This window comes from Symsagittifera roscoffensis, chromosome 2, assembly GCF_963678635.1.
Source record: "Symsagittifera roscoffensis chromosome 2, txSymRosc1.1, whole genome shotgun sequence".
NCBI classification, from domain to species: domain Eukaryota; kingdom Metazoa; phylum Xenacoelomorpha; order Acoela; family Convolutidae; genus Symsagittifera; species Symsagittifera roscoffensis.
In genome coordinates, this window is record NC_087063.1 from 51,933,522 (window position 1) to 52,005,610 (window position 72,089).

Below are 72,089 nucleotides of genomic sequence, written 5' to 3' on the forward strand. Positions count from 1 at the left end.
AAATTCCCACTTAGAACCAAGTTAACATCCTCCCCCCACAGGGGCGGATTTAGGGGGGAGGGGGGGGGGGGGCGGATGTTCCCTCCTCAGGGATTCGACCCCCTGCCGACCCAAAGGGTCCCCCCTTTGATACTTTTTAAGAAATCCATTTTTGGCCGACCGACCCTAAAATTTTTCTCAAGGCGCCTTGAGGGGGGAGCGAGCGCCGAAAAAAAACGCAATTTTTCGGTCACAATTTTCCAAAAAGTGCCTAAAAACGCCTTTTTTGGCCTGTTTTTTTCAAAATTTTGCCTGCGGCGCAAAAACATTTGCCAAAATAGGGACAAAACCGTGCTTTGGGAGAGCTCGAAAAATCTATTTGGTCGACCTAAAAAAAATGTCGTCAAAATTTTCGAAAATTTTTTGATAATCTGCCCCCCCCCTCGAGAAAATCCTAGATCCGCCCCTGTCCCCCCTAAAGGTGTTTGGGAGGAGGATGTTAACTTGGTCCAATTACTCAAATGATGCTTAAAATATTAGTTTCTTTGGTAATATTGACTTTTATTATACTTGATTTAACGGGCAGCTTATAAACGTTAATAATTTCTGTTTTCTGCTCTTGGACCATTCTGCTTATTGACTGGCCACCGTTAACTTGATCCAGGAACTTGAAGAGAACATCAAAAACATGATTTTTTTTTGCAAAATGCGGTTGGTCTGGTCTGTCAATCTGCTGCAAATTCGTTCTACTAAATGCACCAAATCGAAAATCATGAGACCTATGGATAAAAGTGAACTTAATTTTCCTGCACGTCTGAAGGTTTTGTGCAATTGGCCGATACTTAATACAATTGTCCGACTCTACCAAATGCACCAAATCGAAACAATCATGAGACCTATTGATAAAAGTGAACTTAATTTTCCTGAGTTGTGTCTATCTATAGCCAATCGAAACATTTGCAATTATAAAATTTGTATAATTCCAAATTTTATGATGAGCACATTAGGGCCTGTGACCAATATGCTCTCCTATTTGAACTGATTAGTTTTTTAATAATGTGATTCTTTATTTTTCTCGATCGGTCAAAAGGCAAACGAATACTTTCTATGACATACAGTATTGCATAACATACAGATTACATTACGTAACACACCTGAATGTACCAGTCGTGCTCCAATGAAAGCACTAGTAGTACTTTCGTGTTGAATTGAATAGTCGGTCGAGTAACGCAAAATTTTCATTGGTGTCTGTTGGGACCGATCGTTTAGCAGAAAAGTCTTTTAGCATAAAATGTGAAAAATGAGTCTTTTAGCAGAAAAACGTAATAAAGTGATGGATAATTTATTGACAGACTCAAAAAGACGCCAAGTTTCCCCAATTAAGACAATTATTTCGCGATTTGTCATTAACACTATCAAATTCAAAAACAAGTCTAAATTAGCGGCAAAACAAAGGTCTACGCGCGCAAGAACACTCGGGTTGGAATGAAGCGCAGCGGAACAAGCGGTCACTAATCGCCAATGACGCATTTGAGGTTAGCTATCACACTTTAAAATTGTTCTGTGTCTGCTAAAAAACCGTTCTGCTAAAAAACCGGTCTGCCTAAATCCCTAGCACCGGTTTCTGTATTTGTGCCGTATAATTTATTCCTGTAGAGCAGTATTATACTTTTTGCAAACTGTTATAAATAATTGTGCCACGTTGAACGGCTAAAAGCAATAACGTTACACATTTCACATATAATATAGTCACAAGCTCTCATTTTGTATTTTGTACTGTAGCTTTTCGTTGTTTTGCGTTGAATTATACTGTAGCTTTGCACAAAATAGCCTGTAATCGTTTGCTCTGAAGAAACGCGTTTATTTAGCTGAAAATTCAACCTCGTGATTTGGAAATGTGACTTCATTATTCAGTATTTGATTGAATCTAGTTAATCTGCAGTTTGCTTTTGAGTTATCGAGAAAAACATAAAAGCCGACTAAACCTTCGGAGTTGCCCCAACATCGGCAATCGGGGTTTCAGTTAAGTTCTCTTGAGCAAGGTTGACAAGCTGACGAAAGTTGGGCTTATCAATTTGTGTGTACTAATTGGATGGTTATAATGGGCGTTGTCTGAAGCAAATATTGACGGTTTTTGACTAGCCTTCATTTAACAACGGGCTTCAAACTTCGGGAGCAGGAACAAATCGGTGAGTTGAAAATTCACCATTTTTGGCGCTCCTCTCACCGGATTGAATGATTTGCTTATTGCAAGCTTAGCTTTTGATAACTCTAAAAATATAAAAAATTTTTCATGCATTTGACCTTTCCAAGTTTAGATGTGTTCTAAAAGAAAACGCGAAATCAGCGTGATTAAGTTTCAAATCTCACTTAGTTCACTCAATAATTTACTCTTGAATATGCACAAAATAAAAATTTGACCTTCCGAAAACTGAATTTCTGTTTCAGGACTGGAAAATCGACTGACTTAACTAGCCAAATTGTAACTCTACATTGGGCGAAATTACAGTCAGTAACCAAAGATGGCAAAAATTTGAGGAATAAGCTCATTTTTCCCCAAAACCTTAGAGTCCCCTCTGTCTTGCCTTGTAATTAAATTTCCCATCAATAAGTTACATTATACGTTAGAGGCATTAATTGTTGTTTAATTTGTGGCATCTGAAATAGCGGAAGATAATTTGTTCGAATTTATAGTTTCGATTGCAATTTGAATATCTGACATCTTCTTAGAGCAATATTGATTACCTGCAATAGTTCGCATTGAAATTGAAATCACATTCAACATAACTGATTAAAAATTGAATGAAACAGAATTTTGCGAGTGAGTACTACGAATTCCTAGTTAACAGCGCGACACCGTTCGTTCTTTTGACATTGAGTCATGCTGGAAACCTCGGGACGAGCGGACGGGCGCGATACATCCCCGGGATTGCGATTGCTGGCTGATGCTCGATTAGCAGAAAGTGCAATGGGAACGGGAGCAGCAGCGGGAGTGACGCCTAACAACGAGATCAGTTTGGGTGCGGTTGCTAGAGGATCCGGAGGAAAAGTTGGAAGTCCAGATACTACTTTTCAACTGGATGAAGACGCGGTGCAGACGATGAGGACCGATGACCCGGTGATACTGAGAACTAAAAAGAGAAGGTCGAGACGAAAAAGACTATCAGAGAGTCTCTCTCAGCCCAGATTTTCAGGTTCTTATTCTTGATTCAGTCCTGTTCGTTCTTCAACTTGATAAGCATATATAAGCATTTTCTGCAATTTTTAAAGCTGCGTAACCGACTTAATTGGCTATGAAATATTTTTAATGGAAAGAAGAAATGATATTTTTTGTAGAGCTCTGATGATTTATTTACGACTATTTTAAAGGTTTTATATTGACATGTTTAGATAAACGTTATTGATATGTTTAGACAACTACCGATGCAATGGTGAAAATTTTCTGGGCTGTGGCTCTTACGGAAGTGTGTACACTTGCAGCTCCCTTCGATCCAGCGAACGCTCCAAGAGTAGGACCAACAGTCAATCAGTAAACCTGGATGGAGAGGGAACCCTCGGGGGCGGAGGAAGCAACGGCAGCAGTCGACAGGGAAGGGGTAGTGGTCAAGCATTGGGGGCACAGTTGGAGCAGGAGGAGGGGGAGGAGTTTGCTGTTAAAGTGATTGACAAGAAAGGACACAGTCGCACTCGTCTGTTCAGTGAGATGGAGATTCTGCACCAGTGCAAAGACCAGCCAAACATCGTGCAGATGCTGGACTTCTACGAAGAGGACCAAATGTAAGTCTTGGTTTGGGTACAATTATGAAAATTGGGTCCCTAATCTGGATGGGTGGAACACCCTAGAACGAGTATTTGGTTTCATTCGTAAGTTGAGCTAGAAGGATGAGATGCCTTGTTCTTAATTTATATTTGATCGTTTTAGCTAGTTTTAAACCTCAGCAAATACTGCAGTCTATGTTTTAAAGAAGAGTAATTCAGTAGTCTCAAAGACTTTGCAACGATGATAATGATATATTTTGTTGGTTAATTTTAAAGCAGTGAAGGTAAGTTCTTCTCACGCTCCGTCGTATATTTTAGTGGTTTAATTAAGTGTTCTCTTAGGTTCTTCCTGATCTTCGAGAAGATGAACGGGGGTGCGTTAGTAGACCACTTGAACAATGGACCCATCTCCGAGAGGGACGCCAGTCTGGTCACTCGGGACATCGCCACCGCCCTCGCATTTCTGCACTCTAAAGGTCCGCATACTCTTGAGCCTAGAAATACTTTCCTTCAGGTCATAAAAACTTTTCCGGTATCAAGGCATAAACTTTGTTAAAATTATGTTATGTACTTTTTGGCAGCTCGGCGAATATTAAGGCAAAAAAGTTGGTGATAGTTCAACGAGTCAAAGAATCAACATGCCACAGATAAAATTATCATTCAAACAAGCCCTAAAAGGTGTCCGAAAAAATGAGAAAGGTTGTCTTGCAGCCGACCCAATCCTTATGTAATTTCGGCTTGAAAATACGATGGTTTGTTGAACATCCGCCTTAAAATTTTGCATTCAAATGATGACATAAGTTCCTAAGAGTGAAGTGAGAACCATAGCAAACTGTAACAAAGTCTTCAATATTTCTATCATTTTTTGTGACCATTTGTAATCGTAATCTATGCATAGGTTGATGATTTGGAAGCTAGGATTTTAAAAACTTTTTCCCGCCCTATAGTGCTTAGTAACGAAATGCAATATAAAAGACTAATTCAACGATTTAGCGTGTGCAACTTGAAGATAGTTAACAAGGCTCGGAAGCTATGCTGTGCATAATTGAATTTTTCAACGCTTAATTCGAGGTCGGACAGGAAGGAAATATGGACTAAACGGTATCCCACATAAACACAACATACTCGCGACGTAGGCATACTAAAACTATGGGCCCATGTGAACGACATCCCCCGCACTTACAAGGGGAGGAGAAAAGACCGTTCATATGGTCCTAAAAACTATTGCAATTTTGCGGAGAAAAGATCATGTTTTAGGGAAAGGGCTTAGGGGAAAATGGAAGCAGCTCTTCGCGGGGCAATTTCTCCAGATTCAAATCGGTTGTCTAATATATGAAAGATCGATCTAAAATTTGTTCACAAGATCAATTGTCAGGATTATCTGCAAAATTGTCAAGTGGTGGGTCGCTCTAAGAAGGTTACGTAGCAAAAATAGACTAGTCATAAAGTAAAAGCGTCATTAAGTAGACAACAACTATCTTAACCAATAAAACACCGTGCCATATTTGAAAACCTAGTTTAATATTTGAAACAGTTGTGCATTATCTGAAAAACTAGTGCAAGACTTGAAAGACTGGTGCAATACACTAGTGGACACAAGTAAGCGCAAGTTCAGGATTTAAGTCTCTCTGTTTTCGGTGACCATTTTGAACAATACTTTCTACGAAATTCAGTGAAATTCTTACATAGACTAACTGCAAAGGATCATAGCTACCCTCTATGAAACTATCAATTTTCGGTTTCAATGTTTTACCAATGTAATCCGGGTCTAAAAATGCCAGTTTTCCTCATCTGCACTGAATTGTTTTGCATCGTAGTGAATTCTTGTTTGAATAAGCAGAGTAAAAAGTAATTCATGCGACGTGAAACATTCTCAGCAAGAAAATAGAAAATAATCAGTGTGAAAACTACTAAGCTCGGACGTTTTTCACATTTTCACGCGAAGTGAAAAACTTTGTTTAGTTAAGGAAAACAGGCAGTTTTAGACCCGGATAACATTGGTAAGTCATTGAAACCAATTATTGATAGTGTCATAGAGGGTAGCTCTGATGATTTGCTCTTCGTCTGTGTATAAACTTATCTGAATTTCGTAGGAAATGTCCAAAATAGACATCAAAAAGACGGATTTTAAAGACTAAAATCTAGAATTTTTGCTTAGTTTTGTCCACTAGTGTATTTGAATATTGCACTAGTGTTTCGAACATTTCACTAGTGTTTCAAATACACTAGTGGACAAAATTAAGCGCAAATTCTAGATTTTACTCTGTAAAATGCCTGTTTTTTCAGTGCACATTTTGGACAACATTTCCTTCGAAATTCAGTAAAAATCTTACATGACCGATAGCAAATGATCAGAGCTAACATCGGTGAAAGTATCGATATTTGGTTTCAATGACTTACCAATGTAATCCGTGTGTAAAATGCCAGTTTTTCTCATCTGCACTAAGTATTTTACTTCGCGTGAATAAGTATCAAACATCTGAGGTTACTAAAATTTTCACACTGATTTGTTCCATTTTCCCGCTGAGAATGTTTCAAGTTGCATGAACAATTTTTTTACTCCGCTTATTCAAGAAAGACTTCACCACGATGAACAACTTAGTGCAGATGGGGAAAACTGGCATTTTCAGACCCGGATTACATTAGTAAGTCATTGAAACCAAATATTGACACTTTCTCAGATGGTTGCTCTGATTATTTGCTCTCGGTAAAACCTGAATTTGCGCTTAATTTTGTCCACTAGTGTATGAAATTGAAACACTAGTGCAATATTTCTCTTAAAACAATTAACCCAAACAATTTAGAAAGTAAAAATCACGTGTGAGCATGGAAATTTTTTTCAATTTTGGGTATTTTGTTCAAAATTTTCACATGTGTTTCATACCGGATAAGCAACAGCCCATATTGCATTTCGAGTTTTGTTCATATCGCGGTACGTGTCACGATTTGTTCACAAATATTTGTGATATCACATGTAGCTGTTGCCTATCTAATACAACAGAAAACAGCAAGCAAACTTAGGAAGTAAATGATAATTAATTATTTATTTCCCGAGTGCGCTTGCTTTTCTCGATACTGATTGGTTAATATAGTATTTGTCTAATTTTTGACCGGTATGAAATAAAGGTTGTCTACTTTTTGACTGCACTCCCTCTAAGAAGTAGAACAGCGCCGCGTACATTGGTCGACGTGCTTAACTAAATCTTTTCATTACCTTTCGCAAGTCTTTTTAAAATAAACTGTGACGTGTAAAAAGTGGCCTTAGAAAAGCTTGCAACAGAAAAGTGTATGAACGTGTTCGTTCACATATTTATATTTTGCACCTACGTCATAGAAAGCGTAACATTGAAGACGCTTACAAAAATGTTCATTCATATAAATAGCGCAAAATTGATTAGTTTTGCCATAACTTATCGCAATTTAGCTGAATAAATACCTAATTTTTAACGATGATTATTAAAGCAAATGACGGTGATCTGGTCATGAACCTAAAAGACATTCTCAAAAGGTCGCGACGTTCATTCACATTGTTTACGCATCCAACGTTGAAATGAAATATCACTAAAAACTTTCTTCACCCATCATAGCAAATAGGAATCAGATCGATTTGTTGCAGCAGCGGTTCAGATCATCTGCAAATGCAAAAGTACAAGTTTTGTTTGGCCAACCATCTGCTTGCTATTTAATTCACTTTGAGCAAAGACTGTAAATTAGATATCAATATAGAACACCAAAGATACATATAGAGATTTTTGACAACAGCTGGTCCAAACATCTGCATTAATTTGCAAATTGCATTCAAATTGTCTACAAAATAGTTTCCTGGATCTAACTGTCTAAAAAGTGGTAATGGGGCCAAAATTAATATCCTCCTTCTCAATCCATTTGTAAATGCTTATTAACAATTAGCACTGAAAAATTGGTGTTTTTTTAACCAAAACGTCATTAATTTTTCATTTTAGTTTTAATTTGGTTAAATACCAAAAAATAAATTGCAAATAAAATTTCTGGTCAGTGTTGTGGAGATGAAAGATCGTGAAATCGCTGGCTGTGGAATCCCCATTATCGAAATCTTTCAGAATGCTGTTATATCAAGTGTGGTTTCCCGGGCCGACTTTTGACAGCAATCGTTTTTACTTGGGTTCTGAAATGGAAGGAGGATTTTTCAAACCTGTCCCAGGGGACTATAGGTACATTAAAACCCAGACAGAACAATCACAAATTGGAGAGATTTATGAAAGGTAGAACTTCCCCCGCGGTGCCTAAGGGCTAAGATGTCTTCCTTTTTTAACTGCGGATGCGGAGTGAAAGCAATGAAAAGGCAGCATGGTTCATTCTTTATCTTAGTCTACGGGGAGTTTGTCAGACGAAAAGGAGATAAAACTCGTTTGGTAATTGAATGGAAAAGTGCACCAATGCATCAAAGCTTGAAGCAACTAAAAATAGATATCGGCTAATAAATAAACATAGTTGGCGTAGATTATATAGACGAAAAGCTCAACTATGGGTCAGCAAAGCCTAAACCTAATTCTTTTTTAAAATTAAAATAATTTTTAGGCAAGTTTATCTGAGCAGTGGTAGATAATTGCTTGGTATGACTAAAGTTGTAAGCTCAGGCATGCTCTGCTTGCTTAGTTTCATTAATGTATTTTAAAAATAGAACAAAGATTTTTAACGAATGGACTGAAAGTATAATTATCAAGGCTAGCCGATTGCTGTGTATGTAGCATAGACTTTTCTGACAATGATTATTCGATAATTCAAGAAAATGAATTTAAAAGTGAAGAAAAAGAAAAATTAAGAAATTTCGTTTTTCAATTTTTCATCTTTGTCCTATGTCACTGCCAATTTTTTTAAGTAAGGGGGAGGGGTTCAATAAAGTTTCGACGATTTTGATATTCATATTAGAAAGACCCAGAACCGTATGAAGACCCTTTATTTGCAAAATTTTCTCCGCTGTAAGGAAATTTCAGAAACAAGAGTCAAAAATTGCGTTTTTTTGGCGCGCGCGTTCCTCTAAAAAATTGGTATATATATATATTGGCGACTTTATGAAATCTTTAGTTGGTCGGTGATACATCGATGTCATATAAAAAGATCAAAGGGGAAACTGGGACTTTGGTTGGAGAGCGTACATAATTGCTATCGAATTCCTTAAGTTTCGTGTAAATTAGTGAAAATATTCAGACAGGCGTTTCTCGACACATTTTTTGTTGTTTTTTTTTCAAATCGAAATTACAACCAGAAGGGTTTTGATACTATACTACTGGGTTTTGATACTACTTGCTCTTTATGATTCCATGCTTGACTTAATTATGATACTAATGATACTCTAATTATGAGAGGCTTAATTATGATACCATGCTTGACTTTATGAACTTTTTTAAATACTCAAAATTGCGCGGAAAAAAATTGACTACGCCTGAAGTCTTTTCCACATGAGATTTGTAGGAATAAGTTATTAGTTATAGTTGATCGCAAATGAATGCTCGGAAAGAATGACAGAAAGTTTCCAAAATTTAGTGGTAAGGCTTTGAGAATGTCAGATCGACTGTTTGATCCACTTCCAATGATAGTTTGTGAGGATGAGCTCAAACTTGACATCTTGCTTCGGGTCTACCACTGCCTGAACGATTTCGGTTGCAATAGTGGTGCCGAGTTAAACAAAAACACGTTTTTGAGACGCAAAAAAAGCTTTGATCACCAAAGTGACTGTCTGGAATGTGCGAAAATGAGATGAACGGGCTATGCTTAGAAAGCTGGATCGCTTCTCAGTTCTTCTTCGAATTGCAGAAACTATAGTTAAATGAATAACTTAAAAGACGAAATCTTGACCCGCGAAAATATTTGCCTTGAAAAATTGCGAACTTTTTTTGGTTCGGATGTGATCATTTTCTCTATGCTTATTACTTATTTGAAACATACTGTCCAAATTTCAGTTCCAGGGACTACATTCATTTTTAGGTTAGCGAACTTCAGTGAGCGTTAGTGTTATACTACGTCTATTCTTTTTTTTCCAAGTCGGAAATGTTGGTGCTACTTATGGAGCAACTTAACTGTTTTTGATAGCATGTGCTCCGACATTCGAATACTAACAAGTTAACACAGTTGATACACAAATTATCTGAATAAAGCTATTTATTTCAAAGAACATGACGGAAATTAAAACTCTTTTTCAGAAATTTTCTAATTCAGTTTGTCTCGCAAATTTTTACATGTATACTTAGTGTGGATGCCTTCAGTTTGTTATATTTCAAACTAATACTTTATCGCGTTGGAAATATGTTATCATATGTAACTGCTTTATTTGTGACCAGTGTTTGCCGATTGTTAAGCGTTCGGTGCCGAGAGGGCAGGGCGTGAGACTCCAATTCTCAAGGTCGCAGGTTTGAGGCCTATACTAAGCAAAGTCTTACTAATTCGAGGCTTTTTTTTCTATCTTTTCTTACTTAACTTCATGAAGCTTCTTTTTTTGTCGTGTTCTCGCTAGAGTTTGCGAAGCGCAGCTTCGGCTCTGTGATAAAATTTGCTACAGTAGAAAGAACGAAATTTGGCTGCTATAGTGTTACCACGTGAAAGCTCTAGATACAATAAAACGACCTTGAGTCGCATAATAAGGACTTTGCTCAACAAAATAACTCAGTCTGGAATGTGGGAAATAAAAGAAACTGACTAAGCTTGTACAGGATAGATAGCCTTTCATAGATCCTCTACGAGTCGCAGAAGCCATAGTTTTTTTGGCTGAAAATAAAACCAGCCTGAATCCCTAATTCCTTTCCACTCTTCGAGTGTTTGGAAGGAATAGATATTGCAAAAAGCATAAAGCAAAATCTGTTGCTAAATGAAAATTTATTCTAACGCTTTCATATTGGCTCAATTAGTATCTTGGCTATTCATGACATGAATTGTCTCACATGAATTAAAGAAAAATGCGGTAAAATCTTTTAATAATAGCATGATTTGTTCCAAACAAATGAGTAATAAATTTGACTTCAACAAAGAGATCTTTAAGACATATTATCATCAACTTGTCTTGAATATTGGCTAAGTTTTTGAGAGGAGAGGTAATTGAATTGTTTCATTTTAGGAATTGCCCACCGAGATTTGAAGCCGGCTAATGTCCTCTGCGAGTACGCCCACTCAATCGCGCCTGTCAAGATCTGTGACTTCGATCTGGCCTCGGCACCCTGGATCAGGGAGGCGACATCTCTAACGAACTACAGTCCAGACTCTATCGATCTTGTGTCTCCGGTTGGATCGGCTGAATATATGGCTCCCGAGGTGGTCAGTGTGTTCCTTGGATCCAGTGATGCGACATCCTACGACAAGCGATGTGATTTGTGGAGTCTCGGAGTCATTCTGTAAGTCACTGATTGTTAAAACAAGAGAAAAATATTGAAGAGCAAAAAGCGCGCAGTTTTTTTGGCCACGCTAATAAGAGTCGATAAACATAGTTCATAATCTTATAAAGGTCGTGATGATTTTTTAATGAAAAGTCTAAATTTTGTTCAGGTTCAAAATTGATTTTTCGCGGTTTGAATGAATTTTATGTTGAGTTTTATTCCTTTCAAAAAAAAGGCAAACTCAACTATCGAACACCAAAAATGTAGAAGTCACAAAACGAAAATTGGCTCCTAATTTACTGAGTGGATTTAAATTTAATTTTTTATAAAAGTTTAATTCGTCTTGAAAATCGAAGAGGGCATAGATTTTTTACTTTGAAAGTGGAAACTTCAGGGGATTTTTTCACAATTACATCAATTTCCTTGAGTTTAAATATGAATTTTCGCGGTTTCACTTTTGATTTTTTCGAGCTCAGCTCATGTCATCTGTTAAAAGGAAAACAAATTGCACTGTCGAAGAGCACAAGTGTAACGGTTACGAAATACGTGAGCGACTCTAATTTCGAAATTTTGATTTTCAGATTTATCAGCGAACTAAACTTTTCTTATCAATCCAGTTTTTTTTACAAATTGTAGCAATTTTATCAAAAAAAAAGAATCAATCGTAAATTTTTCATGAACGTAAAAGACCTTAGGGGCCACATATTTTTAAAATTGAAATTCAAAAGTTTCTTTGTCAGTTTTCTTTTAGTTTCATTGCGTTCCTTGTCTCTATTCGAAGTGTCTGTTGGTTATGTTCAAAAAGAGTTCATCATAGAATAAGCGCATTGTTTTTTGCCAAAATATCTGCTCGTCGTTTAGTTTGAGTCTGATTATACAATATTTAGATACGGTTTTCTCGTCAGTTTAAGGAGTAAGGATTCACAATGCTTAATTATGATGCCATGCTTGACTCTATGAGTTTTTTAGGTACTCTGAATTGTGCGGAAACAAATCAACTGCGCCTGAATTCCTTCCCACTACATGAGTTTTGTCGGAACAATAAGAAAGAAAGAATCTATTTCTTACGACATACAAATACATTTACAGAAAAAATCAAACAAATTAAGCTATTAAATTTTGGTAAACGTACGTATTATCTGAGGAGGTTAGGCTAAGGGCAAATTAGACTAAACTAAATGTCTACCCAGTATATACTGACTTAGACATAGATTGTTAATGTGTAAATGTAGATAAATATTTAAGCAGCAAGTATTTTTGTAAGTATTTTGAAAATTTCATGTTTTTACAAAAAATGGCGTTTTCTCGAAAACCAGCGTTTTCTGGAAGGACATACTTTTTGGGTAGAATCAGAGTCTCAGACGGGTCTCTGATAGCACCTAGATTAAGCACCGATTTTAAATTTCAAATTTTTTAAACAAAAATGGCGTTTTCCCGAAAACTAGCAATTTCTGGAAGGTCATATTTTTGGTAGAGTCATAGACTCAGATGGATCTCTGGTAGCATCAAAACCAAGCCCAAATTTTTCAAGGGGAAAACCAGTTCTTTTAAATACGCCATGTACTAACTCATTATTACCTAGGATGTAATTGTCTCTAAATTTGTGGACGAAACGAATTTCAGCATTTTTTGAACAACTTTCCAGTGTTAATAGGTAGAAGATTGTTCCGCTCAAAATATTAAGCAACCTTGAACCTCTAGTTAATGAGTACAACTTAGTTTTTTTTGCAAAAAAGAGGGGAATAGGTTATTTTACAAACGAATGTTTTGAGTGAAAACAAAGAATTTAGATATTCATTCGGTTTTCTACGTTTTATAGATCTCAGACAAAATTTCAGTAGATCATAAACATAAAGCTCTTTAATAGTTAAAATTTTATTATCATAGAAACTTTTTGGTTATAGTGTTGAATATTCTTTTGAAAAATATCATTCGCATTATTTTTCGCTGATACATTGGATATTGATTGAAAATTGAAACAAAAAGTAATTTCTTTTCGTTGATTGGAAAGGAATGCTCTGGAAAAGTGACTGAATGTTTTAGTGGCAAGGCTTTGAAAAAAATAGTGACAAGGTTTTGAGAATGTCAGATCGAGTGTTTGATCCCCTGTCAATTATAGTGAGTGAGGACGAGTTCTCACTTGATTTCTAGCTTTGGGGCTACGGCATGCTGCCGATTTCTGCTGCAATAGGGGTATCAACAGGGAAGATTATAGACTCAAAAACGGCCTTGTCTCAAAAAGGAGCTTGGCACAAAATTGCTGTCTGGAGTGTGAGGTAGTACTCCAGAAATAGAATATTCTTAGATAGACCAGTTAAGGCATACTGATAGCTTCTCTGCAAATATCGAGCAATTCTACTACGTTGGAACATATTAGAGTGTAAAAGGATTGAAGTGAATGTTCACGCTAACATCTGATATTTTGGCGGCTTGAAATTTGATATCTTTAGTTCATTTCCTCTGTTAAAAGGAAGGAAAACTCCGCTATCGAACGTGTTAATGCCACGAAAAACGTGCATACCTTCAGTTTCAAAAATCGGCTTTATTATTCTGAATTCTCAGCAAAATGTAGAATAACCTACCGATCCATTTTTATCAAAATGTTATAACTTTAAGAGGAAGTGCCGATCATACACAAGTCTTGAAATTCAAAGATCTTCAATGTGATATATACTTTTTCGAAAGTTGAAAAAAAAAGGTTCAATTTTTTTTTCGTTTTTCTTGTTCTGTTCGCAAATTTATATTGGAAGTGTCTCCTAGTTTTCTTATTCTTGCTCTACAATTAATAACCTCGCCTGCGTAGATTTTGTCAATTGAATTCTTTAACTAGTTTAATCAAGAAGATGTCGTATATTTTTCAGTCTTATTTGCACAATAGCAAAAAGTACGGTGCTTTGCTTCGCAGAGCTGCTGCTTATTTATCTATAGTTTTATCGGTAGCGTGCGAAGGGGTATTTTCCCCCCTTTGATATAACTTTGAGACATCCATTTTTGGCTGACCAACCTCAAAATTTTTCAAAAGGAATTAAAGACGCTCGCTTCGCCAATATAACTAATTTTGAGGGGGGAAGCGAGCGCCAAAAAAAGGCAATTTTTTGGTCAAAATTTTCCAAAAAGTGCTTGAAAACGCCTTTTTTGGCCGTTTGGTTGAAAAATTTGCTTGCAGCGGTGAAAGTTTTGAGACAAAATAGAGTTCTTATAATATTTTTGGAGAGCTCGAAAAGTCAAATGAAAAAGTTCGACTAAATTTTTAACATTTTTTGAAAAACCGCCCTCCCTCCCTAGAAAAATTTCTGCGCACTCCACTGAGTTTTATCAAAGAAAAACTGCTAAGTACACTTATGCTTGTACGTTGTAAACCTCCTTGTATACAATTCCATTTACCTGATGCTTTTTTGAAATTACTAAAACCAAATAGAAATCGCAAGCCTGTTGAGCTGGTCGTATCGTATAGAGGTCGAAAAACGAAACAGCTGGTTAACTCAGTTCTTATTTGGCTTGTTAGAGCAAATGGTGGTGGTCATATGTTTTTTCTGCAAATCATCAATTAAGAATATTATTTGTCACTCGCCGTTACAGCAAATGACCTCTTTTATTACCAGCTTTATGTGTTATTGTACGATTGATGTAACCTGGATGCTTGACTTAACTTACAAATTTGATTTGTCTTCCATGTTTTAAAGACAAGCGCCAAGGGGCTGAACTGATACACGACTAAGTTTTTTTAAGTTAATTTAAGGAAAGTTAAACTGTCATTTGGAAATCATGTGACTTTCATCTCCTTGTGCTCAACATGGCATATCAAAACATACGTGTCCGAAGTAAGTGAAGGGGTGTGATTTTGAAAGAGATTTTATTGGTTGACTGAATCGAGTCATTATATCAACCACAGTGGTTTAAAAAATCACTGCTTTGCGTGCTATTATGCGGTGGAATTTTTAATAAAAGCATTTTTGTTGGTTCACTCGAGCGAAAAAAGGATATTTGTACTACGCATTTGTAATGCTGTTGTTGCTAGCTTGTCTCGTGACGAGTTTTTTGCTAGTAAAAGCAATTGTTCGGTCGAGAGGTCTATAAGAGGTAGATCTTAGTTGAATCTAATCTGTTTTGCATACTAAACAGCAGGAAAAAAAGATATATTTTTAAGTCTTTTTATGCATTTCATGCACCGCATTCAGTTCTTTTTTCTCAGTTCTTAATGAACATTAAGCATAGCGGCAGTTTTCTTCTAATTTTTTTTTTACAAAGGCTGCAAATACATTTCGCATGGTAATAGTATCAGAAAATGAAAATGAATGGGACTAATGAGAAAGGAACAGTCTTCTGCGGAAATAAATAGGTGAATTGGGTATTTTATGGAACAGAGGCTCAGATAGAACCGTGATATAAGAGGAGTCTATTTTTGATTTAAAATCTGATCCTATGTGTATGTGTCCTACTTTCATAAAATCAATTGCAATCTAACAATTGGAGTCGCGAATTAAGATGCTTTGAATTGAGAACAAGAAGAGGTGTCTAAATAAAGAATGATGATGATGACCTCATTATTGGGCGCAGTACAACAGTGCCGAAGTACAACAGTGCCGAAAATGAAAACTTTGTTCAACAATGCCGAAAATGAAAACTTTGTTCAACAGTGCCGAAAATTTGAATAAGTTTCAACATATTATGTGCGGCAATCAAATATTAAACAGCGATCGTTTACAATCTTAAGTAAAACCTTAAGATTTTGAGCGAGAAAATTTGCAATTTAGACGTTTTGGCGCCAAATTAATTGTTTATTTTGCAGTTGCAGACATATTGGCGCCAAAATTGGAGTGATTTTCTTTGATAATTAGCGTCAGTAATTTCTCGCTCTTTAGAAAATGCGTGTAAATTATTCTGAATTTTTCCCGCTTTTTTCGGCACTGTTGTACTTCGGCACTGTTGAACGCCCCCATAACATCTCTTGCTTGCTTTACTTGCTTTAAATTAGACAAAGCAAAACCCCTATTAGTTGTGATTCGAAATACATTAATGGGAGCGTTCAACAGTGCCGAAGTACAGCAATGCCGAAACTGAAAATGTGTTCAACAGTCTCAAAAAGTTTTTTGTGAATCGTTGGCAGTTTTGCGTGACAACTGTTTTGTTGTGGAGAAAAATCAAGAAGTGAAATTTACAATTTGCTGAGTTAATTGTTTCTTCGTGATACGATGACGCCGCGCTTCCGAACTTTTGTTTGTTTAACAAGCGCATCAATTAAAATGGCCATTTTTGTCTTTTTAACTTCCGTCCATTTGAATATAATTACTTGTCAGTGAGTTAAGATGGGGAGAGTTCTCATTCTTAAAGGACCGAATGGTTGAAAACTTCAACCAATCAAAATCGCTAAGCGTTTTTTTTGGCTAAATGCCTTTCTCACAAAATCGAAGTCAATATTAACAGAAAATGTATTAAATCAGTGGAAAATAATCAAAAAAATTACAAATTGCGGGTTACAACAGCAATACTATTCAGATAATCATCAAGATTAATGAAGTCAAAATCAGAAGAATTTTTCAGTCTTGAAAACTCATCTGCTTATTATCTAATCGGTCAATATTAACACTAATGGCTTGGATTTATTTTCTTACTTTGAAATTTTTGCAAATTACTTTGAGATTTTGAATACTCATTTCTGATTGGCTGAAAGTAAGCTAAAGTTAATTTCAAGCAATCGGTCTTTCAAGCATGAGAGACGCCACCAGTTGCGATGAAGAAAACGTGCGTTTTCATAGGTCCCAAAATTAAAAATCAGTCACATAGGCACCAAAATAAAATAGCAGTCGCATAAGTCTCAAATCTTTTCAATTGGTCAAAAAACTAAATTAGCCGAGTCTCGGTTTAAGGTCGTCGGTCGGCGCGCTACGCGCTCGTCGCCGCGATAACCGGCTCTAAATTTCGTATAGAGTCATACTCTTTGGTGGCAAGCGCGCAACCTGTTGGCGCGGCTGCGGCGGTCACTATTCTGCAGCATGAGTTTATGCGGGGGCGTTCAACAGTACCGAAGTACAACAGTGCCGAAAAAGGCGGCAAAAATTCAGAATAATTTACACGCGTTTTCTAAAGAGCGAGAAATTACTGACGCTAAGTATCAAAGAAAATCACTCTAATTTTGGCGCCAAAATGTCTGCAACTGCAAATTAAACAATTATTTTGGCGCCAAAACGTCTAAATTGCAAATTTTTTCTCCCAAAATCTCTAAGTGCCACTTAAGATTGTGAACGTTTGCCGTTTTTTTTATTTCCGCACTTAATATGTTGAAATTTGTTCATTTTTTCGCCACTGTAGAACAAAGTTTTCATTTTCGGCACTGTTGAACTAAATTTTTTTCAGCACTGTTGTACTTCGGCACTGTTGTACTGCCCCGATGTTATAAAGGAAAAGCTTTTATTTAAGCCGTGAGAATCTCAGTTTACGAAGCTTCATTCTTTTTCGTGCTTTCTTGGCAATAAAATGTTAAGTTTCGATAATAATTTGAAACAAGACTGCTCGTATATCAGGCAACGTCCTGATTGTTCTGACTGTCCCTTAATTCATATCGAATAGTCGTTGGGAAAAGAAAATATTGAAAACCGATAAGTTTTGGACAATATCGAAGTACGAAATGTTAAGTCTTATGAAATTAATACGACCGATCCAATTAGCTAGCCTCAATTCAATTTGCAATATTTTGTTGTGCGGGATAATTCTTCACGCATAAATAATTCCCGTTACGTTATCAGCAATATGAATAAATTCTTCAAAGCGCGCATAATTTTGTCCAGAACATGGCCAATTTGGTGATTATCAAACCCCCAGAACTACAAAAAATAATCGGAGGTAAAATATTTTTTTTAAATTTGAATTCAGGAAGTCGACATCTTCAATGGGGTGTTAAAAACTTTTTGTTGAAAACTATTATTTCGATCGGCGAAAATTGCTTGAATAAAAAAACCACACCGAGCATAATTATTCCGTTTTCGTAACTCGGACCAAATTTTTTTGTTTCTAGTCAATTTTGTACAGAATTGTTGTGTTTTGTAAGACTTCGGTCGGAACATCCTGTGCTAATTGCACAGTAACCGGTTATCCTTGTTTATAGTTTGTTTTCAGTTTTTTTTTCAGAATTGTCCCATCGGTGTACGATGCTATCGTCCTTATCGTATCACGAAACAATGCACTACGATATTCTGAGTAATGTGCTGTGTTTAGGTACATCATGCTATGTGGCTACCCTCCCTTTGTTGGTCGATGTGGATACCCGTGCGGTTGGGAACAGGGTGAGAACTGTACCGAGTGTCAGTCGCTCCTGATGGACGCAATTTTAGAAGAAGAACTGACATTCCCATCCCAAGAGTGGAGCCGGGTGTCTCCGGCGGCAGTGGAGTTGGTCAAGGGACTGTTAGAGAGGGATCCAGACAGAAGGATGTCGGCAGAGGCAGTGTTGAACCATGAGTGGCTCGAAAGTGCAAGTGTGAAAGCTTCCAACCCCATCCCGCTGAATGCTTCCAGGCGCAAGTCAGTACTCAGCAGATAAATCTAAACCAATCTCTATTGGTTTGACACATGTTTTTTGTGGCGGGCGTAGCGTTAAGCATCTGTTCCTATTGGCATGCGCTACTTGCTTAAACTAAGTGCTCGTTCAGTCGAATAGGAAGTAAACCTAAATTATAATTTTATCTTAAAAATCACGGGATATCTTAGGTGAATTAAATGTCATTTTCGCCTTATGAAACATTTGGCAAATTGTATAGTACAGCTTTGTCTATAGTCTTTGTGAGAATATTTAGTTCGTCAGCTTGAGTTGAAAAGAAAACAAGACTGCTCGTATCAGGCGAAGCCCTAAATGTTCCGACTGCCTACTAAGATTTATGGAGCAGCAGTAATAACATAAAAAATTAAATGAAATAAAAATAAATGAAATTTTTTTTTTAAATTTGAAAGTTTTTATGAAAATCATCCCCCCACACGCCATATAAAGTACAAAAAGATAGATTTCGTTCCTTGCAACAAATCAATTATGGCAAATAAGCTTCGTTCAACCAATTTGGAACGATTTATAAGACGGATTAAATCTCTCTCATAACTTTACGCAAAATGATCACAGGTGAAATATCTTTTCAAATTTAAGCTCAGGACAACAATGGCTTTCGAATGATATAAATAAATTCCGTCAAAAATGGCTAGTTAAAAAGTCGAAATTTGTCTGAAGAAAAAAAAACCCACCCCGAGCCAAATATTCCGTTACTTTCGTATTGAAAGTCGGAACAACAAGACTGCTTGTATCAGGGCGAAGCCCTCAATGTTCCGACTGCCTTTTAAGGTCTATTGAGCAGTAAGAACATGAAACAAAGTAAGTGTAAATTTTTTGAGATTTTTGTGAAAATCATCACCCCACACGCCATATAAAGTACAAAATGATAGATTTCGCTCCTATTAACAAATCTATTTGGTAAATAAGCTTCCTTTAACCAATTTGGAACGACTTCTAAGACAGATTAAATCTCCGATTACTCGTCAATAGCGCGAAATATATCGCGCGTTAATGGTCCCAAAATGGCAATCTTTAAACCCTGTTAACTTTGTGAAAAATGACCACAAGTGAAATATCGTTTTTCAAATTTAAGCTCAGGAAAACAATACTTTCGAATGATATTTTTAAAAAAATCCGTCAAAAATGGCTAGAAAAATGTCGAAATTTGTCTGAAGAAAAAACCCACCCCGAGCACAAATATTCCGTTACTTTCGTTACGAAAGCCGGAACAAAAATAACTTTTTGTGGCATTTGGTATTAAGTTTTTTGAGTCGTCGTTTACTTTGGGCCAGCACTTGACCCGAATTCAGAACTGCTACGTTACTTACCTGCTACTTTACTTATTTTTAGCCTCTATTGTGCGCTAAGTTTTGCAAAATTTAGCATCTTTTGTCTTTGGTGTCGGACGATAAAGGAAGTGGTCATGCTTAATGAATGAATGCGACAGTTTTAAGGCATCCTTTGATGATGGTTTTGAGGATATTTGTTTGATGAGGAAATGAGAGATAATGACATTTGGTTAAGAAAATGGGTTTGATTTACAACCAAAATGGTGACGGGAAAAGGAGTAAGAAGCTGTTAATTAGGTTGAGAAAGTATTTTTTCCGACTTTCGAAGAAAGTAAGGAATATATATGCTTGGGGTGGTTTTACTCAGACCAATTCTCGAAAATGTGTCTCTCTTGGAATCAATTTTCGTGGTCCTGGAAGGGGCGCGCTCTCCACTAGGCAATACTGACTTAAAGATTGTTGTGAAACACTCACTAATAGACTAACGTGACTGAAAGAGCTACGTGGGATACTTTGATGCGGATAGTTTAACGAACAATATTGCTCCGACTTTCGTAACGAAAGTAATGGAGTATTTGTGCTTGGGGCGGGTTTTTTTTCTTCAGACAATTTCGACTTTTTAACTAAGAACTTTTGACGGAATTTGTTTTATATCATTCAAAAGGTATTGTTGTTGAGCTCAAATGTGAAAAGATATTTCACCAGTGATCTTTTTTCATAAAGTTATGAGGGTTAAAAGATTGCCAATATTGTCAATTTGGGACAATTAACGCGCGATATATTTCGCGCTATTAACGCGTGAGCGTTAATAGGGTTAATTTAATCGATTTCTATAGAGTCGAATTAATACCTCATAGAAGTCGTTCCAAATTGGTTGAAACAGGCTAATTGTCATAATTTCTGCGTTACAAGGAGCAAAAGCTATCATTTTGTACCTTATATGGCGTGTGGGGATGATTTAAAAAACTCGAAACTTTTTTAATGTTTTTTTTTTTCGAAAAATTCATCTTTTTTTTAGACGAACACTGCTTCATAGACCTTAAAAGACAGTCGGAACATTCAGGGCTTTGCCCTGATACGAGCTGTTTTGTTTACGCTAGGCAAAATATCCCGCACCACAAACTCGTTCAACATTCAATTGAAGCAGGCTTATTGGTCCTGTTAATTCCATATATGATTCTTAATATTCAGCTTAAAATTCATTGTTTGTCAATATTTTGTTAACCAAAAACTATTTGTTTATCAATATCAGTTTATGGACATTCAGAACCTTCGGGGGTTTTGTTCCGATACGAGCAGTCTTGTTTAATTTAACGCTTACTAAAGTAGTTATTCTAGGCACCAAAGTTTCACTCAAAGAAGCGTTGAATTAAAAAAAAAAACCGTGGTAGGAATTTCTGGGCTAATTTACGCAGCAAACGATAATTCTTTCTTTGTGTGTTTTATTCGTTCAAAATCATGAAGAAACAAATCGTAATCATCAACTTATTTTCTGCTTTGCGCGGTTACTGAAGGTCTATCCGCTATTGAAATAAGTTTCATTAAGTTATAGAAAAAAAACTAATTTAATTTCCAGAGGTTGTTAAAAGTCGATGAACGCAGTTCAGACTTAAAAATATAGGTCGTGATGATTAAGAGTCGTTGAACGGAGTTCAGATTCTTAATTGGTCGCGATGATTTTTTTCAGGAAAACCTAAAATTTGTTTGGCTCAAATTTACCTTTTTGGGGTTTGACTTTCGATTCCGTTTAAATTCAGTTCATTCAAAGGAAGGCAAACTTAACTATTGAACGGCAAAAGTGTGAAGGTCACTAAAAACTTGATCGACTGCTAGTTTCGAAAGTAAATTAATTTTCAGATTTTCCAGCTCAATAAAAAGTTTACCATTTGATCTAGTTTCCTCAACTTGGGTTTCTATCAAAACAAAAAATATCACCCATAAATTTTTATGGAAAACCAAAGAGCTTTAATGCAATAAGTTAATAGTTGAAGTTTTTCATAAAATTATTTCAGTATTTTTAGCTGTCAATTTGCGTTCACATCGACTAATAGTATTTCAGTAATATCTTTGTTAGATTTTACAATCTGTATTTGTTATAAAAAATTTATGATGGCATTTTTAATTTTACGAAAAAAAGAAGCACTGCTATTTTGAAAAAAAAACTTTTTGGGTGGTTTTATCTGAGTTTAAAATTATTTGAACTAAACTTATATCCTTGTCTTCGTGATTTTCTTTTTCATGACTCCCACGCAGAACAATCTAATTTAGCCGCAAACACTGAGTCATGCGCACTATACAATTGTGACGAATGTAAGTGCAGCAGAACAAGCGCCCTTGTTTTGCCAATTTTCAGGTTTTTGTTTTCAGGGATGGCCTTTGTCGCCGAAGCTTGAAACAGAAAGTATGCTCGTTACTGAGCGTAGAAAAATGTATTTTAAAATGGTTAAACACTAACTCTCATTGAATTTTGTGGGTAGTGAGGGGTTATAGTTGTAGCATGTGGGTGTTAAGTATTTTTCTGGATATTTTTAGTTAGTTACTTAACTGGATTACAAAAATCACGCAATGAAATAAAGCTAGGAAAGTTTATGCTATTTTATCTATATGCTATTTTATACAGTCCCAGCTTATAAGGAGATTTAAAACGGGTTCTGCCCCGACAGACAGCCAGAACGTTTGGTGGAGGTTCTTCTGTAAAACTGATTGGCAAAACCCGCTAGTTGTTTACAGCATTGGTTGCTTGTCTTTTAGCGTCGCGTGCTGTTTTTATTTCCCACGTGACTTGAAATAGCTTTGAACTTTGTCCAGTAAATAGCGAAGGTTTGTTTATCTGTAAAAATACGATGGCCAAGTTCTGAAGTTTTGCAAGATTTTGCAAAATTATTTGATATGCTCTTTACCGCCATGTTTATTTTTGAGTTCGACATGATACATTTACTGCTGCTAGATAAATAAGACGACAGGAAATTAAGACGAAAAGACAATAAGACAAATTGACATTAAGAAGACAGAATTAATTTGAAGCTTTCCGATTGGTTACGTCTTTCCCATGGGTGAGGTACACGAATTTTGAAAATTTAGCCTTAGCGACCAAAATGATTGCTTTGTTTCTTGTATTTAACTGTTCAAATCAGCGTAGGAATAATTTTCTTTGCAACTGTCGTAATATTTACCGGTACCGCATTGATGAGATAGCCTGTCAAATGAAGTGTACTCTTAAAGTCTTCAGAACTGGGCGGTGGTGTTTTGTTGTAAGCAAAGGCTCAAGTGATTTATCGCCGATTGTTAAATATATGTGAAAGGTTTAAATTTATTGCCAGATCTGTAGAATTTTGTCTTCAACGAATGGGCTTTTGACCTGATTCGATTAAATAAATTTCTCTGCTAATGTATCCATTCGAGGGTGGACTTGCATAGGAGTGAAAGAGCTCTGATGTTTTTAAGTTGCTCGAGCCTTTTTATGTGATGAATATACGATGAAGTGCAATGTAAGAAAAGATAAAAAGAAACAATAGGAAGCAACGCAAACCCACAAAATACGAGAAACAACCGACGAAACCACTCAAAATAGAAGCTCGAAAACGTATCAACTAACACCTCTGAGCACAAAAAGAGGTGTATAAATAAAGAATGATGATGATGATTTCTTTTCTCGCAGATTTAGCTCTAAATTCCTCGTGATCAAAGACATATAAATTCTGTTAGTTTGACATATAAATGAATTCTTTTTTTAAAATTAAATGGTCGAAGTCGAATATTCATCTTGAAGGATTCGTAGAAACTTCTTAGATCTTAAAGCAAATGGTTGTCTGGTGGATTTGGAACAAGGGTGGATCCAAAAATTTCTCGAGGGGGGTGGATCCAAAAATTTCCGAAAAGTTGTGAAATTTTTTTCGACCTTTTTTCTAGGCTGACTAAATAGATTTTTTCAAGCTCTCCCAAATAAAGACCCTATTTTGAGCAAAATTTTTGCGCCACAGGCACTTTTTTGAAGAAACAGGCCAAAAAGGCGTTTTTAGCCTTTTTTGAAAAGTTTTGATCAAAAAATGCGGTATTTCTGCGCGCGCTTCCCGCAAAATAAGCATATTTTTTGGCGCCAAAAGCGACTCCAGAAAAATTTAATAGTCGGTCAGCCGAAATTGGTTTTTACTAAAATGGAATCCAGGGTGACCCTTTGGATTGTCAGCGGGTCAAATCCCTGACGGCGGGCGGGTGTCCCCTCCCTAAAACCGCTACTGATTTGGAATGCAAACTATTTTAAAATATTGCTCTGTTGAATTACAGATGTTTTTAAGCTCCGCTCTGAACTCGTTGTCGGAATATTCTGTCACACTCAAAGATTAACCTGGTAATTTTCTTATAAAAATAGCTTCATGAAGACATGTGTGAAAGGCACAAAGAAAGCCATGATGCAAAACAAAAATGAACATCTGAAAAACAACTGGTGTCAATGTAAGATTTAATCTGATTTTGTTTAGGATAAGTGCCAGTACTCCTGCACAGCTGAACGAATATCGAACTGGTCCTCTTGAATCTTCCGATCAGCGACAAGATGACGATGACATCAACTGTTCTCCCGGTGAACGGCACCGTCTCGGAACGGAAGACTCGGGTTTTGGCGGTGATGCCGTGCCAAATGTTGTTGGAATGCTCTTGGACGCCGCGACGGAGCCTGAAACTGATTTCGCGACGAGTACTGCGAATGGAACTTTGGTAGGCGGATTGAAAAACAAGCGAATGCCGTCAGAAATGAGTGATCAACAGTTCGATATGAGTGACGATGAGAGTTTGTTCAGTTCCGGCTATGGGGTGAGTCTGGATCTTCCGAGCGGTGACCTTGCCGACGCGGCATCAATTCGGTCTAAAGGCCATTTGGTCAAGACTTCAAGTTCCGAGACCGATTTTGGCTTTGAAAGTGTGAACAAAAGTGAGATTGAAAATGAGATGTCAAAAGCCGAGGCTGGCTCAGAACCTACAAAAGCAGCTTTACTAGTCAGTCTTGGATTGCGATCGAAAGGAGGCGAATGTGCTAGAGTTGATCCCGTTTCTTCATTGTCGGATGATATAGTCGGTGGAATGCATATTCGTGGGGCAGGTGATCGGATGATCAATGAGCAAAATGCGTTTGGGTTTGTTCCTGCTTCCAAAGCAACAGCTGGAGCCGAAGTGGGTTTGAATGGTGCTGAAAAACGAAACCTAAAGCCATCATCTTAATTAATATTGGGCATTACTTCTCTTCCTTTTACCAGGCTTAATGTTTAGTTTACTACAGGGATTTACTAGATGATTATGGCTTCAAGCGTTACGGTACATAGTGTTGTTATTACTAATATCAGCAAAACTTTCGGAGTATCATTTAGTCTGTCCTTAGTCGCAAATTTGTTTTCTTTAGTTACTTGATTTGTTTCAAATATGCCAAAATGGATGTTAAATCTTTGAAAAGCAAAACAAAAAGATTTTTTTTAATGAATCGGATGTACTATTATTAGTTCTTCGTGTGATTTCTTTCTTGTCCATGCCTACGTACCTTAGAATTATTTAGTTGCGTTTATTGTCCTGCTGAAAAAGTGATGAAAAAACTTGTTAAACATCTGAAAGTCACTCAGTGACCATAAAAATGAGCATATTGATGAAACTGTAAGCAAAAAATCTGAGTAAACTTCAGCCTTCTCGTTTGTTCTTAGACTAGACTAGACTCGTTATTACTTTTTTTTGGAATGTATATTAGAATTTTTTCGTCTCGTTCTCAACTTTTGAAGTTAATTTTCGGTCCCTTCGTTTTTTGAGCCTTGTGTGTGCGGTTGTTTTATCTGAAGACAAAAACCGCACAGTCTTGATTTCCTGATCCTTACTCCTATTTCATTTGAAAACAGCAGAAGCAGCTTGAGTTGTCATTGCTATGGATGTGTTATTGGGAAATAGAGTGTCCCGAATTTTGTCCTTACTTTACTCTTCGTTGTTGCCGACTAGACTGTTACTATCGACTCACTCGCCTCTTATCGGTTCTTCAGTTATCGAAAAGAACAGAAAATGTACCAAACTATATCACTTGTTATCATTCATTAGATTAGCTGTTTCTTTAGTTACAAGTAGTTGTTTTAAATCGTAGTTAAGAAAAACAGTTGCGTACTGTAAATGTACGAGAAAAATTACTTCACGTTAAGCGCAATAATTAGGGAGTTAAAAACGTGTTTTCTGAGCTTCGAAAAATGTCTTGGAAATGAAAAAGTCATCATCAGATCTCAGATCTTGCATGCATTGATCCAGCCTTCAATTTAGTTGACGTAAAGTTGAACCATAATGGGTTATCCTTAATCAGGTAGAAATTTCTGTGCTATTTGAACTTACGCCGATTTTATGGAGCTGACCTTACTTTAGCTTTTAGAACAAAAAGCAATATCAAAAGATCAAAACAGCTGACCTTTATTGTTGGTATTACAATATATTTTGCTATACAAACAATTATTTTCCATTGAGATCATTACTTAGACGCGTTTGTTACAACTGATTACACTATTATATTTACTATTACACGAGATCCTTTAGCTGCCGAATGAATCTTCAGTTCTCGCTCTTTGCAATGAAGGGAGCTGGGATTTATTAGAAGTTTAAGCATTTGACTCAAAGGCGATGCTGAATGACAAACAAAAAAACCAAAACTCAAACTGAAAAACTAGAAAAACTGAAATTGATGCGCAAATGACGGCTGCGATAGATCAAATCTAGTGTGGCCGTAACTTCTCAGGTATTTGTTTGTCGGTGCGGTAATTGAAGTCTGCCGTGAGCTTCTCTCCAATGTTACATAATATTTTGCACCGTTTCAAGGCTCATAATCAACCATTGATTCGATCTTCGAATTTCTAATTATAAGCATACACTACAAATTGCAATCTAAATTGCTATTTGAGAAGCTAGAAGTAAACGGACTTGAAACGGTGTTTGATTTACGCGGTTTCAATGAAGTTCCTGATAACACCTGGAACTGGGCTTAAATACAAACGGTTGAACTGCAAAATGGCTATATGTGATCAAAAGATGCTGTGAATACCATGCAGTGAAATAATAATACCTACACTCAACACCCGTCACTCAAAGTGATGTAAGAATGAAAAATTTTACTGGTTATGAACAAAACAGTTAAATGCAGGCCACGCTATCACGGGTTTATGTCAAATTTTATCCGCTATCTTTCAAAAGTCAAACATTAATTTGATGCTGATGATATCTGGATGCTAAATTTGCTTTTGATTATGCTTATTACAAGGCTGAAAGGCGACTATTTGTGAAACATCAATCTTAATAGATAGCCGCAGGGTGTTTAATAGTACCTTGATATGTACATGTGACCGGTTCTATATTCAAATGATGGTATCAAATGTGCTGTGCTAAATCGATGATAATAGATAATCTAAATCTTTATCTAGTAATGTAAAATTGTATGACTACGAATCTACAATTCAAATGTTTTGGTGGCCAATGTTTATTTTGACGTTTTCCTAGAAGGTTAAATTTTAAACTTTTTATTTCAGGTTTTGCGAATTCTCAAAAAAATGTGATGATGGTTGAAGGAAGTTTTTGAGATTAATAGGATTCTTATTCTCTAGATCGACTGAAAAAATGATGGCACTGATTTTTAATTTTGCGCTCTCAAAGCTTGGATTGTGGTTTGCGTTAATATAATGAAAAAGACCAGTCACGAACCTGGCATACATCAAAAACATGAATATAACAGTGAACGTAAAATCTAATGAATAGGGTAGCCAGATTGCAATCACCAACTTGAAAATAATTCTATAACAAGGAAAAAACTGCAGAACAAAATTGAAAGTTCTCTAAATTTTTTAAAATTTGTTTCTCAAATTCCGGATTTTTGGCAATGCGTTTGAACTAATTACCGATGCAATAATGAGAGGTAATATTAATTGAATAAACGTAATTGAGACAACATTTTTCGAACGACGCACTTAGCCACTTGCATGAAGACACTAAGTAGACCCATTGTCTTTTAATCTGCCAAATAAGGCAACGAAACCACAAATGAGAGTCAACAATAGCTATTATTACAGAAAATCTCGTAGTGCAACATTGATGTCCGAAAGTCTTTCAACTTCTGTTTGTTTCAACAACATCAAATTCAATTTGGATGCCGAACCACCACCAGATTTTCTGCAGGCAAAAGAAATCTGCGAAGAAAACTAATTCTACGTCCTAATTATTTTCGAGCTTTCTTGAAACAACCAGTGTTGTTGATGAATCGGTATCAAGACTATATGGCCCAGGACAACTGGCCTTATGCCAACTTGCCGCATACTAAATTGCCCCGCATGGAAATTTGTCCTATGTCAACTTGCTCAATATGAAAACTTGTCCGGTGCAGTTTTGTCCCACAATTAACACTTCAGGTTAATTATTTGATGTTCAAATCGAGTAACATTAAGGACCAGCGAGTGCTATTGGTAAATTGAACTCGTTTTGAGACAAGAAGAGAAGCTAATTCAAAAGTGTTTAAATTGATCCTCAATTATCATCCAAGCCATATATTTTGTCAATTAAACGAAAAATTTGAAAATAATCCTCTGAGTCTCTGGAACCATTCGCAAAAAGCTGCTGAAAGTTTGATCAGAACGACAAAAATCGTTGAAGTCAGGCATCTCAGAGTGACCGCATTTTTGCAAGGGAGCCACCCAAGCCTTTACACTTTTCTAAAACAGATTCAAATGGGCTCCATAAAACAGAAGTTTAACATTTTGAAGGCTATGGGGGACGCAGAACCAGGGTCGGAATAAAAATTGCAAATTTAATTTTGAACTACTCAATTACAAGGAAAGCAATTTTTGCCTTGTAATAAATATTTTCAAATGACTTTTAAAAACTTGATCGACTTTTAATGCAATTCAATAAACGTTTTTGATAGAACAGTTAACTAAATCGGTTCTCTCAATTTGCTTACGATCCTCACTGTTTTTCAATATTAATGAACGTTGTGAAAGACTATTAAATAAGTCTCGGTGATTTTTTGTTCGTTTTTTTCCCAGGAAAATTTTTCAAATTTGTTTTCACGACTCAATTTAATTTTTGATGGTCCAACTTTTGATTTTTGAAAAAAGTTTTCAAAAGTGAAAATCACGAATTACGTGATGGACTTCTAATTTTGTCAATGCATTAAGTTCAAATTACTTTCACCTTTAGAAAGGCATCAATTGGACTGAACAGCATGCCTAAATTCAAATTTTTGAGTCAACAAAAAGTCAATGAACGCAGAGAAAACGCTTATTAACAATCGATGAACGTTGTGAAGACTTTCATTTCGGTCTTTGTGAGTTTTTAAATTTTTTTAAATTTTAAAACTTGTTCAACCTCAAGGCTGATATGTCGCGGTTTGATTTTGACTTGTTTAGATGAAATTTGTTTCCTTAGTTAAAAGGAAGGCAAACTCAACTATCGAACAGCAAAAAAGTAAAATCAGAAAAACTGTTATCGACTTCTGTTTTCTTAAGCGGATTTTAAATTTCAGGTTCTTCCAACGGAATAGATTTTTTTCAAATTCTTCCAGTTTTCTTAAAACTAGTTACTCTTATATAAAAAAATTGTCGATCATGAACTAATCCTGAAGTTGGAAGAGCTTTAGGGTCATTAATTTTTCTTCCGTTGTTCGAAAAAAGAGATGCAATTTTTGTGCTCGAGGTCTTCAGTGAGGTGATATATATTTACGTCTATGGAGCAATGTTTAACCAGAACAAAGTCACTATTTCGCCATTCACTATTAATGTATTGCCAACAGAAACCGAATTGCCAACCCTACTTGCTCAATTTGGTAATCATATGGAAAAATGATAATCATTAACTTTTCATCCAATTTCTTAAGAGCTGAAAACTGCATTAAAAGTCCATTTATTCATAAAGTAAAATAGTGTGAGTGGTTTCTTTTAAAGTTAAAAGTCCAATTATTGTGAGTGGCTTTTTTTTCATAAACCGAAAGTCTTTAATTTATAAAAAAAAATTTCCACTTAATTTTACTGTTGTTTTTGTATGCGCACACAAAAGGACAGAGTACAGAGTAGCTGGTTACTCAAAACTAGAAAACTAGAGTTACCTAAGATTTACGTAATGGTCATGCATGTACAATGCATTAGAAACAAAATGAAAATAGATGTCTTTCAAAAATAGAGTAAGAAAAGTAATAAGCTTTTAAGCTTTTTTTTACCTGGCAAAAATTTTTGTATTTGAAATTTTAATTATCCATGCATTGCCCTGGGCGTAAAAAGTCCAATACAAGGAAAACGTTTTTTTGGCGTTTTGAAATAAAACACTGTAGAGGAAAGATTTCTGTACACTGAAATTTTGTGTATTCAGGACGTTATGCACTCAAAAACTTGAGTTTCTCTGGACAAAACTTTTTGTGAAGTGTTTAAAAATTCGTTTTGCGCCTGAAAAAAAAACAAAGCAAAATTTTGGGGTAATTTTAAAGTTTTTTTGGTGTCGTTTTCAACATTTGTGATGTCGTCATCAAAAAGGCTATTCAATTTTCATTTGTAACAAACACTTTTCTTCGCCAAATTTTGTTTCCTTTTCTTTTGACAACACACGTTTAAACCGAACAAGAAAAAGTTCGGTCACACCAATCTAGCAAAAAAAAGAATGAAGTTTGTATGAGTAGCATTTCACAATTCTTTTTTGCCCATCTTACTGTATCTTACTGTACCGTCTTTAAGCTCAACAAGACACCTGTACCAGGGCAAAACCCTAAAGGTACCGATTGCATTTTAAGGTCTAAGGAAGAGTGTTTGCTTCAAAAAAAAAACATGAACAATTCAAAATCTAAGAAAATTGAAAACGTGTTTGAGTTTTCTGAAATTCATTCTCCGACACGCTAAGAAAAGTGCAAAATAACACATTTTGTACATAGCAAAGTATTTAATAGTCTAAAAAGCATGCCTAATTTTTTTATAATAATGTTTAAGTCGGAGTAAATCTCCGATTACGCATTAACAGACAAAATTTATCACAAATTGGCCATGTTGGCAAGCCTATTAACCTAGGAAAAGCGTCAAAATAATTTTTTTTTATTGTGAGCTTAAGACTACAATAGCTTTCGAATGTTCTAAAAATGTGTAAAAAACTGCAAGCTAAAAGGTCTAAATATGCCGGTAGAAAAAAAAACACAAAACTTCGGAGCTTTTTTTGAATGTCGTAATAACCTAATGGATTGCATCATTCCAAGGCACTGAGCGTTGAGACTGTCTTTTAAACTCTATTGGCTGAAAACTTTGTTTGCTCAAATAGTTCGATGACATTTTCGAAAAAAAAATGAAAAGATTTAAAAAATTTTTTGAGATTCTTTTGTAAACCGTCACCCTACACGCTATGTAAAATAAAAAGTAAATTGCTTGACACAAAAAACTCTTTTAACTGATCAAATAGCTTGTTTCAGTTCATTTTGGAACAATTTCTAAAGCAAATCAAATCTACGCTGAAATTGTATATATTGAGTTGTATAGCGCATCAGTTTTCCCAAAATAGCTGAGTGGCAGTCTTCAAACCCCCTCAACTCTATAAAAAAAATTTCTCCTTTAAAAAATATATATCCAGTTTGAGCTCAAGATGACGTTACTTTTCGAAATATTTCAAAAGTTAATGTCAAAACAATGCTAGGTAAAAAGTCGAAACTTGTCAATTTATTTGGAGTTTTTTCGAAAACCATCTGCTTTTTTTCTCTGTAAAGTACAAAGTGACATATTTTGTACAAAGCAAAGTATTAAACAGACCAAGTAGCATGCCGCAGTTCAATTTATTACAATTTTTAAGACGGATTAAATCTCCGCTCACGCGTTCTTAGCACAAAATTTCTCGCCAAATTAGCCGTAATGGCAAGCTCCAATAACTCTACAAAAACAAATGATTTTTTTTTGGTCTGAGCTCAAGACAACAATAGTTTTTGAACGCTATTAAAAGTTTTTGTTAAAAGTTGCTAGTTGAAAGCTCAAAAATTGAATTAAAAAAACACCCCGAGAACAAATACAGATGTCATTTTTTGAAAGTCTTAAAATATAACTGCTCGCATCAGTACAAAGACTTGAATATTCAGACTGATTTTTATACTCTATTTGATGAAAAAATAATCGTTTGCAAAAGGAAAAAAATCTCAAAAAAAGGATTATTTTTTTGAGACATTTTTTCAAAAACCATCATCCCACACGCCAAGTAAAGTACAAAGCGATATATTTTGCAGATATCAAAAAATTCAACACACCATTTACCAAACCTCAATTGAGTTTAAATTGATATCTAACACGGAATAAATCTCAGCTTACGCGTAATTAGCTCGAAAAGCATCGCGCGTTCATTATCCCAAAATGGCCAAATTGACAATATTTAAAACTTCATAACTAAATGAAAAACGATGATATTACCAGGCCAAACTGTGCTTTGGATAGGCGCACAGTTTTGTGTATGTTTCTTTCTAGTTTCCACAGACAAGTTTTTAAACATGTTAAAAAATTTTCGAAACTATAAAAAAAATGGATATAATAAAAGTAGAACAAAGGGAGCGTCGTTTTTGCAAAATTCGCTCCAATTCACAAAATGCACATTTCGGCTTCGTAATGCACAAGCAAAGTACCTTCAAAAAATTGAGCTCGCAATATCATTGCGTTTCGAATGATTTCAAACAATTTCGTCAAAATATGCTATTTAAAATGTCAAAATTTGTCCAAAAATCCTTAGCACACACGCTAAGTAAAAAGCAAAGTGATATATTTTGTACTTAGCAAAGTTTTAAATAGACCAAATTGCATGCCTTATTTTGATTGAAAACTTTTTACGACGGATTTACTCTCCGCTTACCTGATAGAAGCACGATATGAATCGCCCGCCTATTCTCAGAAATTGGTCAAATTGGCAACCTTGGTCAAATAAACAAATCTTTGAGAGAAAATAAACTGAGTTTAGGATAAAAATAACGTTCGTGTGATATCAAACTTCTGTAAAAAAAATGTCAAAGAATCTTTTGAGGGTCGTTTAACAGATAAAATTCTCAAAAACTGAACTTTTTCCATTTTATATCGTTCTGTTTATCCCTTTATTCTGTGTGTTGAGTAAAAGTTGAATTGTTTCCGTACAGTGACGTCCTAATTAACTAATTTAGTTTAACTTCAAATGATTTATTTTGCCACTTAACTGCGTTAGGTTCGAGGTGTAACTCATAGAGTAATTTCGGATAGGGTACACCGTCTGTTCGTCACGCTATCTCATTTTCGGCCGGATAGATTCGTGTAACTTCTTAGTCTAATACCGATCCTAATCTTACTCTTATATCTACTAGTCTCAGGGTGTTTAACTAGTCTCTGCTAGGCTCAATAGATCTAGAGTATACTGGCTTATTTCGACTGCTAAAGTTCTCTTGGAGAGGTAACTAATTTCTAAGTTAAAATCAAATCTCTCTGGTGCTGAATTTACAAGTAATTTCAGCACTTACAAATAAGTGGGTGGTTAGTTAGATGGATCGTGATTGATTAATATTAAATATTTTATAGAGATAAAATATCCAATTTATAACCAATAATAAATATAGTTTATATCTGGTTCCACCCATCCGGGTTTTACAGAGTTTTTTATCTTGTATATTCTATCTGTAATGAAGGATGGATGTTGGTCGTTATTATTTGGCGAGCATCATTCGAGAAGAGAGCTCCAGGAAATTGGAGTCGTCGATATGAAGTTGTTAGTTATCGTTTGACAAAGACTATGAATGCCAATGAAATCAATCTGATTTCAAGATGGTTTGCTATGATCGTCTGTTCTTGATTGTTTGTGGAGAACTGTGTTTCGATCTGGTTTGGGAATGGCGTGAAGATCGTGTTTGGAGGGGATGCCTTATAACTCAGATTTGTACGTATACTTGGACATCGAGGTGGTCATTGATCTGGTTCAATGAAGTCCTTTTCTGCGAAGTCAAGTCGTACTCTAAATCCTTTATGAGTCGTGATTGTGAGCGGCATGTCAGTTGTGTTTAGCCATTCTGTAGATTGAGTGTGATGGGGTCGTCTACTCTTTGGATGGTCGTTTTTGTGGTTGTTCGTGATCTATGTACTGCATATTATAATTTACATTTTATAAAATTTTGTTAATTGTTTTTTTTAGTTATGATTTTGGTTAATTGTTTTCGCAAAAGCGTTTTAGTTTTAGTTTAGTTATTTTTAAGAGTTACTCACACTTGTCAAAAGAAGTGATGTGGTCACAAAGCGTGGATGTAGCACGGTGGGTTAGGCCGGCTATAGAGCATGCTCAGGACGTCCTCTCTGGTGGGTTAGGCCAGGAGTGGGAGTATGATTTCGTGCTTTGTTTGGTATGGTTTTTTAAGGGGCCCTGTTTTGTATTAACTTTTTATGTTATATTATTTTTTGTTTTCCTTTTGTTTCGTTGGTTGTGTCCTTTTCTCAAAAATCAAATTGTTTTTGGTTTGGGTTTGTCATGCGTCTTTTGGTGTTTTATTGTTTCTTTTTTAGACTTGGTAATAGTCTTCAAAAGAATAAGATATCCAGTTTTAAGCTGGTTTAATCCGGTTTGGGTACTGTGGGTTTTCTTTTCTTAGTCATGCTGTTAGTTTATGGTTTATGGTGTTTAGTAAGCTGCGTTGGTTAGTTTGGTTATTATATAATTCCATTCCAACCGGGTTAAAGGAAAAGTGGAAACTTATTATTGCTTGTTTGAGTTGTTGTTAGTGCAAACTTAAAACTTGAATTCATTATTTTAAACAATTCTTCGTAGGCAAGCTGTGCGATTGTGGATAGAATTTCTGTGCGTTTGAACAGAAGTTATAGAAAAGGTTAGTACTGCATCTCATTTGTATGAATTTACTGCTTTCAAGACTAAATTTTACTGCTTTTGGGATTGAAAAGTATAAATTGATTTTTATCGTATTTAAATTTACTACATTTGGGGAAATAATTTAGAAATGAATTTACCACTTTGAATTAACTTTTACTGCATCATTTATTGCTGTTGGTTTAATAGAGTTTAATATAGAAAACAAAGTTTATAGTTTTATTTGTCTTTTCTTGTTTTGAAGGTGACCGTGGTGTGAAAACTAAAAAAATGCAAATTATTGAATAAAATGGTTAGTTCTTTTTTGAATTAGTTAGTTTGAAATTTGTTAAATTCATAGTTACCTTTAGTCTTCGGGGGAAAATCCGTGAGGGAAAACATCGTGAATAGTGTCTGATGTAGTTAGTACTTTTGCTAGTATGCGTATTATATTTTTAGTTTGCAGCAGTGGCCAAAGCAATTGTAGTGCTTTTATGGTTTTTAGTTCTTCGGTGCCTACTGCAAATTCATGAGGTGTGTTCTGGATTAGATTGTAAATTTTATGATTATATTTAGTCTTGTGGATGAATTCTAAAATGGGTGTTTCTATAGGTTGAATATCTTCGTCGTTGAAGGTCTTCATGAGGGGACAAAATATATACATTTGGGTGACTGGATCATAACTCCAGAGGTTGCCTTGGAAGTTAGTATTTTTTAATGCAATACGTAAAGTTTAGGAAAAAAGGTGAGCTGTAATTGGAATTGATGAATTGAAATCTGTGGTGAGGTTGTCGTGATGGTGTGTGTAAATGAAATTGATTTTGGATAAAACGGTAACAAGTATAAGTGTGTGTTTGCTTAGTTCTCAACATGATGTCGTGTGAGCAGTGCAAATCACGTTCTTTTGGTGTCAGGAAGTGAAAGGTTAGTGAAAATGTTTGAAAATTTTCGTGAAATGATTCATACGCTTGGATGTGTGATAGTGCTTCTGAAATAATGTGATCATGCTTTTTATCAAGTATGTTAAGTGTGAATATGTATGATGTTTTAATAAAAAACTTTTCTGTGATTTGTGGATTAGCGAATCTATTGTCGTCAAGAAATTGATCTTGATTAGATCTGATGATGTTATGATCATAATATTCAATTGAGTAGGCGTTAGCGCGGGGTGCAGTGAATGTTTTTAGTATTTTTTTATATACTACGTATGTGAATTGTCGGGGAGTGAGTGCTCTGGTTAATCTAAACTATTCGTCCTTATTTCTCTCATTATCGATAGTGGTGTTATAGAGTGGTAGCGTAATGGGGTTAGTGAAATTATAATAGGCTGTCCAATGAAGTGTGGGTATTAATACATATTCATCTACAAAGTGACGTGGTTCGGGGTTAGGGTCGGATTGGTTTAGGGTATATTGGGGAAATAAAGGTTGGGTTTTTGAAGAAAGTTCGTAGTTTTGGTGTGGTTTGGATGGTTGATATGTTCTCGGGCAGTTCCCGGTTTGGATGGGAATGAGTGATTTGGGATTTTTCGTTTAAAAGTTCTATAAGCACGGTTAGTACTATTGGATGATTCTGTCGAAGTGGATGAATGAGCTAATGATGGAGTATAATCTGAAGTTGGTGTAGGTGTTTGTGGATTTGATGATGTTATTGTTGATGATAATTGGTGAATAATCAGGGTGTGGGGAGATAGCAATTGTTGTTGGAGTGTTATCAAATTATCTAGTTCTTCGGAAATTTGAATATTATCTGAGGAGTTGTTGGTGGAGCGTTCATTATTGAATGGGGAGTAGGTTAGGGTTACTTGAGAAGGAGTGTAGGGAGATGTATGTTGGCTTTGGGTTTGGATAGGTCGGAAAGGGGGTTTTGAAAAGATGGTTGAGCTGGACGGGGTATGTGTAGAAGGGGATGGTTCGGAATCGGCGAACTCATCGGGGGTTTCAATATCAGAATTATTGAATCGTGAAATTGTTGTATAAATTGTGAATCTGAGTTAGTGTCAGAATTCATGCCTGATGATGTATTAGCTTGTGGTGAATCAAGTCGCGGAAAAGCAAAAAGTGGGATAATAGGGAGTGGATTTTGGAGGTTGGCAGGGTGGGAGTTTGATCGGTGGAGTGATCCAACTTGTCTTCTCATCGTGGGCTAAAAAAATGATTATTTTGAGACTGAAAAGTGGTGGTATGGGGCTGTTCAATGATTTGTTCGTATGTATTTTCAATTGGAGGTTGTTGTGTCACTATATAATGGATGGGGCTTTGTATGTGGCTGGGTCTTAAGTTTGGGGGATTTGTGATTGCTAAGTTTTGAAAATTTCGTGAGACTAATGATAATGGATGATTATGATGTAGATTTGGTAAATGGGGTGCCGTAGGTAATGTATTTGTTTTATTATTTGAGTCATCGTATGTGTTTGGATTTGTTGATAGTTTTGTATTATATTCTTTAATTTGTGCATCTAGGAGGATTTTATTTGTTGATGATGAAAATATTCCAAAAAATCCTGCGAATAAAATGCGTGCTACGCTGGCTTGTCGGTTTACTTGTGTATGTATTGCGCAAGTGTTACAGATTCCTTTTAGTAATGAGAAAATGAATCCAATAATATTAAACATTGCGTATAAGATAGTTAATATTTCTAAGATGTAATATGGCCATCCTAGAAAGGCTAAAACTTCATTTTTGAGATTTACAAAACTAAAAGTTTTGATTGGTAATATATCTTGTGGTCGATATTTTTCACCATTTAGATAAATGTAATCTTTAATGTCTTGAAAATATCCGCTGTAATTTTGTGCGTAAATATCTGAAAATCCTGCTGTTTCTGCAAGTTTTCGTAAGTTTTGGTCTATTGATTGTCGTTGTGTCGTGTCCATTTTTGTAAGTAGTTCTTGAAATTGTTGTGTACGGATGTGATGTTGTATATCTGATTTGGAATATATACCTATCGATTGTAAATCAATATTTGGATTGCGTGCTATAGCTCGAATGCTTTCAAGTAAAAACTTTTTTGATGGCGGCATTAATGTTGGGTATGGTATTATTTGATAGTATTTGTCCTCGTCGGGATTTAACTGTACAACGTTGTGGCTGTCTTCTGATCCGCATGATACTGCTGTGTCCCAAGAATATGTTCGTCTTGAGAGTGTATCAACAAAATATACTTTATTTTTGTAGAATATGGGGATTCTTTTGTAACATCTTTTATCTTCAAAAACGTATAAAGGTGATACTTTTTTGGTACAAGTGTAATACCATAAAATATTTCCTTCATAGTCAATAAAATTTGATCTATTTCCGGATAACAAATATCCTGCATATGGTATTTTGAGAACTGCTAGTGATAGTGACTGTAGAATTTGTGTTCTTTCAAGTTCACATAATTGATGTAGTGTTTCTAATTCTGAGAGTGACATTTCTTGAAAAATTCTGCTTATTGTGTAATCTAGTTTCATGTCCAAATGTATTCATACTGAATTGCGCCAAGTTATGTGCGGTTCATAAGCGATAGTTCTTGTAACCGTGTACTATCGGCGTCTTGTGGCTTTAGTTTTCCACCTATTCTTCCTTTGTTTTTCTGAAATTTTACTGAGACATAAGGGTTTCCGTCGGTAAGTGAATGAGATGTGGCCTTAGGGTCTACAATTAGATGTCCTGTATTCATGTCGAAACCGTGTTTGTATTCGACAAGGGTTTCTGAGTACTGTGTTTTGTAAATTGGTTTTGTATATTTACATGCTAGTTCTGTTTCTGGGTATATTTGAAATCATGTTAGTTTATTTTCTATATTGTGGAGGTTTCTAAATTTGTTGTTAATATTTCTAATTTGATCAGGATTGAATTCTCCAAACGGGATTGATTCAATAAAATATTTTTGGTGAAATTTAATCATTCTAGCGTGTATTCTTGCGACTTGAAAAACTGTGCAGGTTTCTTCAGAAAACCATACAATGGTTGCTTGTGTGCGTGTTGTAGGATCGCAATACCCTTGGTCATTTTTGCAAGGAAGTCGAATGCCTCGGTAAAGAATTGTGTCGTCTTTTAAACCTCGTGTCAGTTGTACTTTTTCAAATAGTATTTTCCAGTCAAAATTTTTTTTTTCTTGATATCCTTTATTTTTGTATCTGCTTTGCAATTGGGAAATTGATGTCTAGTCTAATGTAACCTTAATGTTTTTCAAGTTCTGCTTGATGTGCTAAGTCTGAGAAAACTTGAAATTTTACAAGTTTTCTATTCGTTCCTGCGTTTTGTGTCAAGTTTAATTGTCTAAGTTCAAGCTTACAGTCTTGAAGGCTAAGATTTATTAATCTTTTTATATTACTCTGATAGAACGATTCGTGGTCTAGTCGGTTTTTATTTCCGTTTGAGACTTGCAAGCAATGTACTTTCTTTTCGGAAAATGTTGCTGTAAACTTGTATCCTGTTAATGTTGTTGATCGGGCTTTTGAGTATAGTGTGGCTACTATATTTGTTGTTTCTATGGCTTGTGGTTCGGATTCGCATTGTGGGACTTGATTTATAGCGTTTTTTTTTGTAGTGTTTTTTGTTCGTTTTCTTCACAATCATAGTGTGTTACTAACAAATCCTGAGGTCCTGTGCGAGGAGATGGATTTGTATGTTGTTCGGAAAAAATTAGAAAAAGTAGGTGTTGAAATGTGAATACTTTTAAAATATACATGTGTATGATAATCCTGAGTATGGGTTATAAAAGGTAATATACCCAATTGTGTTTTTTTGTATATCTATCGTATTTATATATAACATCAGTTGTTATAAATGGGGGAGGTAGTGATTGAGCTGTTATATTTGGTGGACTTAAGGGAAAGGGGTGTTGAACAATATTGTTAAGTCTGATTGTGATTTCAAATTTTAATTGGAGACTGTTTTGTTGGAGTATTTGAATGTTGTGTTCTTGAATATCTTTGTGGATATCTTGTCTATACTGTAGTCTATTTTGTGCCCAATTGTGGAGTCAGCTACTTTCTTGATGTTGTCCAAATAGTGGCGGAGGTGCTACGAAAGTGTTCCAATCTAAACGTAGGGGGGTATTTGTGGATGATTGTTCTTGGTATCTGGCGTCAAGATTTGTGGGATAATTGAGGGGGAAAAGTATTGGTGAAATTTGACTTAAGGATGGTGTTGATGGAAGTGAAAGTGTTTCTGGTAGGAATGATAATGTTGTATCAGAAGAGATATCTTTTGGTTCATTCACTAAATTGGGTTCAACTTGAGTATATGAGTGTGTTGACCAATATGGTGTTCGTTCGGTGGTATCTGGGGGTTTAAAAGGATTTTCTCGAGTTTGTTCTGATGTTGGAGTTGAACCTAAATAATCTGATGAAATATTTGAGATGCTTCGTTGTGAAAAAAGGGTGGGAAATTTTGGTAATGTACTGCTGGAAAGTTTTGATGTAGTTGGTGTTGGTGATTGGGGTATAGTAAAATGAACTCTGGGGGTTTGAAATTTTCTAATTCTTCGTGGATGTATGATTTGTCTATTTATTTCAAGTGTATTTTAATTTTGGCTTATGTGTCTTACTCGATTAAGATCTTGTTGCCAGGTGGGGTATAAATTATATGTTGGTTCACTTGAAGGTGCTTGGCGATTAACTGGTTCTAGTGGTTCGGATAATTGTGCGTGTCATTCTTCAAAAGTGTATGGTTTGTCTTGAAAAGAAATACGTGTTGATGGTTGGGGATTGTTTGTAGTTGTAGGTGTTATTGAATTTTCTTGGGATTAAGTTGGTGGGGGCTGGTTTGGTGGTGGTTGATTAGCAGTTTTGGAAAAGTATCTGAATTTTAGTTTAGTTTTTATTGGAAAATTTTGTGTTTATTATAGTATTCTCCAATAAAAAGTATCAAGAGAAAAGTTGCTAGTGCAAAGGTGACTATTGCCTTTTTAAACATACATTTGCACATTGTCATGATGAGGGAGATTAAAAATGTGAGGAAAATTATGAATAAAAGAAAAATGTCTGTTCGACTGAAAATAGTCCGTATCATTTAAATAGATTATACGTATTTGTACCTGTAGATGGGGTCAAGGATTTGGGAGTGTTGGAGGTATATTTCAAATAGGGGATAGAAAATTAGAAAAAGATTACAAAAAGTTATAGAAATGATTATTAGAGATTCAAAAGTTTCAATGAAAAAGTATATCAAAAATTTAAATAGATTGAAAAATTTTGTGGAGAGGTTTAGAACTTTTTGTTTTTATGTGATCAGCTGTTATGGAAAGAAGCATTTAAGAAATGAATCGTTCGTCGAATTTTTTTTAAAGTTTTGGGGCAAAATTCAAGTGTGGTCGGATTATTTATTGATTTTTTGACAAGTGGGTTGAGTTTTGTGAAAATTTGTTGAGGGTGTATTTTTATGGTATTCGGGAGGTCTTCATAGTTTTGTTTTTATTTATTGGGTAAGTGGGGGTGTCTTTGAAATATTTGTACATTAGGCCAAATGATCATGGGTGTTTTTTACTTTAGGCTAATTTGTCATTTTTGGTTGAGGGACTTTTGAGGTCTAAGTTGGGAAAATATTAATGATTTTTTTATAATCTGATAGGGGAGGGTTGTAATATTGAAGTAGTGTTTCTTTTAGTTGTCAAGTTTTAGCAATTTGCTTATTTTTGACCTGGAGGTTGTAAAGTTATAGTTATAGATATGCCTGGAGAATAATTTCTATCGGCTTAATAAGTTTCTGTTAGAGATAAAAAGGTGACAATTTGAACAATTTCTATCGGCTGAATTCAAACTAGAATTGATTGAGGTTATTTTCAGCATGTTTTTACAGAAATGTAAAACTTCAAAGTGATTAAAAAAATGTTTACGATAACTTTAAATTAGGGCTGTTTCTGAAATTCAATTTTCTTGAATATTTTAGATTGTGGGATGAATGACTTGTAGTTTTTCCGTGGTTGACTTCTAAGACGTGATGATTCTCCATGTTCGGATTTTTGTTGTTGATCTTGTGGTAAGATTTTTCTGTTTATTTTCTATTTTTTCTTTCTTTTTGATTTATTTTTAATTCTGCTGTGTTGGATTTTTGAGGGTCGTCATTTTGCTGTTGAATTGTATTTTTACTTTTTGTGGTATTCACAACTTGATTTTGTTCCATTTGTGAAAGGTTTTGAACTATGTGTAAGCCTGTGAAGGAATATAATTGAGTTAATTCGCGGAGTGCATATTCTTTTGGATAATGAGGTAAAAGGTTGTTACGGTGTTGTATGATTTCCTTCTTGCTGGAGTCAGTATGTTTGTATGTTACTTCAGTAGGTTTATCAATTAATTGATATGGTCCTTTTCGAAGTGGTTGTAATTTTTTGGATATTCCTTTTTGTGTATTAAAATTAGGTATTAAAACAAATGTTCCAATTTTTTAGTCTGTAGCTGGCATGAAGCGTAAAATAATTTGGTTATTTATATTTTGCCTTTGTAACAATTTCTTTGTTACTTTTTGGTAGATTTCATTGTGTTTCTTACCTCTTTTTAAAGTCCATTCAGTATGTGTACCGGAAGCTAACTCGAAAATTTGTGGATGATGAAAGTGGTCTTCATCATGTGTGTGTAAGGGTAGGTTATAATAAATTGAGGCTTTGTTTGGTTGACAGTAACTTTGTGCATTTTTATGAGCATTTGCTGTAAACATAATTGGTTTTCGTGGCTTTTGATTAAAAACCATTTCGTATGCTGACATTCATACGAAATGCTGACATTCATACAGTTGTTGTGATTTGTGAATTATAGGATAATGGGAGTAATTTTACGTCTGTTGACCATTCAGTATATCGTGTATCATTTCCATCACTAATCCATTTGTCCAAGCTGCATGGGAGTACGTGGTTTATGTTTAATATTATACAGGTGGCAAAATGTGATGATTTCGTTGTTAATGAATTCTGTTCCATTATCTGTGACTAGTTTTTCTGGTAGTCCGAATTTAGCTATCGAATGTTCGTAAAGTGTTTTATATGCGTAATAAGCATTACAATGTGGTACTGGGTTGAGTGCTACGTAGTGTGTAAATGAATCAACAATTACCATAACATAAGAATTTCTTTCGGAGGATGGTGAAATTGGTCCTTTTGTGTCGAATGAGATTCTATGATTGAAATATATTTGTCCTTTAAAATCTTGTTTTGTTGTTATTTGTTTTTCATCTGAATAAGGTTTACTTAATTGACATATTATGCAATCGTTGCATAATAGTTTCATCCAAATTGGTGCATTTGGAAAGTAAAAGTTTTGTGTAAAATTTGAAAATGTCTTTTCTGATCCTGAGTGTCCTTTTGTATGCTGTGTATGGGATATGTTAAATGCTATCAGCATCATGCTGAGTGGGAGACAGGGTACTTTAAAATCGGGTGTTTGATATTCTAAATGGTCTGTAATTTCATTAAAAGTTGTATTATTATATTTTATAAAGCACTGGAGGAGTGTTTCATTTCCTAATATTGTTGTATCAGCTTTTGTTGATTTTGTTTTATACTTGTTCCATGAATTGAGTTGTCGAAATACGGGATCAAAGTTTTGATATTTTTGTAATAACTGTAGTGTAATTTTTTCTGTTGGTGGTACAAAAATATTTTTAACTTCTAATTTTGATAAAGGAATTGTGTCGAGTGGGTCATGAAGATCAAAAACTTGATTTATTGTCTATTTTAAATCATTTATTGGTGGTCCTGATAAATTTAGTTTGTCAGTTAAATTTTCTTTTTCTATCATTTGGAAGGTGTCTTTGTTGTGTGGTTGTTGTTTGATTGTTTTTTGTTGAGTATTATTTTTTATCCAATGTGAATAGGAAACTGGTTTAAATGTGGATGTTCCTAAAAGATCTACTTCATAGTGGTTATTTTGACAATCTAAGTAGAGTGGAAAATGTTGTAAGTTATTTATTTGTGACTGATCTATATCAGTTTTTACTGCTTATCTGCTTTCTAATCTTGGTGATGTTCCAATTTTTGCAAGATAAAATTTGATATTTTTAGGTATTTCAACTGTAGTTTTTTGTGTAAGGAGTTCAGGTGGTGTATTTCTACTTAGTGTATCTGGTAGTGCAAGATTTCTTCCTATTGTCCAAACTATATGTAAGTTTGGAAATTTCATTAAAGTATATTGAAATCTGTAAATTCTATGGTTTGGGTTTGATTTCTGTGTGAAAAGAAATATTATAGGTTTGTGATCTGTAAATAGAACTGTTGGATGTTTTGATCCAAGTATTAGAAATTCATATTAGGTAAGTGTGTAATTTATAGCTGTGCATTCTCTCAAGAGAATAGAGAGTCGTAGTTCGGCTTGTGTAAATAAGCGAGAATTTGCTGATATAAGATTCATTTTGTTTGTTTCACTGTGTGACTGTAGCAATGCTGCGCCAATGCCAAAATTTGAAGCATAGCACATTGCGTAAAATGGTTGATTTGGATCTGGGATTATACTTGATATATGTTCTGTTAACAGTTTTTTAATTTCTTCGAATCTTGTTTGATGTTCGGTAGTCCATTCGAAGTTATTTTGCTGTCTAAGGATGTTATAGAAAGGTCTCAAGTATAATTGCATTTTGTATACATATTTACTTAGGAAATTTAACATTCCAAGGAATTCTTGGATTTTTTTTGTGGGTGGTTGAAGTTTTTGAATTGCATGTATCCGTGATTTTAATGGAGTTATAGTGTTTCTTTCGATAATGTAGCCAAGAAATTTTACGCGTGCTCGGAAAAAATGTGATTTGTCTGGGGCTGCTTTCATGTTTTCAAATTTGAGTATTTGATGATATTGTTCTAAAATTATAAACATTTCGTCTTTCGTTTGTGACTGCATGAAAACATCGTCTAAGTATGTGATTGCATGTTTTTTGAGTATAAGTGATCTAAAAACTTTACTCATAAAAGCTGAAAAAGCTGCTGGTCCTATGGAAACTCCATAGAATAATCTATTGAATTCGTAATGTTGATTTCCAATAACGAATTGTATTTATCTTCGTGATCGTTCATCTAGTATCATTTGATTGTATGCACTATTCATATCTGCGGTTGTGAAAAATTTACCATTTATTTTTGTCAGAATTACTTGAATAGGTTCAATGGGCCAATTACATTTAGATTCCTCAATTAGTGAATTCAGGTATCTAGCATCTAGAACGATTTTTAGTGATTCTCCTTTAGCTAAGATGATAACTGGGTTGTTAATGTTATTACCTTTTGGTTGTTCTTCTTTGTTTACTGGTGATATAAATTCATATTGTTCTAAAATGTCAAGTAGTCTGTTTACTTTATCCTGTAAAAGTATCGGTACTCTACTTGTTCGTTGCTTTTTGAAAACTGCGTCAGGTTTTAAAGGTAAATGTAATGGTGAACTAATTTTACCAACATCGAATTTTGACGTTGCATAAACTGTTGGATATTTTAATAATAGTTCGGCTGATTTGTCGAATTCTTTTTGTGTTATTTGAGAATGTTGAAAATTAAACATTGTTAGAAACTTTTGTTGTTCTTCCGTATAATGTGATATTTTAAACGTTGCTTCAAAATATCGTGTTTTTGTGAATTAGTCAGTGTTTTTTTTCATTGCTTATTATGTTGTTTATTGATAATTCTTCATGAAGAATTGTGGATTGGCATATATCTAATAATTGCAATAAGTTATTGACTCGATATGCTACTTCGTTTGTGGGTAATGTTGTGGCACTTGTTTCACAGAATCCTAAGAATCCTAAGGGTAGTGTTATCTGGTATGATGAATTGTTATATACGTGTAATGAAATAATATCTGAGTTTGAATGTTTCTCAGAATAAAATTTGATTAGAAAAAATTTATGGATGGGTTTAACTTCTAGGTCTGACATGAAGAGATGTTGTTTGTTTTGGTCTTTATCGTACTGGTGGACTTGTTTGATTGAAAAGTTATATACATTTCCTGATAGTTGTTACAGGTATTTTCGTTCTTGGTTAAATATAGGATAAAATTTAAAGAAAATGGTGGTTGTTTGTTTAATCGTTGAAAGAATGTTAAGGAGTTTTTTTTGTTCTTGTATTCTTGTCTTTTATATGGATTTTGCTAGTTAAAATATTTATTGTGGGAGTATACTTAGTTATAAATGGCATGTCAATGATATTGAGTTTTATGTCTGTAATGTGAAATTTTTGTTTAAATGGTTTGCTCAGTATTTTATTTTGTTCCATTGTTCTAGTGGGAACAAGGAAAAGTTGGATTTTTCCGTAATTTACTAATGTTGATCCTTGTGCTGTTGCTAATTTACTGGCTGTCTTTATAGGTGTTAGGATTGGATGTAACGTGTTGATTTCATTCCAAGTAGGGATGTTAATAATATTTGATTCTGCTCCTGAATCAATTAAAAAATCTATTTCAAGATTGGGTGGTTGAAATTCTTTACTTTTTGAGCTTTCTAAGAGAAATGGGATTGTCCAAACTTTTTCTCTTTTTTGTTTTTTTTGTATATTTTGGTAAATGTGATTTGTGCTTGAGCGTTGTTTTTCGTTATTGACTACTGTGTTTATTTCATTTACTTTCTATTCAACTGGTACATTGTTTCTTATGGGTCTAGTATAGTAGTCTTGAAGATTTTCCGATTGATTTTCGTAAATTTGTGAACTGAAGGGTTGTTCGTATACAATGGGTTCGTAGTCGTTTTCGACTGAGATTATATTAATTGAGATAGTGTTATTTGTATCACTTTCGCTGTCTGTTGATTCACAATTATTGTGGTTTAAGGTTTAATTGTAGTTCGTTATTTTCTGTGTTGTCAATAACAGGGGGATTTGAAGTTGTTTCTTCAGTTGTTTTTACCTGATTAATTTGTCGTTGATGTTTCGATGTGTAACTTCTGTATTTGTGTTGGGAATCAGGATAGCGAATAATGTTTCTATAAGGTGATTGAGAATAATTCCTACGACTGTTATAATTGGGATTCCTCTTTTGTGAGTTGTTTCGTGACCTATTATAGTAATTATTATTGTTTTGTTGATAATTAGATCTGTTGTACGAATTGTTTCTTGATCTATCGTTTTGGTAACATTGATTTCTATTGTTTGAATAACTTCTATTTCTATTATTTGAGTAGTTTCTATTTCTATTGTATGATGAATTACAAGATCTATCGTTTGAATAGTGTCTATTCCTAGTATTTGAATGGGAATGGGTATCAAAAAATACTGTTCTGTTTGAATTTGATCGTGAATAGTTGTTTCTATACTGGTTATTTTGGCTATTTGACCGACTATAACTGTTTTGTGAAAAATTTTGTGAATTTCGTTGTTCTGGTGATCTACCTCTATAACGAGAATTATAGGGTGATTGGTTTCTTGAGTAATTTGAATTATTTGGGAGTGGTTTACCAGAGCTGTTATTACTATGTATATTTTTGTTTGGTAAATTTTGATCCTTTTTCATGTATTGATAGAATGATTTATTTGGTTTTTTGTACTTTTGCGGTTTGTTCTGTTTATCTTATTGTTTTTGTCTACATTCGGCAATGCTGTGTCCGTATCTTTGGCAATAATTACCCATTTCTTGAAAGATGGTTTACCTTTTAAATTTGGATTTTTCTCATATATTTTTAAAATTTCTGTAATTTTTTCATTTAGGTCTACATTTGAATCGTGTATGTTGTTTATATGTGTAGTACTTGTTTCGATTCTATTAACGTATTGTAGGTTAAAATTTTCTGTTTCTTCGAGTTTCATTGTGATTTCAGCTTGTTCTAATTTGTCAACTAGTTTCCTAAAATCTAAATCTGCTTCTCGAATTGATGAGGGATGTGATGCTCTCTTTTTAATAGCTATTTTTTTAAATTGGGGTGTTAGAGTCATCATTAAAATTTCTGTCATTTTCGTGTTTTCATAATCATGAGTATTCAGTGAGTATGCTTTGCGAACTAGTGTTTCGATTCTAATTGCCATTTGTTTAACTGTCTCTTTTGGTAGTCTGCGATTTTCATTGCATAAAACTCTTTGGTGTTGTTTATTTCTTTCAGAATCAAACATTTTTGAAAATTCTTGTGTAAATCTTTTCCAATCTGTTTTTATGTCTATTGGTAAAACTGAAAACCATTTCTGAGCTGCGCCATCAAGTTTTGTTTGGATTAACGCTGTGCGTCGATGTATCCAATTTTGATGGAGTGGTGTATTAATTGGTTCAGATCCGATATTTAAAACTAAATTTGCTGTGACTGCGTTTATATAGTCTTCTACAGAATATTCAGGGTCTGTGCCTGTGAATACCATTAATGGTTTATTTGATGTTATTGATGATCCACCCATGAGGTATGGATTCATAGTCATTTGTAGTGATTCTGCGGCATTTGGCATTTGTGAAAAATTTGTCAATTGATTTTTTGTTATTTCTTGTTGTTGCAAATAATATGGTAGTGGTATTTCATTTTGCATTTGCGTTGGTTGGTAATAGTCAGTATTTGCTGGGTTTTGTGAGTAAAAATTATTATTTTGAGATGCGTGATTTGGGCTAGGTTGTCGCATACGTTGTTCTCGTGTATATGGTTCAAAAATATCTGGTTGATTTACGTGATTAGAGTGGAGTCTTTGGTTTTGAAAATTTTGTTGATGATTTTGGTCATGAAAATCGTCATCATCTGATGAAAGATATTTAGGTGTACAGTAAGGTGCTTTTTGTTTATTTTGGTACTGTTGTTTACCATTTTTATTCTGTTGAAAAAATGGATAGTTTTCACTTGGGTCTGTTGGATTTCGTGGGTTATCATTAAAATTTACGAAATTTGATGATTGTTGTTGGGAATTTTGTCGTTGTGAAAATGAACGATTATGCGGGTTTGTACGAGGAGGTTTAGATGTTTGTGATCTATTTACGTAGTTATAATTGTGTTCTGCAAAATTAAATCTGGTGAATATTTTTTATTTTATGGTGGTTTCGTCATTGGTCTACATGTTTGGTAATCCATATGTGATCATTTTAGAGCAACCGAGGTTAAACCGTAGATTGCAATGTTACTTGAGATAATATTTAAGTCCTTGGTTTTGGCGTTGTAAGGTTTGGATGTATTGGTGAAATACTTTGTTGTGTAGTTGTTACAATTGTTTCAACTATTTCTTCATTTATAAAATGTGATGGTGTTTGGATATCTTGTTGTGTAAGGTTTCTAGTTCCATTTAAGTTTTCTTGTTGTACAAAAGTTGAATTTAAACTATTATTTTGTCTTCTATCAGGTAAAAATGAATTATAGTTGCATCTATTGTAAGTGGAAATACCTTTAGATAGTCTTTGTGAATAGAAATTGTACTGATTGCTTGACTTGAGATGTCTATTGGTATGTTCAGAAATAATTGATGAGACCATTCAGGGTCCCAAATATAGTCTGATTGTTCTGCAATGACAGTGTCGTCATTGGTACTTTGAGGACTGAAATTTTTATTTGCTTGTGCAATTAAATCAATATTATGCGCAAAGTAATCAAATATGAACCATGCTAAGATTAAGATTTTTTGTAAATCATGTTTGACATTTGGTGAAATTTCAATGTTTGAAAAATTTTCACGAATTGTGTTTAAAAATGCTGAGAATGCGGCAATTTCATTTCTGACATTTGTGTGTCTTGATGTTTGAACTGGTGATGTGCTTTCAGTTCATGAATTTTCTAGTATAGATACATAACTATATATTAGTGAAAAAACATCGTTGGTGAATATTGAGTTTGCTCTCTGTGAATTTTGGTGTTGTATTTTTTTTATGTATTCTGTGAATACCTTTGAAAATTCTATGTCGACATCGTCTGTTTGAATAACATGTTTGCTATGATATCTACTTTCTGTGCTGAGTTCTATGGTGTAGATTCCATATGGTTGTGTTAGGTTGCATATTCCTTTTAAATAATGATCAACAATTTGTCTTTTGATTTTTACTTCTGGGAATTCTGCTTTACATTTGCTAATTCCTTGTTTGAATACGTTTGCAATTAATTTAGTACAAAACTGTCTTTGGCCTCTATCTTCAGTGAGTGAATTTATAATAAAAGGGAAAACAGTTTTCGTCTGGACTTTCATCACTTGGACTTTGGCTCATTTTATAACTGTCAGTGCGTAATGTTCGATGTGTCTGATTGGTTGATTCCAATTTTATAAACGTACTGGTTTATTTTTGTATTTCTTTTGTATTCTTCTTTTTCCTTGTTTTGAGGAGTGTGATGTGGCTTCTGAATCGGAAAAATATAATTGGTCGTGAACTGGGTAGTTTTTTGTTTATCGTGTCTTTGAGTTTGTGAAGTGCATCTAAAGTGATGACTTCTGATTCAGAGACTGCGTTTCTACGCTTTGAAAACCTTTTTCGTGTGATTTGTCTTTGTTTACTTAAAATTTTTCTTTTTATTGTTTGACGTTTTGTGCGAATATTTCCGATTGTTTGTTTGTGCGGTGTAATTACAAGATCGTATGCTTCATTATTTTTTTCACAATTGTGTAGTACGATTGTTTGTTTATTTCCTAAATTGTTCAGTGACATAAGGTTTAGGATGAAGGGTGCAAGATTGTTATTAGTGATTTGAAAATCCTAGACTGTTAGTCCTTACGATTTTTTGGTTAGCCTAACTTGGGTCTTTGTTCAGGGTTGAAGAGAAATGTATATATCGATTTCGAAGAATGATTGTTACTTTCTCGTGGCTACTCTAGGTTAAAGTGTTAACTTACTTAATCTTACTTAGGGGTAGTGATTTTGTTCAAGGGTTGGAGAATGAAGCTATGTTTGAGTGATGAAGCTGGGGATGCCAGGATGATTTATTTATACTAAGAATTTATAATCATGTTGATTAATTTTTATTTTTTATTTTCAAGAAATTTTTTTTTCAGTTATCTTTTTTAACTTTACTGCAGTTTTAGAGGAAACAATTTGAGATGTTTTTATAAATCATTATTGTACAATAGTAAATGTGACTTAGCGCCTGAAATAATCATTGAAGATTTTTCTTCACGGTTTCTATGTTTGTAGATGAAAATCTAAATTCATTGCTAGTAAAATTCCAAATATAAAAGTTTGTTCTGGCTTTCGCCGTACGACCATGAAACTTAGTGGTAAGTTTCTCCCTAGTCGTAGATCGTCTCCTGTCCGAGGTCTTCTTCCAATACCTGGTAGTTCTAGTATTGTACGAAATAGCGGTTCTGATCTATTGAGTCGTAGAGACATTTCAATTAGTTTATTATCATGTAACATTTTTGAAAATGTTTTTGTCTAATTCTAATCTATCTTTTAGTTTTAAACTAATTTGTTTTGTAAGGTTTTGTTCGAGACTTTTGGTCGCAACAGATGAGTTAGGTTCGAGGTGTAACTCATAGAGTAATTTCTGATAGGGTACACCGTCTTTTCGTCACGCTATCTTATTTTCGGCCGGATAGATTCGTGCAACTTCTTAGTCTAATACCGATCCTAATCTTACTCTTATATCTACTAGTCTCAGGATGTTTAACTAGTCTCTGCTAGGCTCAATAGATATAGAGTATACTGGCTTATTGCGATTGCTAAAGTTCTCTTGGAGAGGTAACTAATTTCTAAGTTAAATTCAAATCTCTCTGGTGCTGAAATTACAAGTAATTTCAGCACTTACAAAAAAGTGGGTTGTTAGTTAGATGGATCGTGATTGGTTAACATTAAATATTTAATAGAGATAAATTATCCAATTTATAACCAATAACAAATATAGTTTATATCTGGTTCCATAACTTTCAAATGTACAAAATAATACATCACGTGTTAGTTATCTCAAATTAGCAGTTTTCTAAACAAAAAAAAACTTTTCCAGAAGGTTAAAAGCTTTTATCAGAGGCGAAGCATTTTTTAAATTTTAAGCTCAAGATTTTGAATTTGTTCTAAAATTTGTTTTACTGCACATTTTTTCGTCGATCCAAGTTTTTTTTTGCATTTGAAAAGTTATATATGTCATCCCATCACTCCACACTATGTAAAGTACAAAAGATATGTCGGGCCCTAGGCAAAGTATTGAATAGACAAATTAGCATGCTTCAGTTCAATTTGAAACAATTTCTAAAACAGAAAAAATCTTGCTTACGAATAATTGCACGAATTGCGCGTCAATTTTCCCAAAATGGCCAAGTTGGCAACCTTTAAAGTTTCCCGAACACAAACATTCCGTCATTTTTTTAGAAAGCCAGAATAACAAAATTCAATCTAACTGTATAGTCATTCAGTCCGGTCGAACTTTTAGGTTCTTCCACAAGCTTTCTAATGTTCTACATTCTCCTTTCAATTATCATATGCAATATTCAATGGCGTAAAGCACGCTTCTACTTCATCTTGGTATCTACAATTATCTGCTGATTTTGTTTATTGGTTCCCCATGTTGTTCATTGATACAAATTGCATGATGTGTTCGCACGAATCCAAAGCTAATTTATGCCTTCCATCAAATTGTAGTGTGGCTTTGATTCGTGCAACTTCTTAGTTTAATACCGATTCTATATTTCCTAGTCTCAATAGATCTAGTTATACTCGCATTCTTGCGAAGCTAGAGGAGAGGAAGAGCAACTGCTTTCTCAGTTAAATTATTTCTTCTCCGGCTGAAACTATGAATAGTTTCAGCTTTACAAATTCTCATAAGTTTTAGCAATGGATCATGATTGGTTAGTTTCTAAGTTTACAGTAACTTTTATCGAGAAATATAGTTGGATATAAAATACTTGTTTTAAACTGAGTTAAGCCAAGTTTTATCCGGGGTTAATCCAAGTTTTTCAAATCAAAGCTTTTCTTGTGATGAATGGAGTGTGATTCCGTCCATCACTTTGTGAAGATTCCTTGAGAATAGTAGCAGTTGCTCGTGTCGATGAGATATTTGTTGTTGGCAAGATATAGTGATTGAAGAGAGTTGTAGAGAGTCAAAAGATCGTATGAAGGTTGCAGATTCGGTTTAACGATGTATGTGTCTAGTTCATAAAGTAGAGCGAGGCTGCGTGCATTCTCGACTACTAGTTCGTATTGATCAAATAGCGAGATAGGGTTCGGCTTCTCTGAGTAAAGCGCCAAATGACTAAGATCAGTATTTTGAGTTCGATGAAGAGTTGGCCATTATTCTTGTTCAATGATTACCTTCGCTGCAATATTGGCTCCATACTTTATATCCTGCGAGTGTAATGACTGCGGCAAGCAAAACCAATAGATTCGACATTCCAGAATCGGAATGTTGTCAAGTTTCATCTCTCTTTCACAGCTCGTTTTTTTTTGCTCTGTGAAGTCTTTCACATAATAATTATCTGCATTTTTCAATAACTTCAATTTTAGTCGTGACCTTTGTTAGTTATTTTCGCAAAAGCGGTTTAAATTATTTGGTTATTTTAAAGAGTTGCTCACCTTAGAGCTACTCTCGTCAAATATAGAATGGGATGTGTCTTAAGCGTGAATGTAGCTCGATGGGTGAGCTCAGAACGTCCTTTACTGGTGAGTGAGGCCAGTTGGAGTATACATTTGAGCGTCTCGGTGGGTAGGGCCTTTATTTGTGCGTAAGTTTTTCTTTCTTTTGTTTCAAATGATTTTTCTTTTTTCTTTCAATTGTGTCCTTTTCTCAACTTTGAATTTTTTAGGGTTTCATATGTTCTTGATAAAACTTCGATTTGAGCTTTAAAAATTTTTTTTATCCAGTTTAATTTAATTTAATCTGGTTTGAGTACCGTGGGACTTTCTTGTACATGTTTTTAAAGCGGTGGTGATAGAAAGCTGCATTGGTTCTTTAAGATTATTTTTAATTCCATCCTCCAACTTGGTGACAGAAAAGTTTGAAACATGTGAATGCAAGTTAAAACTATTATCAGTTAAATTGTCAATTTAAAAATTAATTTATTCAAAAACATCGTAATGGAATTTAATGAGCGAAATGTGGAAAAGAGTGCGTGAATTGTGGGCTAGTCAACTTGCAATTAGAGGGGTTTACAAAATGAAGCACACAAAAAAAGGTTAGTTCTCAAGTTATGTCAATACTCTTTTTTATTTCTTTACATGGTAGAGGAGTTATACTGCTTAATTTTATTAATTCACTGCTACGTACAAATTTTAATTAATTAAGAAAACTCATTATAAATAGTTAGCATGTTTAGTTTGAAAGTTTCAGAAAAATTTGAGTTTCTTTTTTGATTTTTTGTTTATTTGAGAACTTATTGGCAACATCCAAAAGACAATTGGTGAAACACACATGTAAAAATTCATGAGTGAGCTAAAATGTTTTGATAAAAAAGAAGAAGTTGTGTGCTTTGCTTACCCGGGGTCGGGGTCAGAAAAATTCCAATAGGGAAGTTAGTTTCAATCGTGGGTGACTGCATAAGAAGTTTTGCAAGTTTGCTGATGACGTCTTCCATTTGTATGAGTCACCAAAGAAGTTTGAGTGCTTGGTTGATTTCAACTTCTTCTGGAGTGACCGTGAGTTTGTGGTGAAAAATTTGGCTGAGCTTAAAGAATTTTGGTTAAATTTGATATTGTGTATAATTCCGAAAAGGGTGTCTCTGCAAGTTGGATGTATTCGTGCGGGATGTTAATGGGACGGTAGTCTTCAATGGGGAAGTTGTTGGTAAGGGGAATTTTCGCGGAATGCGTCATAGTTACGGAGGATGGCGTGAGTGTTAGTTTTCTTAATACAGTAAGTGAAATAAAGAAAGTGGCGAGTATTTTGAAACTTTGAACATGTAGCTGTGAGTTGGATTTAGTGAAGGCGAGCTTTTTAAAAAGGTCTCTGAAAAAAGCAGTAAAATGTGTGAGTTTGATTTAATTTCTTTTTTAGCATTACTTTGTGCGAGAAATTGACTTCGCGTTTGTTGGGGACAACTAAAATAGAGGTTAGTTGAAAATGATCAAACTTAGGGAAAAATCATTCGTGTGATTTAGTATTTGGTCGTGCGTGATCAATTACGTGGTCAAACTTTTTGTTAGTGGTGTTATCTAACTTGAATATATAATCTTTTTTTTGAAGAATTTTTCTGTTAGTTGCGATTCAACTGCCTGATCTGTGCCGTAAGGTGAGTCTTCTATATAGCGTATGACTGTGTGATCCTAGTGAGTGATAGGAAATTGTTTTTTTTCGGCTGTAAAATGGTTTAGTATATCTTGGAGACCAATATTAGTAAAACCTTTAAATTGCAGTGCGTTAGTTAGTTGATGTAGAATGGCTGTGTACAGTTCATCTTCTTCGTCTTTGCGGATAGGTCTTTTTAAAGTGTTAGTGAAGTTTAAAAATGAGAACCAGGAGAGGGTAGATAGGAAGGAATTTTCCTGTCGGTAGTAGCCGGAATGGCTTTGGGGTTCGGTAGTTTTATATGAATATTGAGGGCAAATTGCGAGGTTTTCAAGCAAAAAATTGGAAGTGCTTGTATATCGAGGATGAGACAGAGGAGGAGTCGTGATGATGAGGGTCGATTGATGAGATATTGAGGTGCATTGTTAGGGTGTTTGCATTTCATTGAGATGCGTTGTGCCCGACTAAGAGCATTACGGATGGACAATGTTGATGTTCCCGATGAGGAGGCTGGGTGTGTTAGCTGATGAAATGTGAGTTGTCGGTCAGTATCAACAACTTTTTGCGTTTGCTTGATGAAAATGTCGAGGTCTTGTTCGGGTTGGTTGAAGGTCATAGGACTTCGAGTATCACTGAGTGTACTAGAGTGGGGGAAAGATTTGGGGTTGCGCTTGTGTAGAAGAACTTGGAAGTTGAAAATTTTACTACAGGGTTTCAGGGAGCTATTGGGGTGAAATTGGCTGTGAGTAGTTAGTAATGGTAATCGGTTCTGAGCAGAGAAAATTGTAAGGAGTGTCGATGTTAGTGTTATTCGGAGAAATCTGTGTGTCAGAAACTGTTCGTATAGAATCGTTGAATCGCATTTGAGAGGTGTAGAGTAAAACTTCTGAAAAATTGGGCTAGAAACTGGCAGGGGAGAAGAAGTGAGAGCAGAAATGGAAATGACGGAGAGTTGTCATTGGATATTGGAAAAATAAGATAGGGAGCAATTAAGAGATGCAAATTGGCGGCTCATTGTGGTCTAAAAGCATTGCAGTTTTGAGAACAAAAACTAACCGTGAGAGGTTGATCTTTTTTTTTGTTCGGATGTTTCGATAATTGTTTGTTGCTGATGTGCAATTTGTGAGATGGGACTGCGATGCACTTCCTTATTTTGATGAAGTCGAGATGTCAACGAAAATGTGGTTCTTTAGTTTGTTGAGGTAAATAAGTTTCCAAAAAAATTCTGCAAGTTACATTCTTGCAACGATGGCATCTCTATTAACTTCTGCGTGTTTTGTGATTTTGTGAATAAGTTGTATGGGCCTTTGAGAAGTAAAAATAGAAAATCTAGAGGTTAATGTTTTGTTTTTAACTAATTTCGAACGTTGTACTTCCTTTTTAAAAGCTCCGGGATTGGGAAGTTGTAATCGTTCAAAATTATTTTGATAAAATGACTCGTGATTTACTCTGTTTTCTTTCCGTTTGATATTTGAGAACAATGTACCTTCTTATCAAAAAATTTTTCCGTGAAATTGTAACCTACAAATGTTTTGGCGCGGGTTTTAGTGTAGAGAAGAGCAATAACAGAAGTATTTTTTTTTGCTTGTGGTTCCGATTTGTTTGGTTAATGCGTGTTTGTGTAGTGTTTTCGTCGATTGTCTTCGCAATTATAGAGTGTCACTAGGAATTCTTGGGGTCCTTTTTGCGGGGGGAGACTATTGTGAGCTGTAGGTTTAGTTCGTGCGAGAAGATGAAAAATTTTGAGTGAGGTGAATATTAAAAGATACATGTGTATGATAGTCCGTACATTTGATTGTAAAAAGACGGATAATCAATTGTATTTTTAGTGTATCTGTCTTTTTTATGGAATAAATCTACAAAAACAAAAGGGGAAGGCAAAGAATGTAATATTTTATCTGGTTGAGATTTTGTTAACTAGTGGGTGATGGGTAATGTCAAATAACTTAAAAATTATTTCAAATTTTGGAACTAATTTGCTGACATAACATTTGATTATTATGGTCTTGTAATTCTTTGTGAATGTCTTGTCTGTATTGCAACCAATTAAGTGCCCAGCTATGAAATCGGATGCTACCCTAACAATGTCTGAATAAAGGCGGAGGAGGTGCTACGAACTTTTTCCAATCTATTGGTTTTTTTCAGTGTTTTGTATTTCATGATATGTATGTTGTTGTAAATTTATAAGAAAGGTATTTATGAATAAAATGAAATTGCTTGCTACTGATGGGGTTGATGGTAGGGAAAAAGTTTCTGGCAAGGCTGACTAAAAAAGACTGGAGGATTAATCAATCAGGTCGTTGGCTTGGTTAGCCATGAGGAAGTATAGTTCATCCAATAGAAGAACTCTTTGTGAGGGATTGGAGGGTTAAATGGGTTCTCTCTTTGTTGTTTTGAGGTTGGAGTTAAACCTAGGTAGTCAGATGGTAGATTTGGTCTATATCTTGGTTAACTAAGACTTGTAGGTGGGGGTAGTGCTTTCTATAATTGTTGGTAGACTGGAGGAAATAGAAGATACTGGTGGTGAAAGTGTTCCAAAATTCTGTTATGTCGTGGATGAAATAATTTTGTTTCAGTTAGAGTATTCTGGTTTTGACTATGATGTCGACATCTGTCTAATTTGTGATAATGGCGGATAGAGATTGTATGTTGTTTTGTATTGTGGTTCGCTCAAGGGAGCGTTAAGGTATGCTGCAGTATATCGAGTATTTTGGGTTTTTTGTAGGTTAACCGCTGGGGAATCTTTTTTTTGGATTTGATCACCAATCTTGATATATAGTTTTCGAGTTTTAATCAGAAAAATTTAAGAATAAGTATGTTCTTAGTAGTTTTCTTCGACAAAAACTTTTTTTAAAATGCTTGTTTGTTTGAAGTCAAATATTTTGTTTTGGAGACAAATATGAAGTGTCAATTTTAGCAGTGCTTGTACAGTCAAGAAGATTACAAAAAAAATAAGAAGTCAGTTTTTTTAAAAAAGAAAAGTTAGGAAGAAAAAATATTGGTTGTTATCGTATATGATTCAGTTGTCGACAAAATGGTAGAGCGAAAAATGGGTTTTCAATAAGAAAATTTAAAAATTGGCGAACTGGATACAAAAAAAACTGTAAAGTGTTTTTTAACAAACTCTGAAACATTGTTTAAAAGAAAAATGCAAAGGTACAGAAAACTAGGCATAAATTGAATAGAGTTTACTGAAAGTTTGTCGGAAATTTGAGCGACTTTTTGAAAGTGAGCATTTGAAAATTGATTACTAGTTTCCGAGATTTTTGTTGGTGTTATATCATCGAGTGGGGTCGTATTGTTTGTCGATTTTTGACAAGTGGCTTGAATATAGAGAAATTTTGTTGAAGGGTCGGATTTTAACTGGCTAATTCTTGTTTTAATTTATAGGATGATCAGGGGTCTTTTGTGGGTGCCTATCTTCAAGCTAGGAAGTCTGTTGATACTTTGCGTTAGGGTAATCAACTTCAAATTTTTTCGGAGAATTTTGGATCAAAATTCTAAAAATATTGTCGATTTTTCTGATGAGTGATAGAAAAGGATTGTAATTTTGATATAAATTCTATTTTGTTGTCAATTATGAGGGTTTTTTTGACCTCGAAGTTTTTACGTTGGAGTTAGAGTTCTACTTCAAACTTTGATCTAATTGCTTAATTGGACTTTGGTGGCGAATTGAAACAGTGACAGTTTGGAGAGCTGTGATTGGCTGGTTGTTTGAATGTTTTTTTTCTCTGAGAACTAGTTTGAAATTTCTAATTCAATAAAATGGGTAAGATGTACTCTTTCTGGATATTTTTAGGATGCTTTTAGAAAGTGTTTGTCAAGTAGTTGTTTGATATTGAGTGTGTATATTATTGAATGTATACAGAATTAATATTGAATGTCAATTGATTGGTTTTTGTGGAATGAAAATTTATTTTCAGTTGATTTTTTTGTCAAAATAATTGGTGTTGTTGTGATTTTATCTTCATTTCAGGAATAAAAATTTGATTCATTTGAATTTTTTTTCTATTAAATTTTTGTTGTTTTGTTTGATAGCCTTTGTAACTTTTTTAAATTGTCAGGTGTTTTGTGATCAATGGTGTCTGAAAAAAATGGAGTCCAGTCGAAGAATATGACTGTATAAGTTTTCGGAGAGCGTATCGTTTTGAGAGAAAAAGATAGGAGGTTGTTTTTGTGTTGCTTTTTTATGATAGTTTAGATGTTACAACAATTGGTTTATTTGTTACGCCCGTTGGTTTATCAATAAATTGATAAGGTCCTTTTCCTAAAGATTGTAACTTCTTTAGTATGTTTTTGTGTTTTCTGATATGTGGAGTTAGAAAGAAGGTGGAATTTTGAGAACTGAAGCAGGTGTAAACTGCGAATTGATCGAAAACTAATTTTTTTGTCTTTTTAGTTGTTTTTTTCAGTCGTTTTCGATTTTTTTCGCTGTGTTCTGTATCTCTAATCACAAAACATTCTGCGTGGAAACCGGAAGCTAATTTCAAATTTTGTTGATGATTAATGTGATCTTCACTGTGAGTATGAATTGGTAAATTATAACATATGGACTCTTTTGATGGTTGACAAGGTCCTCGTGTATTTTTTATGCTTTTGCAATGAAAGTTTTTGGTTTGCTTGGTTTTTGATTGAAACCCATTTTATAGGGTGATAATCCAAAAGTTAGCTTTATTTGAGAAATACTAGCAAGTGGGAATAACTTTACGCTGTTGATTATTCTGAGCTATTTTTTTTTCATTTCCGTAATTAATGCATCATCAATATTTTTGGAGTGGGCGGTTCGAGTCTTAAGCTGACCCGCTAATTGAGCGTGTGAAATTCTAGATCTATGTCTATAATTATACAAAAGATATAATGTTATAAAATCGTAATTATTGAATTCTGTTCCCTTATCTGTTGCCAGGGTGTTGAGTAATCCGAGTTTGACTACCCAGTATTCGTAAAGTGTAGTATAGGCATAATAAGCTTTACAATATGGTACTGGATTTACTGCCAGATAATCTGTTAATGCTACTACTATTCCCACGATACATGAAATTCCTTCATTACATGGTGAAATAGCGCCTTTTGTAATGAATGAGGTTCTGTGATTAAAATCAAAATTTGGTCATGGAAGTCTTGTTTTTCTGCCATTTGACTTTGGTGTGAAAAAGGTTTGTTTAGTTGATAGGTGTACAAACAATACAAAGTATTTTATCTATTTTGGTGCATTTAGGAAACAAAATTTTTGTTTGAAACTGTCATGAATTTCTCAGATTCACTTTTTCCCTTATCATTTGAAGAGCGTATTATGTAAAATGCTACAAGAATTAAATTTAATGGTTAACAGGATTCTTTTTTATCAGTGTAAATATTTTCGGAAAAATCTGCATTTTCTTTTGTTGATGTGCTTTAAAGTATCAGAGTTATGTTTTATTTCTCACCATGCTTCTATCTGCTTTTGCATGTTTCCTTCTAATTTTATGCCAAGATTTCGTATGGCCTATGAAAAGGTTTTGATAAATTTTAAGTAATTCGGTTGTTAGTTTTATTGTACAAAGTAGGAAATTATTTTGCATTTTTGGCTTGATAAAAGGATCTATTTGACAAGGTCTTTGAAATCAAAAACATTTTTAAATGTGGACTTCTTGTTTGTATCTAATGGTCCTGCTAAAATGATTGGGTCTATTAAACCTTCTTTTTCTATTAGTGGCAAAGTTTTATTACTCTGTGGTTTCTGTCTTTTTGTTTGTACTTTTGTGTTGTTTTTTTTTCCATGACGAGTATGGTATGGGTTTCAACGTGTTTTTTCTTTTTGAATCAACTTCATTCTGATTGTTTTGACACTCTAGGTAAAGTGGGATTTGTTCTAGGTTATTTATTTTTTTATTGTCCGATTCGTTATTTATTTCATTTTGCATACTAGCCTTGGTGATGTTTCATCTTGAGCAAGAAAGAATTTTTGTTTTGCGGAATTTCAACTGTGGTTTTTTCGTGTTAGTAATTCTGTTGGTTTTTTTTTCTAAGAGTATCTGGTAAATCAAGGTTTTTCCCTGCTGTCCAGACTATGTGTAGATTAGGATATTTCAATAAAACTAATTAAAATCTTTGATCTGATTTATGATCTGTGCGTAGAACTCTTGGATGATTTGCTCCGAGAAACAAAAATTCATAATCTTTCAGCGTATATTTTAAAGCTGTACATTCTCTCATGAGTGTAGAGAGTCGAAGTTCTGCTTCAAAAAAAGCATGACTTTGTTGAGATTAGATTCATTTTTTTGCTCCGTGGTGAGGTTCTAGGAGCACTGCTCCAATTCCAAAGTTGGATGCTCAACACATAGCATAAAACGGTTGATCGGCGTCGGGTATATCATTTGAAGTTTAATCGTTAATGATTGTTTCAATTTCATCAAATCGTTTTTGGTGTTTGATTGTCCATTCAAAAATTTTATGTTGTCTTCAGTTATTGTAAAATGGTCTAAGGTATAATTTCATTTTGAATACTTATTCACCTAAAAAAATTCACCTAAAAAACTACTTATTCACCTATTTTCAAAACAGCATCCATCGTTGATTTTAAGGGAGTTATTGTTTGCTTTCAATAATGTCTCCTAAAATCTTAACTCGAGTAACGAAAAAATTTCTAGTGATATTTTTTCTAAGATTTGGAACATTTTTGTTTTTGTTTGTGACCTTATAAAAACATCGTCTCAATATCTGATTAGGTTTTACTTAGAGTTATTTGCCAAATAATTTGGCTCATGAATGCGGAAATTTTCTAGTGATATTTTTCTAAGACTTGGAACATTTTATGTCTGTGACCTTAAAAAAACATCGTCTCAATATGTGATTATAATTTTACTTAGAGTTATTTGTCAAATAGTTTGGCTCATGAATGCGGAAAAAGCTGCTGATCTTATGGAGATTTCACAAAATAAACTATTAATTTTGTATTGTTGATACCCAAAGTCGAATTGTGTTAAGCGTCGTGATTGTGCATCAACGGAAATTTGATTATATTCACTGTTCAGGTCTGTTTTTCTTTAAAATAGTCCATTTATCGTTTTGAGTATGAGACTGTTAGTGCTGTTTCTATTATATTTTGATTCATTTACTAGAGAGTGTAAAAATTTTGCGTCGAGTACTTTTGTTAGATTTTTTTTCTCGCTGCTATACCATGCGGATTTATAAATTGTTTTTTTTTGATTGATGATCTTTATTTACTGGCGAAATAATTTCATCTCGTTCGTGATAAGCCTAGAAGTTTATTTAGTTTGTATTCTAAGCGTATGGGACCCATACTTGCGCATTGCTTCTTGAAAGCTGCGTCGGTTTTAAATGGAAGATGTGATGGTGAATGTAATTTTTAAACATCAATTTTTGTTGCGGCATATGCATTTGGGTAATTAAAAATAAGTTTTCTAGTTATTCAAATTCATCTTGATCTTGATAGTTTAAAGTATGGTGCTTTTTTGAAATAACCATTATTTCGTTTCGCATTTTTAACTATATTGTTTTTAGAATGTTCTTCCGTGAATTAAACAGCTTGAAAAAAGTACTAGAATACTGTTTACTCTACCTGCTCGTTTCTGTTTAGGGTGTTTTGTTGCGTTTGTTCCACCGTAACTTATTAGTTCTATTGGTAGTTTTTTCCTAAGGTGAATTGTTGTATATGTGTAATTCGACTTTATCTGTACTTGTGTTTTTAGCTTATTTAGTTGATGAGAATGTTACTTTGAAAAAACTATGATTTGGTTGATGGAGGATATTCAAAATGGAGGATGTTCGAAATACTTGAAAAAACAACCATGAAGTTTTATTCTTTCTTGTGTATTATTCTTTGATTTGTTGATTACCGTTTAGTAGCTTAATTGTTTGTAACTCTCTGTTAATATGTGTTCTTTAAATGTTTTATTTTATTTTTGGATTAGTTGCTTAAAGGTTTTAGTTAGAAGTTTGTTTCGTTCCATTGTTTTAGTTAGTTGGAGAGATAACTGGAACTTTTCATGATATTCAAATTTGTACCTCTTGCGCTGTGGCGAGTTTGTTTATACCAATCTAAATCATCATTTTGGGATAAGTAGCGTTTTTCATTGCTTGTATTAACAATAATGATGTTCGATACTGCGCCTGAATTGACTTCAATTACTTTTTCGGGCTCTGGAGGTTAAAAAAAATTGTGTTTGTTTTTGGGTTCTCCATAAAGAGTGGTTTTTTCCAAATTGCTTTTTTTCTGCGGGCAAAACTCAGATGTGGTGTTTTGATATATGATATTTGTAATGTCGTCGTTTTCGAGAATATTTGGTATATAATTTGAATCTTTTGTTTGATTTGTGTCTGGTTTTGGAGTATTACTGTCGGGTGTTCGGTGTGGTAGTAATCAGAATGAACAGAGATTTCGTGTTCGTGATCTAATCTTAACATGTTGTTAATAAGTGTATCATCTGTGTCACTTCCATCGTCATTAATTTTACAAGGTTTGTGAATTTTTTGAAATTTCGTGTGAATTTCGTGTGAATTTCGTGTGAATTGTGAATTTTGTATTTTGAACAGAACATCCTTCATTTTAAACATCCTCCATCAACCAAATCATAGTTTTTTCAGAGTAACATTCTCATCAACTAAATACGCTAAAAACACAAGTACAGATAAAGACAAATTACACATATACAGCAAAATGCCATAAAAAATATTTCAAAGTTCCTGGTGTGTCAGGGGTTGCTTCAGTTTTAGAATGGACTCGATTAGTTTTTTTGTTGATATTCCGGTGTGCTACTTCTGTAAATTTGAGCTTGTAAATTTGGATTTTGTGAACTGTTTCTATGTGGCGATTGAGAACAGTTTCTAGATGACCTACTCTGATAACTGTTACTTCTTATTCTGTAATTACTTAAATTTTCCCGTGATCTATCTTTTTAATTTCTATTGATGGAGTCAGTAAGATAGAAATTTCTATGAATGTTGTTCGAGTAGTTTCTGTTTCAATTGTTTGAAAAACTTCAATTTTGATTTTTTTAGGAAAGACTATTGCGGTTGTTTGAGAACGAACAATTTCTATTACAATTAGAATAAACGCTTTTAATTGAATTTGATCTTGAATAGTTTTTTCTGTATGACTGTTGTGGCAATTAGAGCGGCTGTAAAACTTTTCTGAATAGTACTCAGAATTTTTTCTATTTGGATATCATTTTAGAGAATTTTTGTTGAATGGTGAATCTGTCCTACAGGTTTTCGGAAGCAGTTTTGCAGAGTTAGTGTTATTTCTAAAATTTTTATTATATCTTGTTTCTTTTATTGGTAAAAAGATTTATTTGCAAAGTAATTTTTGATGGTCGATTTGACTCATTTTTTTTTTGTTTTTGTCTGCACTTGGCAATACTGTGTCCGTATCATCGAAAACCATTACACCCTTTCTTAAATGACGGTTTTTCTTTAACGTTTGGAGTTTTTTCATATATAAAAAGCATTTTTTTTTCTTATTATTCATTATCTGAGTCTTGTATATTATTTTTATATGAAGTAGTTGTTTGAATATTAGAAATCTTTCAGTTTGTTCTAAAATAATGGCAATTTCTCCTTGTTCTAAATTTCCTACGGGTTTACGAAAATCTATTTCTGGTGTATGAGTTAATGATGGATGTGACGCTTTCCTTTTTTCTTTTAGTTGTGTTTTTAGGGTCATCAATAGAACTTCTGCTGTCAGTTTTGTGCTTTTTGGAGAGTGTATCTTTATGAAAGAAAAAGATAGGAGGGTGTTTTTGTGTTGCTTTTTTATGATAGTTTAGATGTTACAACAATTGGTTTATTTGTTACGCCTGTTGGTTTATCAATAAACTGATAATGTTTTTTTTCCTAAATGATGTAACTTCTTTAGTATGTTTTTGTGTATTGGGAAAAATGGAATTAGAACGAAGGTGGAATTTTGAGATCTGAAGCAGGTGTAAAACGTGAATTGATCATAAACTAAACATTTTGTCTTTGAAGTTATTTTTTCACTACTTTTCGATTTGTTTCGCTGTGTTCTGTATCTCTATTCACAAAGCATTCTGCGTGGAAACCGGAAGCTAAATTCAAATTTTGTTGATGATTAATGTGAGTATGAAGTGGTAAAATTGTTATATGTGGACTCTTTTGATGGTTGACAATGTCCTTGTGTATTTTTTATGCTTTTGCAGTGAAAGTTTTTGGTTTGCGTGGTTTTTGATTAAAACCCATTTCATGGGGTGATAATCCAAAAGTTAGCTTTATTTGAGAAATAATCGCAAGAGGGAGTAACTTTACGCTGTTGACCATTCATTGTTATTTTTTTTTCATCTCCGTAATTTATGCATCATAAATGTTTTTGGAGTGAGCGGTTCATGTCTGAAACTGACCCGCTCATGGAGCGTGTGTTATTCTAGGTTTATGTCTACAATTATACGAAAGACATAATGTTTTAAAATCGTAATTACTGAATTCTGTTCCATTATATGTTGCCAGGGTGGGTTTCGGCTAATCCGAGTTTGACTAACCAGTATTCGTAAAGTGTAGTATATGCATAATAAGCTTTATAATATGGTACTGGATTTACTGCTAGATAAGGTATTAATGCTACTACTATTACCATGATACATGAAATTCCTTCATTGCACGGTGAAACAGGACCTTTTGTAATGAATGGGGTTCTGTGAGTAAAATCAAAAATTTGTTATGGAAGTGATGCTTTTCTGCAGATAGTATTTGGTGTGAAAAAGGTTTAGTTAGTCCATATTAGTGCATTTAGAAAACAAAAGTTCTTTTTTTTGAAACTGTCCTGAATTTTTTTGATTCAATTTTTCCCTTAGTATTTGAAGAGAGTATTAGGTAAAATGCTTCAAGAATTAAATTTAATGGTTAACAGGTTTCTTGTTTATCAGGGTAACTATTTTCAAAAAAATCAGCATTTTTTATTGGTTTGTTTTTGAAGTATCAGAGTTATGTTTTATTTCCCACAATGCTTATATCTGCTTTTGCAAGTTTTGTTCCAAGTTTATGCCAAAATTTCATATGGCTTATGAAAAGATTTTGAAAAATTTTAAGTAATTCGGTTGTTAGTTTTATTGTACAAAGTAGGAAATTTTTTTGCAATTTTTGGCTTTCTAAACGGATCTCTTTGACAAGGTCTTTGAAATCAATAACATTTTTATATGTGTACTTCTTGTTTGTATCTAATGGTCCTGCTAAAATGATTGGGTCTATTAAACCTTCTTTTTCTATTAGTGGCAAAGTTTTATTTCTCTGTGGTTTCTGTCTTTTGTTTGTACTTTTGTGTTGTTTTTATTGCATGAAGAGTATGATTTGGGTTTCAACGTGTTTTTTCTTTTTGAATCAATTTCAAGCTGATTGCTTTGCTACTCTAGTCAAAGTGGGATTTGTTCTAGGTTATTTATTTGTTTTTTGTCTGATTCGTTATTTATTGCATTTTGCATGCTAGCCTTGGTGATCTTTCATCTTGAGCAAGAAAGAATTTTATGTTTTGCGGAATTTCAACTGTGGTTTTTTCGGTTTTGTAATTCTGTTGGTTTTTTTTTCTAAGAGTATCTGGTAAATCAAGATTTTTCCCTGCTGTCCAGACTATGTGTAGATTAGGAAATTTCAATAAAACTAATTAAAATCTTTGATCTGATTTATGATCTGTGCGTAGAACTCTTGGATGATTTGCTCCGAGAAACAAAAATTCATAATCTTTCAGTAAATAATTTATAGCTGTACTTTTTCTCATGAGTATAGAGAGTCGAAGTTCTGCTGATAAAAAAGCATGACTTTGTTGAGATTAAATTCATCTTTTTGTTCCGTGGTGAGGTTCTAGGAGCACTGCTTCAATTCCAAAGTTGGATGCTCAACACAAAGCATAAAACGGTTGATCGGTATCGGGTATAGCTTTTGAAGTTTAATCGTTAATGGTTGTTTCAATTTCATCAAATCGTTTTTGGTGTTTAATTGTCCATTCAAAACTGTTATGTTGTCTTCAGATATTGTAAAACGGTGTAAGGTATTATTTCATTTCGAATACTCATTCACCTAAAAAAAAATAACCTTCCAAGAACATTTTCTTCTTACTATTCTTTTTTTAGATGTTGGTTGTAATTTGAAAACAGCATCCATCGTTGATTTTAAAGGAGTTATTGTTTGCTTTCAATAATGTCTCCTAAAATCTTAACTCGAGAAACAAAAAAAATTCTAGTGATATTTTTCTAAGACTTGGAACATTTTTTTTGTTTATGATCTTAAAAAAACGTCATCTCAACAAGTGATTAGGTTTTTACTCGGAGTTGTTTGTTAAACAATTTGGCTCATGAATTCGGAAAAAGCTGCTGATCTTATAGAGATTTCACAAAATAAACTATTAATTTTGTATTGTTGATTTCCAAGGTCAACTTGTCTGAAGCGTCGTGACTGTGCATCAACGGAAATTCGGTTATATGCACTGTTCAGGTCTGTTGTTGTATAGAATAGTCTATTTATCGATTTGAGTATGATACTGTTACTGTTGTTTCTATTATATTTTGATTCATCTATTAGAGAGTGTAAAAATTTGCGTCGAGCATTTTTGTTAGAGATTTTATTTTCGCTGGTATACGAAGCGGGTTTTGTAATCGTTTTTCTTTTTGGTTGATGATCTTTATTTACTGGTGAAACAATTTCATCTCGTTCATGATAAACCTATAAGTCTGTTTACTTTGTATTCTAAACGTATAGGAACTGTACTTGCACAATGCTTTTTGAATGCTGCGTCGGTCTAAAGTGGAGGATGTGACGGTGAATGTATTTTTTAAACATCAAATTTTGTTGCGGCATATGCAGTTGGGTCATTAAAAAATAAGTTTACTAGTTATTCAAGTTCATCTTGATCTTGATAGTTTAAAGTATGGTGCTTTTTTGAAATAACCATTGTTTCCTTTCGCCTCTTTAATTATATTGTTTTTAGAAAGTTCTTCCTTGAGCTAATTAGCTCTAAAAAAGTACTAGAATACTGTTTACTCTACCTACTCGTTTCTGTATAGGTGTTTTGTTGCGTTTCTTCCACCGTAACTTATTAGTTATATTGGTAGTGTTTTTTTTTCTGGCGAAATGTTGTATACATGTAATTCGACCTTATCTGTACTTGTAGTTTTAGCGTATTTAGTTGAGGAGATTGTTACTCTGAACAAACTATGATTTGGTTGATGGAGGATATTCAAAATGGAGGATGTTCGAAATACTTGAAAAAACAACGGTGAATTTTTATTCTTTCTTGTGTATTATTATGTGGTTTATTGATTGCCGTTTAGTAGCTTAATTTTTTGTAACTCTTTGTTAGTATGTGTTTTTTAAAATTTTCATTTTATATTTGGATTAGTTGCTTAAAGGTTTTAGTTAGAAGTTGGTTTTGTTCCATTGTTTTAGTTAGTTGGAGAGATATTTTCATGGTATTCAAATTTCATGGTATTCTGGATATTTTCATGGTATTCAAATTTGTACCTCTTGTGCAGTGGCGATTTTGCTTATATCAATCTGTATTATCTTTGTGGGATAAGAAAGCGTTTTTCATTGCTTGGATTAACATTAATGATGTTTGATGCTGCGCCTGAAATGATTTTAAATAGTTTTTCGAGCTCTGGAGGATAAAAATGTTGTGTTTTTTTGAGTTTTTGATAATGAGTGGTTTTTTCCAAATTGTTTTTTTTTCGGCGGGGAAACCTCAGAAGTGGTTTTTTGACTTATACTATTTGTAATGCCGTCGTTTTCGAGAATGTTTGGTTGTTAATTTTTATCTTTTGTTTGATTTGTGTCTCGTCTGGGAGGATTACTGTAGGGTTGTTCAATCTGGTAGTAATCAGAATGACCAGAAGTTTCGTTTTCGTGATCTAATCTTAACATGTTGTTATTTAGTGTATCATCTGTGTCACTTTCATCGTCACTAATTTCACAAGATTTGGATTTTTTTTTTTGAAATTTCGTTGTTCTTATTTCCTGGTGTGCCAGGGGTTGTTTCAGTTTTAGATTGGACTCGATTAGTTTTTCGTTGATATTCTGGTGTGCTACTTCTGTAGACTTGAGCTTTCAAATTTGGATACTGAGAACTGTTTTTATCTGGTGATTGTAAACAAATTCTAGATGACCTATTCTGATAACTTGATAACTGTTACTTCTAATTCTGTAATTTTTTCAAGTTTCCCGTGATCTATCTTTCTAATTTTTATTGATGGAGTCAGTATGATAGAAATTTTTTTGTCTGTTGTTCGAGTAGTTACTGTTTCAATTATTTGAAAAGTTTCAATTTCGATTTTTCTAAGAAAACAAATTGCGGTTGTGTTGAGTTGTTTGAGAATGAACATTTTCTATTATAATTAGAATAAACGCTATTTTTTGAGTTTGATCTTCAGTAGTTTTTTCTGTATGACCGTTGTGGCAATTAGAGCGGCTATAAACCTTTTCTGAATTGTAATCAGAGTTTTTTTCTATTTGGGTGTCTTTTTAGAGATTTTTTGTTGTTTGGTGAATCAATCCTATAGTTTTTCGGAAGCAGTTTTGCAGAGTTAGTGTTATTTCTAAAATTTTTATCATGATCTTGTTTCTTGTATTGGTAAAAAGATTTATTTGCAAAGTTATTTTTGGTGGTCGATCTGACTCATTTTTTTGGTTTTTGTATGCATTTGGCAATAATGTGTCCGTATCATCGAAAACCATTACACCCTTAAATGAGGGTTTTTCTTTAACGTTTGGAGTTTTTTCATATTTAAAAAGTATTTTTTTATTTTTCTTATTATTCGTATATTATTTATACTTGAAAAACAACCGTGAAGTTTTATTCTTTCTTGTGTATTATTCTTTGATTTGTTGATCGCCGTTTAGTAGCTCCATTGTTTTAGTTATTTGGAGAGATAACTGGATCTTTCCATGATATTCAAATTTGTACCTCTTGTGCAGTGGCGATTTTGCTTATGTCAATCTATATTGTCTTTTTGAGATAAGTAAGCGTATTTCCTTGCTTGTATTAACAGTGATGATGATTGATGCTGCGCCTGAAATGATTTAAAATAGTTTTTCGAGCTCTGCAGGTTAAAAAAATTTGTGTTTTTTTGGGTTTTCCATAATGAGTGGTTTTTTCCAAATTGTTTTTTTTTCGGCGGGGAAACCTCAGAAGTGGTTTTTTGACTTATACTATTTGTAATGCCGTCGTTTTCGCGAATGTTTGGTTGTTAATTTTTATCTTTTGTTTGATTTGTGTCTCGTTTGGGAGGATTACTGTAGGGTTGTTCAATCTGGTAGTAATCAGAATGACCAGAAGTTTCGTTTTCGTGATCTAATCTTAACATGTTGTTATTTAGTGTATCATCTGTGTCACTTTCATCGTCACTAATTTCACAAGATTTGGATTTTTTTTTTGAAATTTCGTTGTTCTTATTTCCTGGTGTGCCAGGGGTTGTTTCAATTTTAGATTGGACTCGATTAGTTTTTCGTTGATATTCTGGTGTGCTACTTCTGTAGACTTGAGCTTTCAAATTTGGATACTGAGAACTGTTTTTATCTGGTGATTGTAAACAAATTCTAGATGACCTATTCTGATAACTTGATAACTGTTACTTCTAATTCTGTAATTTTTTCAAGTTTCCCGTGATCTATCTTTCTAATTTTTATTGATGGAGTCAGTATGATAGAAATTTTTTTTGTCTGTTGTTCGAGTAGTTACTGTTTCAATTATTTGAAAAGTTTCAATTTCGATTTTTCTAAGAAAACAAATTGCGGTTGTGTTGAGTTGTTTGAGAATGAACAATTTCTATTATAATTAGAATAAACGCTATTTTTTGAGTTTGATCTTCAGTAGTTTTTTCTGTATGACCGTTGTGGCAATTAGAGCGGCTATAAACCTTTTCTGAATTGTAATCAGAGTTTTTTTCTATTTGGGTGTCTTTTTAGAGATTTTTTGTTGTTTGGTGAATCTATCCTATAGTTTTTCGGAAGCAGTTTTGCAGAGTTAGTGTTATTTCTAAAATTTTTATCATGATCTTGTTTCTTGTATTGGTAAAAAGATTTATTTGCAAAGTTATTTTTGGTGGTCGATCTGACTCATTTTTTTGGTTTTTGTATGCATTTGGCAATAATGTGTCCGTATCATCGAAAACCATTACACCCTTAAATGAGGGTTTTTCTTTAACGTTTGGAGTTTTTTCATATTTAAAAAGTATTTTTTTATTTTTCTTATTATTCGTATATTATTTATACTTGAAAAACAACCGTGAAGTTTTATTCTTTCTTGTGTATTATTCTTTGATTTGTTGATCGCCGTTTAGTAGCTCCATTGTTTTAGTTATTTGGAGAGATAACTGGATCTTTCCATGATATTCAAATTTGTACCTCTTGTGCAGTGGCGATTTTGCTTATGTCAATCTATATTGTCTTTTTGAGATAAGTAAGCGTATTTCCTTGCTTGTATTAACAGTGATGATGATTGATGCTGCGCCTGAAATGATTTAAAATAGTTTTTCGAGCTCTGCAGGTTAAAAAAATTTGTGTTTTTTTGGGTTTTCCATAATGAGTGGTTTTTTCCAAATTGTTTTTTTTTCGGCGGGGAAACCTCAGAAGTGGTTTTTTGACTTATACTATTTGTAATGCCGTCGTTTTCGAGAATGTTTGGTTGTTAATTTTTATCTTTTGTTTGATTTGTGTCTCGTTTGGGAGGATTACTGTAGGGTTGTTCAATCTGGTAGTAATCAGAATGACCAGAAGTTTCGTTTTCGTGATCTAATCTTAACATGTTGTTATTTAGTGTATCATCTGTGTCACTTTCATCGTCACTAATTTCACAAGATTTGGATTTTTTTTTTGAAATTTCGTTGTTCTTATTTCCTGGTGTGCCAGGGGTTGTTTCAGTTTTAGATTGGACTCGATTAGTTTTTCGTTGATATTCTGGTGTGCTACTTCTGTAGACTTGAGCTTTCAAATTTGGATACTGAGAACTGTTTTTATCTGGTGATTGTAAACAAATTCTAGATGACCTATTCTGATAACTTGATAACTGTTACTTCTAATTCTGTAATTTTTTCAAGTTTCCCGTGATCTATCTTTCTAATTTTTATTGATGGAGTCAGTATGATAGAATTTTTTTTGTCTGTTGTTCGAGTAGTTACTGTTTCAATTATTTGAAAAGTTTCAATTTCGATTTTTCTAAGAAAACAAATTGCGGTTGTGTTGAGTTGTTTGAGAATGAACAATTTCTATTATAATTAGAATAAACGCTGTTTTTTGAGTTTGATCTTCAGTAGTTTTTTCTGTATGACCGTTGTGGCAATTAGAGCGGCTATAAACCTTTTCTGAATTGTAATCAGAGTTTTTTTCTATTTGGGTATCTTTTTAGAGATTTTTTGTTGTTTGGTGAATCTATCCTATAGTTTTTCGGAAGCAGTTTTGCAGAGTTAGTGT

The 72,089-nt window shown here is 34.0% G+C and overlaps 1 protein-coding gene across 1 annotated transcript; it reads left to right on the forward strand.

Annotated features, from left to right (window-relative positions):
- Positions 1–1,610: 1,610 nt before the first annotated feature.
- Positions 1,611–27,432, forward strand: LOC134838994 (putative ribosomal protein S6 kinase alpha-2). The gene is made up of 7 exons (XM_063854370.1): positions 1,611–2,168; positions 2,428–3,173; positions 3,393–3,756; positions 4,081–4,214; positions 10,826–11,099; positions 18,294–18,599; positions 24,383–27,432. The coding sequence occupies exons 2-7, from the start codon at positions 2,861–2,863 to the stop codon at positions 25,116–25,118; spliced, it is 2,127 nt and encodes a 708-aa protein (XP_063710440.1). The 5' UTR covers positions 1,611–2,168; positions 2,428–2,860; the 3' UTR covers positions 25,119–27,432.
- The last annotated feature ends 44,657 nt before the right edge of the window (positions 27,433–72,089 follow it).

What these genes read in the sequence shown, in the direction of transcription:
- LOC134838994 (XM_063854370.1), top strand. Translation starts at nt 2,861, where the DNA reads ATGCTGGAAACCTCGGGACGAGCGGACGGGCGCGATACATCCCCGGGA. An exon ending in CGCATTTCTGCACTCTAAAG is followed by an intron (nt 4,215 to 10,825) that starts GTCCGCATACTC and finishes GTTTCATTTTAG; the next exon opens with GAATTGCCCACCGAGATTTG. An exon ending in TGGAGTCTCGGAGTCATTCT is followed by an intron (nt 11,100 to 18,293) that starts GTAAGTCACTGA and finishes TGCTGTGTTTAG; the next exon opens with GTACATCATGCTATGTGGCT.